General features: G+C 45.7%; 4 protein-coding genes across 4 annotated transcripts; 2 read left to right on the forward strand and 2 right to left on the reverse strand.

Moving 5' to 3' along the window:
• The first annotated feature begins 24,583 nt into the window (after window positions 1-24,583).
• Window positions 24,584-25,541, forward strand: LOC115635227 (olfactory receptor 12D1-like). The gene has a single exon (XM_030533607.1). It carries the CDS (start codon window positions 24,597-24,599, stop codon window positions 25,539-25,541), a length of 945 nt encoding a protein of 314 aa, XP_030389467.1. The 5' UTR covers window positions 24,584-24,596.
• Window positions 25,542-40,719: 15,178 nt separating this feature from the next.
• On the forward strand, window positions 40,720-41,670 carry LOC115635228 (olfactory receptor 10C1-like). The gene has a single exon (XM_030533608.1). It carries the CDS (start codon window positions 40,720-40,722, stop codon window positions 41,668-41,670), a length of 951 nt encoding a protein of 316 aa, XP_030389468.1.
• A 3,867-nt stretch (window positions 41,671-45,537) lies between these two features.
• On the reverse strand, window positions 45,538-46,464 carry LOC115635033 (olfactory receptor 10A7-like). Its single transcript, XM_030533230.1, has one exon. It carries the CDS (start codon window positions 46,462-46,464, stop codon window positions 45,538-45,540), a length of 927 nt encoding a protein of 308 aa, XP_030389090.1.
• Window positions 46,465-64,238: 17,774 nt separating this feature from the next.
• Window positions 64,239-65,195, reverse strand: LOC115635229 (olfactory receptor 11A1-like). The gene has a single exon (XM_030533609.1). The coding sequence runs from the start codon at window positions 65,193-65,195 to the stop codon at window positions 64,239-64,241; it is 957 nt and encodes a 318-aa protein (XP_030389469.1).
• Between the last annotated feature and the right edge of the window lie 6,894 nt (window positions 65,196-72,089).

The raw sequence follows: 72,089 nt of genomic DNA on the forward strand, positions 1-72,089 counted from the left end.
GACTCGGTAGACGTGCATGTCCCCTTGGGGAGCTGCGAGCTGCAGTGATAATAGTGACCCAAAACAGCCTGTTTAAAACAAAGTGTTGTTCAATCTTTATAGTAGGAACATTGCACAGCAAGAGACAAGGATTAAAGCCCCTAGCAGGCTAAGCTTCCCTGAGGAATCCCTCAGCCTCCGGAGAGTCAGGAGGCAATTTTGTCCCATAAAATCAGGCTCTCCTCTAATCAGGAAGTGTGTCTTTTGAAATCACTCTCGGTCTTTTGATCTTGGGGAAGCTGGTCTGGCAGGCCCCCCATGGGCAGGCAGGTGGAGGTAGCATATCACAGTTAATTGTCATGATGTTTGCAGAGGAGCTCTTATCTGAGCTACTGTCCATCTTCCTGGGTGGTTTCCTGAACACCAAGCTGTTGAATTAACCCAATATGTGCACACAAGAATGCCTTTACAATAGTCAGATTTCAGACAAACATACGGCTCATACAGTATTCAGAGATTGCAGCCCTTAGAGCTCGCTTTAACAGTTATTTTATTCAGCAGTAAGGCAAGGAACCTGCAGGCCTGGACCCTGTAAGACAAGGGGAGTCAATTATTTTTGTCAAGGTGCAAATTTCTTGGTCAGGATCCAAACTCTAGAGAAACATTTTTCACACCGCAATAACAATCATGATAATAATAAGGAAATAAAAAGATTTCACAGCTTGTTCAAAAGCACCTGGTGGTGTGGATTTGGCCCACAGTCCTCTTATTGACTACCCCGGCACACCATGTTATAAAAGTGGCATCCCAGCCTGTGGGCAGGAGAAGAGAGAGCATAGCCCTCGGGTTGTGCCAGGATGATGGCCACGGGTGATGAGGAAGACAATGGCTGACATTTCAGGCTGTTCTGCAAGGGATGGATGTTCAGGTGGACATTCTGTACTATCCATATCTACCTCGCTGGGTTAGAGTGTTTGTAACTTGGCTAAACATATTAATGAATTATGACAAATACAGAAGGGTTTCTAAAGTGTGAGGGTTGCAACTGAACACACTGGGATTCCCAACTCAACAGCAATTTTAATATTACTGGGCCTGATGTTAGGATAAGAACCTGAAGAGTGATCACTGGCCATAAGTCCCATTTTGGCAGGGATAGATTCTTTTTAAGCCCTGCAGTGGCTGTCCAGACATTTCTGGAAAAGTGGGCATTTGTCCCCTTTGATCAGTTGGCAAGAGCAAACAGGACACATGTGCACACTGTTGTCAAAAAGGGGAGGGCAGAGGAATGCGCAAGGAGGCGAGTGGCCATGCCAACCCTGCACAGGATGGGAGGCAGGGCTCGGGCGGTGAGCAGACAGGGCTCGGGTGATCAGTGACTCCAGCCCCGCAAGGGGAGAGGAGCCTGGGAGAGCCTAGTGTGAGGAGGGGAGGGAGAGGGGCTCGAGCTAGCCCCACATGGTGTCTTGTTTTCCCTTTAGGAAATATGATCACACTACATATGCAATACCCTCACTATCTATCTATCTATCTATCTATCTATCTATCTATCTATCTATCTATCTATCTATCTATCTATCTATCTATCTATCTATCTATCTATCTGACAAGGTGGGTGAGGTAATATTTTTTACTGCAGTGGCTCTCATCCTTTCCAGACTACTGTACCCCTTTCACGAGTCTGGTTTGTCTTGTGTACCCCCAAGTTTCAACCCACTTAAAAACTACTTGCTTACGAAATCAGACATAAAAATACTAAAGTTTCACAGCAACTATTACTGAATAAACTGCTCACATTCTCATTTTTACCATATAATTATAAAATAAGTCAACTGAAATATAGTGTACTTACATTTCAGGGTATAGTGTATAGAGCAGTATATACAAGTAATTGTTCGTATGACATTTTAGTATGTACTGACTTCATTAGTGCTTTTTAGGTCACCTGTTGTAAAAGTAGGCAAATATCTAGATGAGTTAATGTGCTTCCAGGAAGACCTCTCCTTACCCCCAGGGGTACATGTACCCTGGTTGAGAATCACTGTTTTACTGGACCAACTTCTGTTGGTAAGAGATGGAACAGATTGTTCAGCATAAGTAGCTAACAAGTATTTCAAGGGACAATTCAAGGTGAAGTGGCCCGTTAACACCCCTTCAGTCATTTGCCTGTGTGAGGTCATTTGAGAGAGTAGGGGCTGTCTGGTTTCACCCACATAGTTGCTATTGGGCATTTAGTGATTTAATGAACTCACAGAGGAAAATGATAAAAGACAAAGGCCATGTCTACTCGAGCAATTTGTTCCACCTTGTGTTTAGCTGGGATACACTGAGTATATTTCCCAGACCTGAAGGAAAGCTCGAAAGCTTGTCTCTCTCTTGCCAACAGAAGGTGGTCCAATAAAAGATATCACCTCACCCACCTTTTCTCGCTAATATCCTAGGACTGGCATGGCTACAAGGACACTGTATCCATCCATCATCTATCTATCCCCATATAACCCATCTATCTATCTATCTATCTATCTATCTATCTATCTATCTATCTATCTATCTATCTATCTATCTATCTATCTATCTATCTTCACAGAGCACCCATTAAAACTGTACTTAGCAGCCCAGACCCTGATTACATTGTTTTCAGGAACAGAACTATGCTAAGTTCAGTGAGTGATGGTTGTGTAACTCCCTTAGGTTCCTTTGGAAATTCCAGCTCTGAATTAGAATTCTTTGTACTATTCCTTAGTATAACACAACAGTCAGGGAAGAGGAAGAGCACACCAGTGGCTGACTCCCTGCGCCCTTGTACCATGTGTAATCATTTATAGCAATGCAAGGTGCGTGCAAAGTGATTCCGTATCAGGATTACCCATTTCTACTGGCACGTTCCCACAGCCAGTCAGCACTCACATGGAAATTATTACACAAAGGTACAAAGCAGAGGAGAAAAAGGACCAAGGTAGAGCTATGCACCGATGTGCTTGGTTAAAAAGAAATAACGCGCAGAAAAAATATTGACTTTAAAAAAATATTCTAATCTCATATAATCATGTACTGTAAAACTTACGGGCAGTGGAGCAAACAGTGCATTTCCCAACTCTGAAGAGGCCACATCTCAAGGGGTCTGAGTATTTAAGTTCTTTTATGTCTCTATTGAGACAGGTTCCCTTATGCATTGAATCCTTGCTACGTCAAAGACTCAGAGATGAGACAAGGGCTTTTAGTTTTTCTTTGGCATGGAGAATAGAGGGTTCAAGTTTCCAGGGACAGCTGTTTTCCCAAAAACTTTTTGAAAACGGGACTTAAGTCTTTAAATTACTGATTTCAGCTTATTACTCATAAAGAACCTCACTATTTCTCTCTCTACAAGGTCCATGTACGAGTAAGTGCCTCACACTCTTAATTTCGTGAGCCTCACAACACCCCTGTGACGTATATCATGCTATTGTCCGCAAATTGCAAACAGGGAGCAGATGCACACAGAGATGTGGGGCGGTGTGGGGGGTGTCCCTGAAAAGGTATTTAAGAGCCTAAAGATGCAGACAGGATCCTAGTGGGTTTTCAAAATCACCTACACAGGGAACGGCCCAAATCACAAATGCACTTAGGTGACTACCTACCACTTTAGGCAGCTACAGATCCCAGATTCAGGCCCCCTGGGGTTTCAGAAAACTGCTGCTCAGGTGCCACCAAACGCCGTCAGTGCCTAAACTCACTGGGCTCCTACTTTTCTGCTGGAAAATTTCTCCAGGTGCCTCTGGGTATGTCCTTGGTAGCTCCAGGCCAGTCATCCTGACAGCTGAGTCCCAGAGCCATGCATGAGCTGGGGGGAGAAAGCCAGGCCTTTGCCTCACTTGCCCATGGGGCCCAGCTGGGTAAGCATGTTCAGAGCTCACCTGAACTCTATGGATTGGGCCTGTATAGGTGAGCTTACACAAGGCGACGACAGGCTGGAGTGTGGGGAAGAGGAGGACCTTCCTCATAAGTTTCAGCCCAGTGGTTAGGTTATGTAGCTGGGACATGGGATAACCGTGCCTCAGGTCCCCCCTCTGCCTCAGGGGGAGATGAGACTTGGACAGAAATCTGCCATCTCTCTGGTTTCCTAGATTCCTAGGCCATAAGGGACCATTATGATCATCTAGTCTGACCTCCTGTGTAATAGAGGCCAGAGACCTGCGCCACAATAATTCCTAGAGCAGATCTCTTAGAAAAATGTCCAATCTTGGTTTATAAATTGTTAGTGATTGAGAATCCTCTGCAACCTTTGTTAAACTGTTCCAATGGTTAATTTCCCCCACTCTTACACATTTATGTCTCATTTCTAGTCTGAATCTGTCTAGTTTTGACTTCCCGCCACTGGATGCTGTTAGAACCTTTCTCTGCTAGACTGAAGAGCCCATTATCAAATATTGGTTCCCCAGAAGATACTCTAAGGTGTCAGGCAGGTGCTTAAAACCCTTAGTGAATCTAGCTCCTGGCAGGATTTAAAAAATTCATCCAAGCAGCATATGTACCCAAATCCCTATGAAAATCTGACCCACAGAGACCGAGCAATTTGCCCCAAGGTCACACACAAAGTCCATGGTAGAGCAATACATTGAACCTGGATGTTCCGCCGCTGGACGTAGGATGCCAACCACTGTACCGCCCTTCCGCACAGCTGTTCAAGGGCAAATTCAAATCTTTTTGGTGTGTATGCTCTTCAGGGGCACAGTCTGTGGATAAAACTGAGCAGAATGAGGCCCTGGTTCTGCAACCTTTGTCAGTTCCCAGGTTAATTAAGAAAAACAACAACAACAACAACAACAACAATTAATTCCAAATGAATCTTTATTCAGGCAAGTCTGGATGGATGTGAACTCAGTTCAATTTCTGAGACAATATTTCTGGGAATCGGTTAATAATATTCATCCTGATCAGTCATTAATAAAGGGATGAATCCAATTAATAAAGGGATTAATCCCTTTGTATATTGTATAATTGTATCTGTCTATTAGGGCCCGCAGAATTCCAAAGCTAGTTAAATAAAGAAGGTAAATGGCTAGAGTTACAATTTTAATGGAAATTGGGCATTACAATCCTTGACACGGCTTTTAAAATCTAACCCATGGTGTAAATCACAAGCCAAATCCTCCACTGCTGTAAATCAGAGTTACAGTGACTTCACTGGAGTGACGCTGCTTCACACTGGCGGAGGATCTGGCCCACTGCCTCCAATGGATTGATGCCAATTTACACTGTTGGACGGTTGACTGAAAGGGAGCTATGCTGGGGATCTGGCACTTTATTACCAGCCGGAGATCCAAGGCTGCGAGTTTGGGGAGAATATGTTGCACTTCCCATGCAAATAGAGGCAGCTGAATCCTTTCTTTAAGCGCTGAACTCACCCTTAAGGTCAGGTCTACGCATGGAGTTAGTCAGGAACAGCTATTACTGGGGAATCACTAGCTGGGGGGCAGCACTGCGGACAAGGATCTGGAGGTTCCTCTGGGTCACAAATGGAACATGAATCAAGAGTATGATGCAGATGCGAAAAAGACTACTCTCATTCTAGGGTGTGTAAACAGGATTGTCGTATGGAAGACATGGGAAGTCGTTGTTCTACTCCACTCGGCACTGGGGAGGTCTCAGCTGCAGTGCTGGGTCCCATTCTGGGTGCCACACTTAAGGAAAGATTTGGACAAATTGGCGAGAGTCCAGAGGAGAGCAACAAAAATGATCAAAACCAAGGCAGGCTGTGGAGGCCCTGTCACTGGAGGTTTTTAAGAACAGGCTGGACAGATGCCTCTTGCGGTTTCAGCACAGGGGGTAGGACTGTTGAAGTCCATTCCAGCCCGACATTCCTATGGCTCTAACTCTCCCTGTGTGGACACACTATGGGATTTCCAAATGTGCCTAGGTGTCGAACTCCCATTGAAATCAACAGATGCTATTCTGAAAACCCCCACTAGGTGTCTTACCTGAAACCTCAGGCACCTAAACGCCTTTACAAATCTGCCCCATGATCATCCCTTGTCCTGATGGACAGAAATGACAGTGGGAAACAGTCATTTGGACATGAGGTTTGTCACAGAGATCCCAGAAACCATATAACCCTTTGGTCTCCTGGGATGTTTTGATTATGGGGTTCCACAGTTAGGGTGTGATGTTACCATATGTAATCATAATGGTACCTCCACAGAGGAAACTCCCTGGATGTGCAGTTGTTATGTACACATCACACTGGGCATACGGTCTCCCCTGTGATGCTGGGTGTGACAATTTAACCACTTTGCAGAATGTAACCCCTGCAGGTAATATGGATGACAACTTGGAAGACTCCTGATCTAAGATGGCTGCAGCTAGGAGCCGGAAATACTTCCTGACAAGTGAATGCATGGGAGCCACTGTGGGAGCGGGTGCAACCAGCACTTTTCAATGTGTCTTTCCAGTCCCATAACATGGGTGGTGCACCCCAGAAAATGGTGGGTGGACTAGATACACCCCAGCTGCAGTTCATACATAGAAGGGTTGAAGCAACAATTTAATTGGGGAGTGTGTGAGGAGACATACATGGAATTATCACTGGAAAAGAGATTTGTGGGCAGCAGGAAACACAGGATTGGGTGTATGAAGTCTGAGGGACCATGGGGTAACTAAGTAACTGATGAGCCAAAATGTGAAATTGCAGCAGCAAATCAATGAGCTAGGGGCACAAAAGCTGTCTGCAACCACAATGGAATGGAAAAGGGTGGCAAAAGTGAACCTGCGGCTAACTCAATGGACAGGAAACCTCGTGACATGAGTGGAGCATGGCTTCAAATGGCTAACTTGGGAGGGGGAGGTGTGTATGGGGATACAAAATGCTCAATTCTGTGGCTAGCACCTGTGTAATAGTTACTGTGGTACCTTGGAATGGGACAGCTACTAACGTGGGCCCCATGAGCCCTATGGGAATAATGAGAAAGGGAGGAGCTCGCTGGGAACCACAGAGAGACAAATGGAGACAGATGGAGAGGATAGAATGGTGTAAAATGGACAATAATTCAGTTAAGTAATTGTTTGTCCAGAGACAAGATTTGAATGTGTCCCTCCTCAAAGAGGGGTAGAATTAATGGCCTGTTGCAAATGGGGGCCATTAGGAGCATGGGGTGTTTGGGAATGTACACAACACTTGGGGACACAAGTGCAGCAGCCTCTGGCACAATTATGCACATTTATACGCTGCCATTGGGACTTCGGTGCACAAATGGATCTTTGGAACTCATTGCTGTGAAGAACCCAACCAGTGCATACTACCCAATCCCATACCAAGTGGTCAAGCTGGTTTAGACAATACCCCATTTTCTGTGAATAGTCAGTGGACTCATGATATGGACAAAAGCCTGTGAAACCTGCAGGCACAGCTCTCTGCAACTGCCAACAACTGGACACATTTCAAATATACGCTTCAGGATGGCGTTAACAGGGTTTTAACCCTGTCAGAGGAGGCAAAGCAGTGTTTCTGGTGGTGGCTCGGATGTTGGCCTATATTACGATGGGCAGGGCTGACAATATTACTGGGGATTATTGTGGCTATTGGCCTCTTGTTAAGTATGCTAATTTTGCGATGTTTACTGCGGTGGTTAAGGGGGACACAGACCCACAAGGTACAGCCACTAATTGTCAAATATAAGTAATGTAATAGGCCCTCCTCCCAGTGTACTAAACAACTGGGACCCAACCTTCTTGGGCCCACTATAAGGGAAAGGCTGGAACACTAATTGGAATAGGTGTGGTATGACCGTATGAAAGAAGGTGCAGGGCATTCTACTGCATAAGGGGCAGTGGGACAGATGGAGCATCGACACATACCACCTTGACGTCTGGCCCTATCAGGAAATGTGTCACCATATGTCTTATGCTTTTCCAGGGGATCCCAAAAGAAAAAGAAAGGGGTGGAGTGTTAGAATACAGGTAATCCGGCCTGCCTGTAAAGGCCTATACTTTAGGAACTTAGGTGTATTTTTATCACTTAGCTAGTTACAGGGGTATAAAACAAAGAATCAAAATCACAGTCCACCTGTGTATGGGCCTTCTCTCGCTAGGACAGTCTGAGGCCTTGTTCTTAGGCTAAGACCTTTGGCTAAGCAGCAGGGGCAGCCATAAGCTTTGAAACGCATGATTACATCCTCACATCCCAAACTGGTCACATTGAAATAAGAGGGTATTGGGCTGTTAGGAAGATGATCCTGTCCTGATAGTGCCCATCACTAGATAAAGAAACAGATCTTAAGATAGCATCCTGTCTGGCAAGAAATCACTTATCAGTGTTTGTGGTTGTGAAACCCTCATTGCTGTATTGTTTTATCTCTATGGCCCCCACTTTCCTGTTGTTAATCTGTCTGGTTCTCTATTTGTTTCTGTCTGCTGTATAATTAATTTTGGTAGGTGTAAGTTAATTAGGGTAGTGGGATATAATTGGTTAGAGAATTATGTTACAATGTGTTAGGATTGGTTAGTTAAATTTCAGTAAAATAATTGGTTAAGATATAGCTGAGAATATTACTATATAAACTGGGTTCAAACAGTAAATGGAAGGGAAATTAGAATCATGTTTGCTGGGGGGAAGGGAGGGACAGGAACAAGGAATAAGGATCATGGACTAGGGACACAGGCAAGACTCTGTCATGTCAGAGCTGGGAAGCGGGATCTCAGGTGAATGTTATGTGGTGTCAGAGCCAGGAAGGGGGATGCGGGGTGAACACTCTGTAGCGTTGGAGAAGGGAAGGGAGACACGGGGTGAAAGCTCTGTGGCGTTGGAGCAGGGAAGGGGGACGCAGGGTGAACACTCTGTGGCATCAGATCCGAGAAGGGGGACGTAGGGTGAACGCTCTGCGGTGTCAGAGCCGGGAAGCGGGAAGCGGGGTGAACACTCTGCAGCATCGGAGCAGGGAAGGGGGATGTGGGGTGAATGCTCTACGGCGCCAGAGCCAGGAAGGGGGACGCGGGATGAACGCTCTGCGGCGTCAGAGCCGGGATGGGGGACGTGAGGTGAACACTTTGTGGCATTGGAGCTGGGAAGGGGGATGCAGGGTAAACGTTCAACGGCGTCAGAGCCAGGAAGGGGGACGCGGGGTGAACGCTCTGTGGCGCCGGAGCCGGGAAGGGGGATGTGGGTGAACGTTCTGCGGCGCTGGAGCCCGGAAGGGGGAATGCGGGATGAATGCTCTGCGGCTTCAGAGCCGGGAAGGGAGACGCGGGATGAATCCTCTGCGGCGTTGGAGCCAGGAAGGGGGTGTCATTGCCTAGTCCCAGATTTGGACCTTAGCGTCCAAAATATGGGGGTTAGCATGAAAACCTCCAAGCTTAGTTAGCAGCTTGGACCTGGTAAAGCTGCCACCACCCAAAAAATTAGTGTGTTTTGGGGCACTCTGGTCCCCCCAAACCTTCTCTGGGGACCCCAAGACCCAAATCCCTTGAGTCTCACAACAAAGGGAAAAAACCTTTTCCCTTCCCCCCTCCAGGTGTTCCTGGAGAGATACACAAAAGCAAGCTCCGTGAATCTAAACAGAGGGATTCCACCCTCCCCGTTTCCAGCCTTGGAAAACAGAAGTACCGAGAGCTAATCTCTCTTCCCCCCAACACCCAGAGGGAATGCAAAGTCAGGCTAGTAAATCTAACACACACAGATTTCCCCCTGACTTCTTCCTCCCACCAATTCCCTGGTGAGCACAGACTCAATTCCCTGGAGTTCCTCACTAAAGAAAAACTCCAACAGGTCTTAAAAAGAAAGCTTTATGTAAAAAGAAAGAAAAAATACATAAAAATGGTCTCTCTGTATTAAGGTGACAAATACAGGGTCAATTGCTTAAAAGAAATATGAATAAACAGCCTTATTCAAAAAGAATACAATTCAAAGCACTCCAGCAACTACACACATGTAACTACAAAAAAACAAACCTATCTTTTTGTACTTATAACTGGGAAACAGAAGATTAGAAAGCAAGAAATAGAGAAATCCTTCCCATAGCCGAGAGGGACAGATACAAGACAAAGACTCAGACACAAAGTTCCCTCCACCCAGATTTGAAAAAGTCTTGTTTCCTGATTGGTCCTATGGTCAAGTGTTTCAGGTTTCTTCTTTCCAGGTGTAAGAGACATTAACCCTTAGCTATCTGTTTATGACACGCCCCCCAAATTGCAGACAGTGGGGAAGCTCACTGGCGGCGATTACCTTCTAGAACTTTAAAATAACCAGATTAATACAACACATGCACCTTTACATATACCCCTAAGTATATAACTAACAGACTTCTACATTTTAAGAACACTTTTTAACTACTGGATTCTGGGAAACTTTCATGTGAGAGTGCATCAGCTACTTTGTTAGAAGCTCCTGAGATGTGCTGAATTTTAAAATCAAAATCTTGGAGAGCTAAACTCCAACGAAAAAGTTTCTTGTTGTTCCCCTTGGCAGTATGAAGCCACTTTAGCGCAGCATGGTCAGTTTGTAGCTGGAACCGCCGTCCCCAAACATATGGGCGTAGCTTTTCCAGGGCGTACACAATGGCATAGCATTCCTTTTCACTGACTGACCAGTGACTTTCCCTCTCAGACAGTTTCTTGCTGAGAAACACGACAGGAGGGAAGTTGTGATCTGTTGCTTCCTGCATGAGAACTGCTCCTATACCACGCTCAGATGCATCCGTGGTTACTAGGAATGGCTTGTCAAAATCCGGGGCCCTGAGCACAGGGTCAGACATGAGCGTCGCCTTAAGCTGGGTAAAGGCCTTTTGACACTCATCAGTCCACTTAACTGCATTTGGCTGGGTCTTTTTGGTCAGGTCGGTCAGTGGGGCAGCGATTTGGCTGTAGTGTGGTACAAATCGTCTGTAGTACCCGGCCAAGCCTAAGAAGGATTGGACCTGTTTCTTTGACTTTGGGACAGGCCACTTTTGGATAGCATCCACCTTGGCCTGTAGGGGGGTTATGGTTCCTCGACCCACCTGGTGCCCCAGGTAAGTCACTCTGTTTTGGCCTATTTGACACTTTTTGGCCTTAACAGTTAGTCCGGCCTGCCTGATGCGCTCAAAGACCTTTTCCAGGTGTAGTAGGTGTTCGGGCCAGGAGTCTGAAAAAATGGCCACATTATCGAGGTAGGCAACTGCATATTCTCCAAGTCCTGCTAGTAGACCATTTACCAGCCTCTGGAAGGTGGCGGGTGCATTTCGAAGGCTGAAAGGAAGGATATTAAATTCATACACCCCCGCATGGGTGACGAATGCTGACCTCTCCTTGGCAGGTTCATCTAGCGGTACTTGCCAGTACCCCTTGGTTAAGTCTATTGTAGAGATGAACTGGACCCGTCCCAACTTTTCCAATAGCTGATCGGTGCGAGGCATTGGATAGTCGTCCGGACGAGTTACTGCATTTAGCTTACGGTAATCCACGCAAAAGCGTATTTCCCCATCTGGTTTGGGTACCAGAACCACTGGAGATGCCCATGCACTGGTAGATGAGCGGATTATACCCATCTGTAGCATGTTCTGGATCTCCCGTTCTATAGCAGCTTGGGCATGAGGAGACACCCGGTAGGGTGGGGTTCTGATTGGGTGAGCATTACCTGTGTCAATGGAGTGGTATGCCCGTTCAGTCCGTCCTGGGGTGGCTGAGAACAATGGGGCGAAGCTAGTGCACAGCTCCTTGATTTGTTGCCGCTGCAGATGTTTCAGGGTGGTTGAGAGGTTCACCTCTTCCACGCCACCGTCTTTTTTCCCTTCGTAGTAGACACCGTCAGGCCACTCAGCATCATCTCCCTGGACTGTAAACTGACAAATCTGTAAGTCTCTGGAATAGAAAGGCTTGAGAGAATTAACATGGTACACTCTGTGCTTTAGTGAGGAATTGGGAAATGCTATGAGGTAGTTCACAGTTCCCAGGCGCTCTTGGACCGTGAACGGCCCTTCCCATGATGCTTCCATCTTATGGGCCTGTTGCGCCTTTAAGACCATAACCTGGTCTCCTACCTTGAAGGAACGTTCTTTGGCATGTTTGTCATACCAGGCCTTTTGCTCTTCCTGAGCATCCTTTAGGTTCTCTTTAGCAAGGGCTAAAGAGTGTCGGAGGGTGCTTTGTAGGTTGCTTACAAAGTCCAGAATGTTAGTTCCTGGAGAAGGCATAAACCCCTCCCATTGCTGCTTCACCAACTGTAATGGCCCCTTAACCTCGTGGCCATACACAAGTTCAAACGGTGAAAACTCTAAACTGGGATGTGGTACAGCCCTGCAGGCAAACAGCAACTGCTGCAACACTAGGTCCCAATTATTGGAGTATTCGTTGACGAATTTACATATCATGGCCCCCAAAGTTCTATTAAACCTTTCCACCAGGCCATTGGTTTGATGGTGGTACGGGGTGGCAACCAAGTGGTTCATCCCATGAGTTTCCCACAGTTTTTGCATGGTCCCTGCCAGGAAATTAGATCCTGAATCTGTAAGGATGTCGGAGGGCCAACCTACCCTGGCAAAAATGTCTGTTAGGGCCAGGCACACAGTGTTAGCCCTGGTGTTGCCTAGAGCTACTGCTTCCGGCCATTGGGTAGCAAAGTCCACGAAAGTTAGTACGTACTGCTTTCCTCTGGGTGTCTTTTTTGGGAAAGGACCCAGAATATCCACAGCTACTCTCTGAAATGGGACCTCAATTATGGGGAGTGGCTGGAGAGGGGCTTTGACCTGGTCTTGGGGTTTTCCCACTCTTTGGCATAACTCAGAAGACCGGACATACTTGGCAACGTCCTTGCCCATCCCCTCCCAGTGGAAGGACTTCCCCAACCGGTCCTTGGTTCTGTTCACCCCAGCATGGCCACTGGGATGATCATGGGCGAAGCTTAAGAGCTTCCCCCGGTACTTAGTTGGAACCACCAACTGTTTTTGCGGCTGCCATTCTTCCCGGTGTCCACCAGAAAGAATCTCCTTGTATAAAAGTCCTTGGTTTATAACAAACCGGGATCGATTAGAAGAGCTGAGAGGCGGTGGGGTGCTTCGTGCCGCCGCCCAAGCTTCCTGAAGGCTGTCATCTGCTTCCTGCTCAGTCTGGAACTGTTCCCTTGAGGCTGGAGTCACCAGTTCTTCCTCAGACTGTGGACTTGGGTTTGGTCCCTCTGGAAGCGATGTAGGTGATGGGGTTGTTTCCGTTGCTGGTGAACCGCTCTCCGCTAGTGCACCTGAGGGTATTTCAGGCTCTGGGTGAGCCTTTTGGGTATGGCTGACTGTTGCTTCTGAGATTGTGGAGCACACAGCAAGCAGCAATAACAATGGGGGTATTGGTTTCGCTGAGGTCTGAGCAAGTCAGTAAACTGTGCCAGTGTCCCTTTAAATGTCCAAATGCACATTCTACCACCATTCTGTACTTGCTCAGCCGGTAGTTGAACAGCTCCTGACTCTTGTCCAGGCTGCCTGTGTATGGCTTCATCAAGGGGTAGGTTGGGTCCCCAAGGATAATTATAGACATGTCAACATCCCCAACAGTTATTTTCTGGTCTGGGAAGTAAATCCCTTCCTGCAGCTGTTTAAACAGACCAGAGTTTCTGAAGATGCGAGCATCATGAACCTTTCCCGGCCATCCCATGTTGATGTTGTGATTTACCAGTGCTTGCAACACCATTGAAAACTACCCATTGTGGTTTATGTACTGACTGCCTTGGTGCTCCGGTGCCAAGATAGGGATATGGGTTCTCTTTATCACCCCGTCACAGTTAGAGAATCCCACTGCAGGAAAGCCATCTACTATGACCTGCATATTTCCCAGAGTCACTACCTTTGATAGCATCAGCTCAGTGATTGCATTGGCTACTTGCATGACAGCAAGTAGATTTGCCCACTCCAAATTGATTCCGGACTGGTCGGTAGCTGTCTGGCATTGCAAGCTTTCAGAGGGCTATTGACACTCGCTTGTGAACTGTGAGGGCTGCTCTCATCTTGGTATTCTTGTGCTTCAGGGCAGGGGAAAGCAAGTCATAAAGTTCCATGAAAGTGCCCTTACGCATGCGAAAGTTTCGGAGCCACTGGGAATCATCCCAGACTGGCAACACTATGAGGTGCCACCAGTCTGTGCTTGTTTCCCAGGCCCAGAATCAGCATTCGATGGCATGAACTTTGCCCATTAACACCATGATGTCCACATTGCTGGGGCCTGCAGTTTGAGAGAAGTCCGTGTCCATGTCCTAATCACTCTCATCACCGCGCTGCCATCACCTTCTCACCTGGTTTTTCAGCTTCTGGTTCTGCATAAACTGCATGATAATGCACGAGGTGTTTACAATGCTCATAACTGCTGCGGTGAGCTGAACAGGCTCCATGCTTGCCGTGCTATGGAGACTGCTCTGGCAATCCAGGGAAAAGGGCACAAAATGATTGTCTGCCATTGCTTTCACGGAGGGAGGGTTGAGTGATGACATTTACGCATAACCACAAATTTTGGCCCCATCAGGCATTGGGAGCGCAACCCAGAATTACAATGGGCAGCGGGGACTGCGGGAACTGTGGGATAGCTACCACAGTGCACTGCTCAGAATGTCGACACTTGCCACGGTACTATGGACGTACACTGCCGAATTAATGTGCTTAGTGTGGATGCGTGCACTCCACTTTATACAATCTGTTCCCAAAAATCATCTTCTGTAAAATCAGAATAATTTCATAGTGTAGACATACCCTAAGTATACGGAAAAGTTCTTGAGCTTAGCTCACGATCACTCTAGTGACCATGCTGTGGTGAACAGGACCAAGAACAGTTTGTGGAAATCATTCCACTAGTGGGGATGGGCAAGGACATTTCTACCTATGTCCGGTCTTGTGGAGAAGGTGTGCCAGAGGGTGGGAAAGCCCCAAGACCAGGTCAAGGCCCCTCTCCAGCCACTTCCCATAATTGAGGTTCCATTTCAGCATGTAGCTGTGAATATTCTGGGTCCTTTCCCTGAGAAGACACCCAGCGGAAAGCTGGACATACTGACTTTCATGGATTTTGGCACCCAATGGCCGGAAGCAGTAGCTCTAAGCAACACTAGGACTAAAAGAGGATTCAGGAACTAACTTCCTGGCAGGGACTGTGAAATCTCTTTGGGAAGCTCATGGGGTAAACCACTTGGTTCCCACCCCTTACCACCATTAAAATGAATGGCCTAGTGGAGAAGTTTAATGGGACTTTGGGGGCTATGATACATACATTTGTGAATGAGCACTCCAATGACTGGGCAACAAATCACTCCTCAAGCCAAAACTGCAATAGAAAGGGAGATCAAGGACATGTTACAGATGGGTGTAATCTGCCCCTCTGAGAGTGCATGGGCCTCTCCAGTGGTTCTGGTTCCCAGGAAGATGGGGAAATCTACTTTTGTGTAGACTACTGTAAGCTAAATGCCATAAATTAGCCAGAAAGCTATCCAATGCCACATACAGATAAGCTATTGGAGAAACTAGGACATGCCCAGTTCATCTCCACCTTACACTTAACTAAGGGGTACTGGCAAGTGCCGCTAGATGACCCCACCAAGGAAAAGTCAGCCTTCTTCACCCACGTAGGGCTGTATGAATTTCATGTGCTCCCTTTCCGATTGCAGAATGCACCCGCCACCTTCTAGAGACTGGTATATAACCTTCTGGCTGGATTTGGGGAATTTGCAGTCACCTACCTTGATGATATGGCCATATTCTCAGATTCATGAGCAGAACACTTGGAACACCTCCAGGCTGTCTTCTAGGACAGTAGGATTAACCGTTAAGGCAAAAAAATGTTAAATAGGCCTAAACAGGGTAATGTACCTTTGACACCAGGTGGGTCGAGGAACTATCAACCCCCTACAGACTAAAGTGGATGCTATCCAAAATTGGCCTGTCCTGAAGTCAAAGAAGCAGGTCCAATCCTTCTTGGGCTTGGCCGGGTATTACCGACGATTTGTACCACACTATATGTACATTTGAAGTATGGATTGATGCTTTTTCACACCTTCTCTGTGTCTCCGCTCTCCGAAGAACAACTCCACCTCACAAAGGAAAAGCTTTTCTTCCAATTTTAAAAAGTTCTAGCCGTCTCACTGGGTCTTTTGGTCAGGTGCCCACTCCCTTTCTTTTACCTCGCCAGGGAAACTTTTTAACCCTTTACAGATAAAGCAAGCAGAGAACAGCCACCAAGAGGAACTTTATATATGTGTGGCTGGGTGTCCATAAAAAGGAGTTCCTCCCCACCCCCTTCATTTATCACAGGGTCACAGAGAATTAATTGGGACAGCAAATACATGGTTGGTCTCCAAACTAGAAATCAATTTACCTACCATACAGCTGTGAGATTTATCCACAGTTCCCACCAGTCCCTCCCACACCCCCTCCAATCCCCCAGAAATCCCCAAATAACCCCCCCTATAGCCCCCACCTCCTTCACCTCAGCTTCCCATCCAACTCCACTGTGCTCCTGTTTAATCCCATCCAACCCTGTTGCACCACCCCCAAATAAGCACATCCAACCCCCCTCACTGAGAGGAGCCCCCACAGCAAACCTGTGAGTGAGGAGAGCCAATGTACCGGAGTGGGGATCCGAGTCCAGCCCAACCCCACAGGAGAGGACCCACTGCTGTGGGATGAGTGCAGGGTGAACTCGCTCCCCAGTCCCCCATTCTTCCCTTGCTGAGGCCTCACAGCCACACCAGGCTGGGGTAGAGACAGAGAGAGTGGGGCCTGGCAGTTTTACTGAGCTCCCCCAAAGGGAATCTTCTCCAGCCCGCAGTGCGCTGGCGCTGAATCACCAATCCCCGGCTGGCCTGCTCTGGCCTCTGCTGGGCACCAGCTGTGCTTACAATGATCAGAATGGACTTTTTTCACCTTAAAAGCTACGAATCCCTGAGTTTCTGCCCCACACCTTCCAGAGGAGTGGGTTAATGGGGAAGTGTGACTCTTGCAGGGTGGAGAGAAGGTGTCTGCATGGAGCGGGGCAGGGTTAGGAGTACAGGGACCCTCTTTCTCCTGTCCTTCCATGTGTGAGTAGAAAAGAGCACTGTGTAAACCATGCTGACCTCCTTGGGGCACAGACCATTCCTTCTCCCAAGCTGCGAGGGGTTGTAAGTGCTTTGGAGGATAGCAATAAAATTCATAATGATCTGAACAAACTGGAGAAATGGTCTGAAGTAAATAGAATGCAATTCAATAAGGACAAATGCAAAGTACTCTACATAGGAGGGAACAATCAGTTGCACACATACAGAATGAGAAATTACTGCATAGGAAGGAGGAGAGTTGTAAGCAAGACACGAGAAGTAATTCTTCCACTCTACTCCACATTGATAAGGCCTCAGCTGGAGTATTGTGCCAGTCCTGGGCACCACATTTCAGGAAAGATGGGGACAAACTGGAGAAAGCCTAGAAAAGAGCAACAAAAATGATGAAAGGTCTATGAGGGAAGATTGAAGAAATGAGGTTTGTTTAGTCTGGAGAAGAGAAGACTGAGGGGGAACATGATAAGAGTTTTCAAGTACATCAAAGGTTGTTACAGGAGGAGGGAGAAAAATTGTTCTCCTTAAATGCCAAGGACAGGACAAGAAGAAATGTCTTTAAATTGCAGCAAGGGAGATTTAGGTTGAACATTAGGAAAAACTTCCTATTTGGGTGGTTAAGCACTGGAACAAATTGCACAGGGCAGTTATGGAATCTCCATCATTGGAGGTTTTAAGAGCAGGTTAGACAAACACCTGTCAGGGATGTTCTAGACAATACTTAGTCCTGTCATGAGTGCAGATGACCTCTTGAGGCCCCTTCATTTATCACAGACCGCAATGAAACGGCCCATTTTTCTGGCGATCTCACCCCAGTGCTAAAACTCTCCTGCAGCAACACCAGCCTGATCACCCCGGCTCTTTATACAGTTACCTTCCTAGGTGCACTTTCCCCATTTCTATTAACTTTGATGTCTTATATTTGTGCCATCGGCACCATTCTATGAATCCCATCCACCAGCGGGAGGCAAAAGGCCTTTTCCACCTGTTCCTCTATGTAGCATTGTAGCACTTTACTATGGGACTATAATGCTTTGTTCTTGTCTCTTTCCAGAGAACATAGAAGGAACAGTCTAGGCCCCAAGGAGATCACAGTAGTTTAGACTGTGCTTTTTCTCTACTCATCTGAGCAGGGGCGCTGCAGGGGGAGATAGTCGCAGTTTCACAACCTCTTGTTTGCAGTTCGCTCACCAGATACTTGTTCCTGCCAGTGTCATGCTTCCCCAGGGAGATCAGGGCCTTCATTTTTGAGCCTCATTTTTGAGCCTTCATTTTTTTAAATAAAAGTAGAAATATGTCATCAATATTTAACAATGAGGGCAATTAGTCATTGGAACATCACTGACAATTTTTAAATCAACATGGGATTTGTTCTAAATCAAGATCTGCTTGGGGAATTATTTTGGAGGAAGTTCTATGGCCTGTAGTACACAGGAGGCCAGAATGGATGACCACAGCGGTCCCTTCTGGCCTTGTGATCTGTTAATCCTTTATCTTTCGCCAAAAGCACACCCTGCTCACAACCTGCTCTTTTCTTTCTGCGGTATTGGCATTGAGAGAGAGACAGACTGACAGACAGAATGAGTACTGGTGTGGAGGGAGAAAGATTCAGGAGATGAATTAATGCAAACAGAGATTGTACTTAGATTTCTTTAAGAGAGGTAATTCTGTGGACAAGACTTTCAATTATGGGAGCCCAAAGAATAGCTTCTAAAGTGAGACTTTCCAAGGGACCTAGAGGAGCACTAAATAAGAAAAATAAATGAAAAGGGCTAGACAAAAATGAGCAAGTGAACAAAAAGCCTAAAAGTCCTTTGTCGTTTATGTTTGTCTGCAAATGACCAGCAAGGCAACTATGGCGCATTCGCAGAGTCCTTTCACCAGAAACCCTGAAAACACGAGAGCCTGCTGTGACACATTGTACTTCCAAATAGTGCCCTGTAACCCCCATATTCATCCTTCATAGGTGGTTGTGATATTCCATACAGAGCTGGCCATGTAAGATATCATAAGAAAGGTCATGATCTGCTGAAACCTGTTGTTCTATCCAAACATGTATGTCATTAGTGTGTATGAAACTATGAGATTTTGCTATATTGTTGTCACTGAAATACGTTGTAAGTTTGAGAACCTCTACTGGCAAGTGGGTGTTAACAAGCCACTCATCAACTTTATGACTCAGTTGTACAAGTCCACCACAATGGGGGTGTACTTGATCCCTGTGAGTCAGCAAAGCCCACCAGGACCTGTCTGGGCAACTCTCTTCTAGGCCCCTGAACTAAGGATATAAAACAGGGGACTAGAGCATCATGCTTGGGCCTTTCTCCTCCCTCACCTATGCTGAAAGCAACAAGACTGCTGGAGAGACAGAAGACTTCAACACAGGAGCCTGGTCCCAGGCTTGAGTGAGAGGCCTGTGTATTGTGAACTGTAACATCCAGTGGGCTGAGAAAATTCCTTTTTCTAAATACTGCCTCGTGTAATAAGGTTTAAGATTTAGATTATGCACTTATCTTTTATTTTCTTTGGTAACTATCTCTGACCTTTTAAGCCTACTACTTATAACAACTTAAAATCTATCTTTCTGTAGTTAATAAATCTGTTTTATATTTTACCTAAAACTGTATTTCACTTGAAGTGCTTGGGAAATCTCAACTCAGGGTACAAAGGCTGGTGCATGTCCTGTCCACATTGAGGGAGGGGCGGACTGGGTAATAAACTTACATTGGTCAGGCTTCTGACCAGGGCAAGGTGATACAGCTCTGGGGTACAAGGCTGGGGAGATGCTGGGGAATTGGCTGGTGCCTTTCTCGGTGTGATTCCTGAATGGCTCTGGGAACATTCATGGAAGCTAGTTGGATGTGGGTCTCCACATGCTATTGGACTGAGTGAACATCTAGAGGGGTTTGCTGCTTGTCACTAGCAAAGCATTGTCAGGGACAGCCCAGCTGGAGAGTTAAGGGCGTACAGTGGTACCCCAGTTCCGGGTTGTACTCTGGGGATCCCATCACACATGGACAATCTGGAAACGGTTTAAATTGGGGTTTTTTTTTTGCAACAGTCTGTGCTTCTGTCAACCCAAGTTGGGCTTTTCAAAGAGGCCTGTGGGACTTAGGGGCTAGAGGACAGGTCTACACGTTAAATGCCACATCAGCACAATTTCACCGCTGTAGCACTTAAATGAAGGCACTTCTACACCGATGGGAGAGCTCTCTCTTTAAACTGATTCAGTTGTTTGCCCCCCTACCAAACACCCATTGGGAGGCTTCTCCACAACCTCATCTCTCTGGTGATTAGAAACCAGCTTCAAACTTCCAGCCTGAATTTGCTCACGGCCAGTTCATCTCCATTTGTTCTGGAGCCAACCTTTCCTTTAACTTCAATAGCTCTTCACCATCCCTGGTATTTAACCTCCACCCAATGTATTTAGCCAGAGCACTCTGCTGTCTTTTCACTAGACTAAACAAGACAGCCTCTTCCCGTTTCCTCTCAGAAGATAGGCCTTCCATTCCACGGATCTTCCTAGTAGCTGTTCTCAGCACCCGAGCATAGCCTGGGAAAGGGCAGACATCTCAGTGAAGTCCAGTAGGGATTCTGTTACGCCAGTCTGTGTCCCTGGGAGGCCTCAGATAATATCAGGATGGGCAGGCACCAGTACAAACAGATGGATAGACAGACAATGAAACTATTGCACAATGAAATGTTGCATGGAAGCCAACAGAGACGGGTTCTCCGAACAAAAGTAAAACATTCACACTGGGGAGTCCAGTCAGAGTTAACTAGTGCCTGCTGTTTTCTCCAAGAAACAGCAACTCTCTGCTGTTAATCCCCAGTGTGTTGAGAGGAGGAGGCCCATTAAATATGAGCAGGTTGTAGTAGGAATGAGAACACGCAGGGAAGAGCAGCAGCGCTGCTGCCAACGCGATTCTTCACTTGGCAGAAAGGACGAGGTAGAACAAGCAGGTCTGTTTGCTTTGTACAATCGTTTGTTTCAAACAAAACAAAAGGGTGGAGGAATATCAAGGGGGGAAATGTTCCTGCTGGCTCCTGAACATCTGTGAAGGTTAATTATGTACAAGACACATTCAGCTACAAGGTACGGTGCTTCAGCCAGCGCAGAGTCCCTTTGGCATTTGCCTATAGTTAAATCCTGGAATGTCTCTAACCCGCTGGCTCATCTATCCACCTTGGTCACCATGCAGAGGTCAGGGACCAAACTCAGTGAGGAAGATACACCACTTACCAAAGGGCTGATTTTGCCACTGGTATTTCCCATTATCTATCTATCTATCTATCTATCTATCTATCTATCTATCTATCTATCTATCTATCTAATCTTATTCCCATTCTTTGATAACCTCCCCATCACCTTTCAACTCCCTCCCTCTCCTCTTCTCTGGCATTTGCATCTTGGTTTTCAGTCCCTCAGTCTTTCTTCCCTGAAAGTCATGGCTCCTGCCAAGCTCCCCGCTGCATAGTCTGTGGTCCCCTCTCAAAAACGGCTTCACTGAGCACTTTCATTTAACCCCAAGAGTGCTTTCTTGGGAGTTATTCAGATTCTGTGGTGATGATCCCCAGTATAAGTGCTTGCATAGATAGCTATGGAGGTAGTCATGAAACTGATAGGGAAACCAGTTGATTTTATCCAGGGCAATGTTGTTCAGATAAACTGTCTCTTAAAGACTGGACTCCTGGTGGCATTGACATTGTCACTGCGAGGTCAATGAGAGCCAGGGCTTTCCATAAAGTCCTCATTGAAAGGGTCTCTTCTTTAGCTGGAATCATTCTTTTAAGTCACCTATGTTTCTTCTCCTCCCCAAACTTCACTCGCTAATTGGAAAAGCTGGGTTACATAGTTTGTTCTCTGTTTGTTACCTGACTGGGTTTAAGCTAGCTCTAACTGTCCTAGACTATATGGAGTTTATAAACAGAGCTGGTCAGAAAATGTTTTGGTTTTGTATAGAAATTTTCAACAAAAAATAAAAACCACACAATTTTTGATCATAGTTTACACTGAAAAACTGAAAAACTTGAAAACCCAATTTTTTTGGCATTTTGTCCATTGACAAAAAAATTAAAATATTTTGAGGAAATCACACTTTCTGCCAAAAATCTAATTTTCTGTCAAAATGATTGGTGGAAAACTTCTGACCAGTCCTGTGATAAATGCAGATAGGAGAGTATTTCAGCTCAGAGATTGTGGAAATGGATTAAAACAGCCTCTGTAGATAACCTGTCCCATTCCTGTTCTTTTTCTTCTAAAAACCGTGCGGTTCACGCTTGCTGTCTTGACTCTGTTCAGATGGTATGTTCTCCCAGTTTCCTTTCAGCAAAGTCAGAGGGACTCTTGATTTCTCTTCAGTTCCTTGAACACCTGCCTCTTCCTGCCACTCCTATGAACACGCCTGTGAGTCAGTCCTGGGTTTCTCACAAACCATTGCCTCAAAAATTTCATACAAACCTAAGAATAGCCAGACTGGGTCAGATGAATGGTCTTTCTAGCCCAGTATCCTGTCTTCCAACAGTGGCCAGTGCCAGGTGCCCCAGAGGGAATGAACAGAACAGGGCAATTTATGGAGTGATCCACCCTTTGTTGTCCAATCCTAGCTTCTGGGAGACAGAGGTTTAGGGACACCCAGAGCATGAGGTTTTGTCCCTGACCTTCTGGGTTAATAGCCATTGATGGATCTACCCTGCAGAAATATATCTCTTTCTGTTTTGAACCCAGGCATATTTAGGCCTTCACAACATCCCTCGTCAACGAGTTCCACAGACTGACTATTAGTTGTGTGAAGAAATACTTCCTTATGTTTATTTTAAACCTGCGACCTATTAATTTCATTTGGTGGTCCCTAGTTCTTGAGTTATGAGAAGAGGTAAATAACATTGCCTTATTTACTTTCTCTATACCAGTCATGATTTTATAGACCTCAATCATATACCCCCAAACTCTCTCTTTTCCAAGCTGAGCAGTCCCAGTCTTTTTATTTTCATCCCCCTAATTATCTTTGTTGCCCTTCTCTATACCTTTTCCTTTTCTAATATGTCATTTTTGAGATGGGGCAACCAAAGCTGAACACAGTATTCAAGATGGACAAGTGCAAAGTACTCCACTTAGGAAAGAACAGTCATTTGAGTTCAATCCTTGAGGAGCCGTTTGGGGATTGGTCCTGCTTTGAGTAGGGGGTTGGACTAGATGATCCTGTGAGGTCCCTTCCAACCCTAATAATCTGTGATTCTGTGATTTGCACACATACAAAATGGGAAATGACTGCCTAGGATGGAGTACTCTCGACAGGGATCTGGGGGTCATAGTGAACCACAGGCTAAATATGAGTCAACAGTGTAACACTGAAGCAAAAAAAGTGAATATCCAGCAGGAGTGTTGTAAGCAAGGTATGTGAAGTAATTCTTCTGCTCTACTGCGCACTGATAAGGCCTCAGCTGGAGTATTGTGTCCAGCTCTGGGTGCCACATTTCAGGAAAGATGGGGACAAATTGCAGAAAGTGCAGAGAAGAGCAACAAAAATGATGAAAGGCCTAGAAAACATGGCTATGAAGGAAGATCGAAGAAATTGGGTTTGTCAAGTCTGGATAAGAGAAAATTGAGAGGGGACATGATAACAGTCTGCAAGCACATAAAAGGTTGTTACAAGGAGGAGGGAGAAAAATTGTTCTTAACATCTGAGGATAGGACAAGAAGCAATGGGCTTAAACTGTATCAACAGAGGTTTAATTTGGATTTTAGGAAAAACTTCTTAACTGTTAAGGTGGTTAAACACTGGAATAAATTGCCTAGGGAGGTTGTGGAATCTCCATCATTGGAGTTTTTAAAGAGCAGGTTAGACAAACACCTGTCAGGGATGGTTTAGATGCCCCATGAGTGCAGGGGCCAGGGCGAGATGACCTCTCGAGGTCCCTTCCTGTCTTACGATTTATGATTCTATGTGGGTGTACAATGGAGTGATATAGAGGCAATATGATATTTTGTGTCTTATTATCTTTCCCTTTCCTAATACTCAGTTAGCTTTTTTATCTGCTGCTGCATATTGAGTGGATGTTTTCAGAGAACTAGCCACAGTGAGTCCACAATGATCTCTTCCCTGACTGGTAATAGCTAATTTAGACCGCATCATTTTATACGTATAGTTGGGATTCTGTTCTCCTATGTGCATTACTTTGCATTTATCAACTTTGATTTTCATCTGCCAGTTTGTTGCCCAGTCACACAATTTTGTGAGTTCCCTTTGTAACTCTTTGCAGTTTGCTTTGCTCTTAGCTGTCTTGAGTAGTTTTGTATTGTCTGTGAATTTTGCCACCTCACTGTTTATCCCTTTTTCCAGATCTTTTATGACTGTGCTGGACAGACCTGGTCCAATGAATCCCCACTCCTCTCAGTTTTATAAAGAAATGCAAACTGCTCTAATTATTCTGCCTCTTTTTACTGCTCAGTCATATCTGGGTACAGATTGCACCTGTGGCTGTAGCCAGAAAACAAAACCCCTAAGTGTTTGATTCCATCCAGCTCTGTTGGATTGGGAATAGGACCATTGAGATGGTGGTGGATGCTACCTTCAGCCTGTTTGCTTTTCTCCTGCTTTGTCCTCTTCCCTCCACAGCAATGGAGAACCAGACAGCGGTGAGTGAGTTTGTCCTCCTGGGCCTGAGCCATCTCCTGGTGCTACAGCACCCTCTCTTTGTTCTCTTCCTCCTGCTCTACGTGACCAGCCTGCTGGGTAATGGGGCCATCATAGCTGTGATGTTGGCTGAGCCCCGGCTTCACACCCCCATGTATTTCTTCCTGGGCAACCTCTCCTGCCTGGACATCTTCTACTGCACGGTCACCGTGCCCAAGATGCTGGTCGGCTTCCCCTCGAGGCACCAAACCATCTCCTTTGCTGGCTGCCTGGCCCAGCTCCACTTCTTCCACTTTCTGGGCAGCAGTGAGGCCATGCTGCTGGCTGTCATGGCCTATGATCGCTATGTTGCCATTTGCAACCCGCTGCGCTACAGGCTGGTCATGAGCCCACAGACCTGCTTGCTCCTGGCAGCGGCCACCTGGTCCAGTGGCTTCCTGCATGCCCTGATGCACACAGTCATGACATCACAAGTGAATTTCTGTGGCCCCAATGAAATCCAGCACTTCTTCTGTGACATCAAGCCCCTGCTGAGCCTCGCCTGTAGCAGCACCCACCTCAATTTAACCCTGCTCAACATCGTTACCGGGGGCATTGGCCTGGGTTCCTTTGCCCTCACACTCCTCTCCTACCTCTACATCATCTCCTTCCTTCTCCTGAAGGTCCGCTCCCAGGAAAGCAGGAGAAAGACCTTCTCCACCTGCATCTCCCACCTCATGGTAGTGGCATTGCTCTATGTGCCGGTCATCTTCAATTACATGCTCTCCTCTGCGGGACGCTCCTCTGATAGGGAGATGGTCGCCACCTTCATGTATAGCGTTGTCACCCCAGCCCTGAACCCTCTGATCTACACCCTGAGGAACCAGGAAGTGAAATCTGCTCTGAGGAAAGCACTAAGGAGAAACTGCTTCCTGGAAAAGAATAACTGAAGTAGAGACAATAATCAACCCAACAAAGGGTCTGCCTCTGATATTGTCACGGGGAGTGGGCTGTACAATGTAAGGCACAGTCCTGCATAGGGCACATATTTTAGGGAAACATTAATTACCATTTGTTGTATTATTTACATTACAACCATGCAGGGAAATCACAGGGTAGGGAACCATTCTAAATTGTTCTTGTCATCTCTATCTGCATCACAGCTGTACCAAGCGAAGAGAGCATTGGGAATGACTGAATCATCATTGTTCTAATGGGTTTTTTTTAACACCAGTGTGAATGAAATAGATTGCTGCAAATAGAAGTGAATGGATTTTTGTGCTGGCAAGGAAAAGTTAATTGAAATGTTTATATATATATATATCATATTTGGCGATATTTTCACTGGAGAACTTTGACTGTTCATCAAAAAACTGAACACCCAAAGATCAGAAATATTTTGGTTTTCAGCAACCAAACACCAAAAATATTATTATGAAAACTGCCCAAAACCAAAAAAGTTGGGGGAGAAGAGGGAGGGAGAGATGTTTGACCAATATTTTTTTCAGGGTCTCAGGTTTTGATCAAAATTTGAAAAAAATTGAAAAGAGCAGACTCGTTCTGTGAACAGTTTTGTTTAGTCAAAACTCATTTTTAAATTAAAATAAACAAACTTGATGGAAAAATTTCAATAAAATTTTATTAGCATCCTGTCTGATTTATTATTATTACCATCTCAGGGTGGTAGAAATCTGCAGGTAAATTTGCTGCAGAGCTTTCATTTCAACAGAAGTGGTAAATATTTAGTTTTAAGAAATGTAAAAGTGACAAAAATGGCTATTGCAAATAACCTATAATTGTTTTTTCACGTTGGGTTTGTGCGGATTGGGTTGACCTTATGAGCTCCTCAGAAGCGAAAGATTAAAGGATTGGAGAACGTGCTTTCTAGTCGTGCACTCAGGGGGCTCATTCTATTTATCTTAGCTAAGGGATGGTTAAGGAGTGACGTGATCAGAGTCCATAAGTACCTACATGGAGAACAAATCATTAGTAATGGGCTCTACTGGCTAGTAGACACTGGTGTAACACGATGGAAGTTGAAGCTAGACCAATTCCTAGTGGAAATAAAAAGTGCCCATTTTCACAGTGAGGGTGATTAATCACTGGAAGAATTTAGCAAGGGTTGAGTGACTTCTCCATCAATGACAATTTTTAAATTTCCAAGGGGCTGAAGGAGTGCACTGCCATTGGTGTTCCTGGGACCTTTCCTGAGACAGAGGCTGGCAGTCAATATTTGCTGGTCGCTCTGGACTGCTTCACAAAAGGGCTTGTTGAGGCTTGTACAATAAGAGCTCTAGAGCTGTGGCAACAATTGCGGTCCTAGTGAATGAATTCTTCCCCACATGTGGGATTCCGGATAAGTAACACACAGATCAAGGGACACACTTTGAATACAAAGCATTTCTGCAGATTTGGGAAATTCTAGGGCTCCTCAAAACCTGTCCCACCCCAGCACACCCACATCTGATGGGATGGTGGAAAGGTTCGCTAGGACACCGGGAGCTGAGCAGGCTGCCTTTCTAGAACAGCACCGAAGGGACTGGGGCCAGCATGTCCCATTCCTTCAATGGCTTATAGCAGTGGTCTTCAACCAGGGGTACACGTACACCTGAGGTACACAGAGGCAAAGGCACCAACTTCCTCTCTACCTAGGGGGTGCTCGACCCCCCCTCTGCCCTATGCCCACCCCCACTCCATCTCTTCTTCCAAGTCCCCACTCCTACCCCACTTCCTCCTGCCACTGCTGCACCCCAGCATCACCCCCACTCCACCCCTTCTTCAAGGCTCCATCCCTGCTCCACCCCAGCCCACCCCCACTCCATCTCTTCTTCCAAGGCTCCACCCCTGCCCTGCCTCTTCCTACCCCCACTCTGTCTCCTTCCTGCCTCTTCCCATCCCCTCCCTCGAGTGCAGCCCATCCCCGCTCCTCCCCTTCTCTCCCAGTGTCTCCTGCATGCTGCTGAACAGCTGTTCTGTGACATACAGGAGATGCTGGGAGGGAGGGGGAGGAGTTGATCACAGGGTCTTCTGGTGGGTGGGAGGCACTGGGAAGAGGGAGGGATCTTGGCTGCCAGTGGTTGCTAAGCACCCGCTAAGTTTTTTCTGTGGGTGCTCCAGCCCTGGAGCACCGATGGAGTGGGTGTCTATTCATGGAATTCTTCCAGAGGGTATATCAAGTCTACAGAAAAAGCACCAGCGGAGTCAGTATAAACTACAATTTCATACAGACAATGGCTTGTTCATACTGCTCTATAGACTATACATTGAAATGGAAGTGCAATATTTATCTTACAGTTAGGCCATTCAAGCCATTAAAAAATTAATCACACAATTAAAAAATTAATTGTGATTAATCATGTGATTAATTGCATATTTAATTGAGCTGTAAACAATAATAAAATACCATTTAAATTTTTTTTTATGTTTTCTACATTTTCAAACATATTGATTTTAATTAAACACAGAATACAAAGTGTACAGTGTTCACTTTATAGTTACTTTTTATTACAAATATTTGCATTGTAAAAAACAAAAGAAATAGTATTTTTCAATTCACCTAATACAAGTACTGTGGTGCAATCTCTTTCTCGTGAAAGTTGAACTTACAAATGTAGAATTATGTCCAAAAATAGCTTCATTCAAAAAGAAAACAATGGAAAACTTTAGAGCCTGCAAGTCCACTCAGTCCTACTTCTTGTTCAGCCAATCACTCAGACAAACAAGTCTGATTACATTTGCAGGCCTGTTATGCTGCCTGTTTCTTGTTTACAGTGTCACCTGACTGTCGTAGCTGGCACCATAAAATATTTACTTGCCAGATGTGCTAAAGATTCATGCTTCAACCACCATTCCAGGGGACATGTATCCATGCTGATGATGGGTTCTGCTTGATAACCATCCAAAGCAGTGCAGACTGACAGATGTTCATTTTCATTATCTGAGTCAGATGCCACCAGCAGAAGGTTGATTTTCTTTTTTGATGATTTGGGTTCTGTACTTTCCGTAACAGAGTGTTGCTCTTTTAAGACGTCTGAAAGCATGCTTCACACACCGTCCCACTTCAGATTCTTAAACCTTGGGTCGAATGCTGTAGCTATCTTTAGAAATCTCACATTGGTACTTTCTTTACGTTTTGTCAAATCTGCGGTGAAAGTGTACTTAAAATGAACAACATGTGCTGGGTCGTCATCCGAGATTGCTATAACATGAAATATATGGCAGAATTCAGGTAAAACAGAGCAGGAGACATAAAATTCTCCCGCAAGGGGTTCAGGCACAAATTTAATTAATGCATTATTTTTTTAATCAGCGTCATCAGCATGGAAGCATGTCCTCTGCAATAGTGGCCGAAGCATGAACGGGCATATGAATATTTAGCATATCTGGCACATAAATGCCTAGTGATGCCGGCTACAAAATTGCCCTGCGAATACCTGTTGTCACTTTCAGCTGACATTGTAAATAAGAAGTGGGCAGTATCATCTTCTGTAAATGTAAACAAACTTGTTTGTCTTAGTGATTGGCTGAACAAGAAGTAGGACTGAATGGACTTGTAGGCTCTAAAGTTTTACATTGTTTTGTTTTTGAGTGCAGTTATGTAACAAAAAAATCTATCTTTGTAAATTGCACTTTCACGATAAAGAGACAGCACTACAGTACTTGTATGAGGTGAATTGAAAATGCTATTCCTTTTGTTTATCATTTTTATAGTGCAAATATTTGTAATAAAGAATATTAATATAAAGTGAGCACTGTACGCTTTGAATTCTGTGTTGTAATTGAAATAAATATATTTGAAAATGTAGGAAAACATGCAAATTATTTAACAAATTTCAATTGGTATTCTGTTGTTTAACCGTGAGATTAAAGTTACTTGTAGTTTTTTTTGCAATTACTTTTTTGAGTTAATCACATGCATTAACTGCAATTAATCGACAGCCCTAATAACAATCCATTTATTTTATAATGATGTGGTTAAAAATGAGAAAGAAGCAAGTTTTCAGTTTCAGTGTGGTTGTGACACTTTTGTAGTTTAGATCTGATTTTGTAAGCAAGTGGATTTTAAGTGAGGTGCAACTTGGTGGTACACCAGACAACTCAGACTCCTGAAAGGGATACAGTAATGTGGAAAGGTCGAGAGCCCCTGGCTTATAGAACCGCAGCACAAAGCGTACTCCAACATTGCTCACATAAGGGCAAGAGCTCAGGATCCAGGCAAACCTCTTGTGTGGAGTTCTGATGAGATATAAAAGATGCATGTCCTGGCTTGCCATGTGGTAACTTGCTGTAAGGGCAGGCCCTGCCAGGCTCTTGGTCTCTTCTGTGTCTCATGTGATTGCTGAAGTGTTGCTGTATTTTAACGTGTCATTTGTTTGGCGTGCAAGCTGAGTCACCCAGGAATGGTATTTTTCTTTGATGCTTCCAACACACCTGCCCGGCCCACCAGGGGCTTTCGCTACACAAGCGGTGACCCCTGTTTGAGAAACCCTGGGTCAGCAAAGCCCTGCCAGGTGGCTTTGCATGGTCTGGTTCTAGGACTGGAGGGGTAGCCATGGGTTTGATATGAAATGGGCTCAGGCTACCAAACAGTCATCCCTTTTTACCAGCACTGAGGCAGCACCTGGATCCCTTCCAACACCGAGAGATGAAACGTCCAGCTGAATTTGCCTTGAGCTAGCCTGTTCCTAACAACTGGGGAACATGGGATTTAAACAGCTCACGTATAAACACAACATAATGACTCCTAATGACTCCTAAATTAGGCCCTTTGGGTATTAATTAAAAACATTATTGCGGCATGATCTAGCCTGAGCTCAGGGCAAGGAGTTTTCATTGGCGTGACTGGGCCAAATCACTCCCTGGTGTAACTGCACCAATTTCACCATGGTTACACCAGGGATGTATCTGGCCCAGTGCATTGACTTCCCCGAGAGAGTGGCTGAGGTTCTGGTAACAGAGACAGAGACAGCACTGGAGCCAGTGGAATGACTCCAGATTCACACCACCATGAGAATCTGGGCCTTTGGGCAAGTTCAAAGTTCTCCAGTAGCTCAAAATACTAACGTGCCAGTTACACTAGATACTTTGCATGTGTCCGCACATCCTCCATCCCCACCACCAGGGATCTGAGTTTAGCACACTGGCTCTTTGGTGCCAAACTCGCAGGACCAGAGTGTAAAAGGCATTTATTTGCCTCAAGATGTAGCTAGGCATCAAGTGAGATGTTCAGGTGCCTCATTGCTATCGAATCAATGGGCATTCAGGGCCTGCTTCCTTCTGAAAATGTCACTGGGTGCCTGCATTTTTTCTAGCCACTTAAATACCGTTCAAAATCTTGCCCTCAGGAGAAAATTGAGCTAAAGAGCAAACTCCATAGATGATATTTGTTAGAATTGGGTCCTTCCTCTTCTGTCTCTCATCACTGTGGAGTGAAATCAGAACCAAACACACAGAGAATACTCCCTTCATTGGCAGCTCCTAGATTCATACTTTCAGAGCTGTCAAAACAGAAGAGGCCATGATGAGCGTCTTGTTTTACCTCCTGCAAACTACAGGCCAGTGATTTTCTCCTCCCTCTTAAACGTGGACCAGACCCACTGAACTAGAGGCTATTCTAATGTTAGGTCTCCTTCAGTCTCTCCTTCTGAAGCTGTTCCACTTTGGATAAATATTGAAATAGTCATTAGAGGACTCCATCTTGGGTCTTCCACAGCCGCGCTGAATGCACGACCCACCAGGCTGTAGTGTCAGGCCTGGTCTACACTACACAGTTAGGTCGACATAAGGCAGCTTCCGTCGACGTAGTCATGTCAGTGTCCACACTACAGCCTTGCTCCTGCCCAGGTAAGTGCCCCACTCCCCCCACATCATCACTCCACCTCCACCAGAGCCGTAGGGCTTATGGCGCTGTAGTTAGGTTACTTTCGTCGGTTGGCTCCTGCTGTGAAATTGACAAGAAAGCCAGGCAGCAAGAGTCCAGCTGCTCCCTGCTCCTCTGGAGAGCTGGGAGGCCAGACCCCACTTCCAGCTGGGAGCTGGGGCTTCTCCACACCAGTTCTCCCAAGGGGCCGTGAAATTGACAAGGCTGCCCAGCTCCTGGCAGGGAATGGGGACTTGAGAAACCTATGGTGGTTTCCCCTGCTCCCAGTGGGGAATGGGGAACCGAGGGTGGGGACAGCCGGCCGGGAGCCTGGGAGTCTGTGCGGCAGCCAAGCTTCCAGCAGGAAGCTGCCAGTGGAGCTGAGAGCCCGGGCTCTCAGCTCCCCACACAGCCCCTTTTAGGTCAGCGGAAGTGCTCCTGGTGAGGCCATGCACCACCGACACAGGAAGGGTTGTGTGACCATGCACCGCTGCGGTAATTACTGCAGTGGCTGTAAGTCCGCCTACTATAGGGCGACTTTACTTTCTAGTCTAAACATACCCCTAGTGTCTCTCTTGCGCTCTCAATCCTCCTGGCCCAATGACTGAATTCTATCTCTACTGCTGTGATGCTCAGCGACAGCCATGAAATTAAAGGAAGCCACAGAATTGTAACAATAAACAAGGAGAAGAAGACTTGACACGTGATTAGACTTGGCTGAAAATTTTCCATCAAAATCCAAATTCCTGAAACTGTAAACTTTCAGCTGATTTCTTTCCCCAATTTTCAGTCTCAAATTTTGAGTGTGGGCTGTTTTGGGGCCACAATTTTTAAATTTCAGTTCCTGAGAAGTGAAATGTTTTTGGTTTCCAGTTTTTCAATGAAAAGTCTAAATGTACCATGGAAAATTTGAACAAAAACGCAAACCGTTTTGTTTTGATCTAAATGTCCTCTGGGAAAGAAAAAAGACCAACAACACTTGACAGCTCCTTGCTGATCAGAATGGAAGCCGTTGGTAAGCCCCAACCCATTAGCATTAATTGACTGTCTCTGTGTAGTGAGGCGGCCTGGCTTCCAGCCGCTCCAGAGAGGGACAAGCCCTTACAGACCCCAAAGTGGGTGGAGCCACAGGAGCCTGTGTCCCCCGCCCCCAGAGGTCAAGGAGCAGGGCAGGAAGTATAAAAGCCCAGCCCCAGGGCTCAGAAGCTGCCTGGCCACCGGAGAGGCCAGACGCTAGTGCCTTAGCTCCCGCTGGGGAGACTCCTGCTACCTGTGACCGACCCGAGGACTAGCTGTACCTGCGGAGCCTGGACGCCGACCGGCTCTGGAAGAGCCCCTAGGCCGGCCTGTACAAAGGGACCCAGAGGAGCTGCCCAGTTTACCCCTCGCTCAGTATCCTGAGAAGCCCATGGTGTGGGACTCTGCGGAAGACGCCGCCGAGATAGAGGTACCGATAGAGGGGAAGGTCGGAAGTAGCCCGGGGGCAGCCGACCCTAGTCTGGCTGCAGCACACCCAGAGCCAATGTCAGTGTGTTGCGGCCAGGATCCCCACTGACACAGCAGCAGGCTGCCTGCCGCTGTTATGGCCCTGGGCTGGGAAGCAGAGGAGTGAGCAGGTCTGCATCCCCCCTGCCACCTGACTCATGGGTGGCAGTCTCCCCCCTTGCCCCGACGCTCAGGCCCAGGAGCCTGGGCTTACCTTACAGAACTGTTTGCTCAGCCCTGCCTGAGGGTCTGAGCCCTGAACTCTTGTTTGTTGCCCCAACCTGAGCTAGGGCCTGTGCTTAAATTACTGAAATGTTTGTTCAGCCCCTGCCTGAGGGTCTGAGCCTCTGAACTATTCTGAAGTGTTTGCTCAGCCCCTGCCTGAGGGTCTGAGCCCTGAACGGCTCTTTGTAGCCCTGCCCTGACCTAGGGCCTGGGCTTAAATCGCTGAACTGTTTGCTCAGCCCCTGCCTGAGGGTCTGAGCCCCTGAACTATTGTTTGTGCCCCACCCTGACTTAGTGCTTGGGCTTAATAGACTGAGCTGTTTGCTCAGCCCTGCCTGAGGGCCTGAGCCATGAGCTTTCGTTTGTTGCCCCAGGTAGTGAGGCGGCCTGGCTCCCAGCCACCCCAGAGAGGGGCGAGCCCCGACAGCACATGCTTACATGTGGTACCAGAAGTGGGGATCTCCGTCCTGAACCCTGATCCCTGTGAGGAGGGATCTGAGGAGACTTGTTCGAGACAGCCATGGACCTGGACAAGCTTATTAAATTCTTGGCAGAGAACCAAGAGCAGCAGCAGCAGCAGGCGGCCCAGCTTCAGCAGCAGCAGCAGCAGCAGGCCGCCACCCAGCTCCAGCAGTAGCAGCAACTGGTCCAGCAGCTTGGGACACAACAGCAGCAGCTGATCGTGGAACTGGGATGCCAGAACAGAGACCACTAGCAACAATGCCTGCAGCAGCTGGCGACATTACTGCCCCATCCCGCCGAGCCCCAGTCGGTGGGGCTCCTGGCACCTCCCGGCACCACCCGCCTATCTGGCTAATGAAGATGAGCCCCAACGACGACCCGGAGGCCTTTCTCGTAACGTTTGAACGGGTGGCAGTCATCGCTGGTTGGGCCCCAGACCAGTGGGCTATCCTCCTGGCCCCGTACCTGACTGGGACCGCTCAGACGGTCTATCGGGGCCTGTCCACGGATGCAGCATGGGACTACAGCCAAGTAGAGGCGGCAATTTTAGATGCCCTGGACATGAGTCTGGAAACTTCCGGCAGCGGTTTCAGAGCTTGGCCTACCCCACAGGGGCCAGGCCCCGGATGGTGACTCAGGAGCTAAGGAAGGCGTGCAAGCGGTGGCTGCAGCCCGAAAGACGAACTCCGGAGTTGCTCACCGAACAAATTGTGCTGGAACAATTAGTCCCCATACTCCCGCCGTGAGGAAGGGCCTGGGTTCTCTGTCATCGGCCTGCGACGCTAGATGCCGCCATCACCCTGATGGAGGACTTTCTAGCCGCCGAAGTACTGGTGTGTCCGACCATTACAGTAGCCCCCCCTCCGGGTTGGGTGCTCTAGCCCAGAGAGGAGGGGGGCGCCTGCTTGGATTGACTCACAAGTTTCCTCGTGGGGTCCAGAGCCCCGAACCCGTCCAGTGGAGGCCCCAGGGCGACAAGCTCCAGCACCTTCTCCAGTCGCTCGAGGGGTCAACCGGAGCCCTCCCAGGGGAGCCGCAGGAACACGTCCATGGCTGGGACGGGCAGATCTTGGGCCCTGTTTTTCCTGCAGGGAGTATGGCCATTTACACCAGGACTGCACAGCGATGGAGTGCAACTTTGGCCAGGTTTGCTCAGGGGAACCCTTGCCTGAATTCCACAAGGCGCCAAGATCACAGTGCCAGTGGTCATTGAGGGTTACCCAACGGTGGCCCTCATTGATTTAGGTTGTGGCCAGACACTGATCTGCCAAAACTTAAGCTCCCAGGCCGATGCCCATCTGGGGATGATCCAGCTGCAGTGTATCCACGAGAACATACGGCCCTACCCCAGTACTTGAGCCCTGGTAACAGTAGACTGGTTACCCGACCGATGGTGGTGGGTCTCGCCCTGCGCCTTGCATATCCAGTGATCCTGGGGCGGGACTGGCAGGAGTTCCCAGAAGTCCTGCGCTGCAACACCGGGGAACGCCCGAAGGTCACTCCAGTCTTGGAAGGACACCCCCCCGAAACCAGGGAAGAGGAAGCACTTGACCCTACCAAACTAACGCGAGAATCGGAGGACTCTCCGCTGTAAGCTGTTGGGGAGCCCTCGCTTCACACTGACTTTTGCCGTGATCAAAGGGCCGATCCCACGCTCAAGCAGGTGTATGAGCAGTTGGCCACGGTCGATGGCACCGTCATTGATCCACACTGGGAGGCCCAGTGGCCACACTTTGAACTGCGTCAGGAGCGCCTTTATCGGGTGGAGAGGGACCCCCGCATGGGGGAGTCCCAGTCCCAACTCCTTGTTCCCCAATGCCATTGGCGAGTCATCATGAAACTAGCCCACAACGTCCCGGCGGCTGGACACTTGGGCCACGAAAAGACTCTGTCCCATATATTGATGTGCTTCTTCTGGCCGGACATACACCAGGAGGTAAGAAACTATAAGTCCTGCCCAGACTGCGAGTTGGCTGCTCCTGTACAGACTCCAAAGGCGCCCCTGGTCCCCATGCCCTTGATCGAAACCCCCTTTAAGCGTGCTGCCATGGACTTAGTGGGGCCTCTCCCCAAAAGCATTGCCGGGTTTCAGTATATACTGGTCATGGTGGATTATGCTACCCGGTTCCCCAAGGCAATACCCCTCCAAAACCTCACTGCCCACAGTATCGCAGGTGAGCTCGTGAAGATCTTCGCCCGCGTCGGCCTGCCCCAGGAGATTCTCACAGACCAGGGCACCAACTTTACTTCTTGGCTGTTGCGACAGGTGTGTGAGCTCCTGGGGATCAAGCAGCTACGTATGTCCGTCTACCATCCCCAGACCGACGGGTTGGTCGAACGATTTAACCGGACCCTTAAGGACATGCTGCGCAAGATCCCCCAAGAAGATCTCGGCCGATGGGACCAGTTACTTCCACCTCTGCTCCTGGCGGTTCGGGAGGTTCCTCAGTCATCTACAAAATTTTCCCCTTTTGAATTACTGTATGGTCGTCGCCCAGGGGGCCTATTGGACCTAATGATGGAGACATGGGAGCAAGCCCCGTCACCCGCCTAGAGCCTCTTAAAATACGTACTCCAGCTCCAGGAGCGTCTTACGCAGGCTAGGGCCCTGGCACACGAGAATTTGAAGGCCACCAAGAAGCTCAGACACGGACCTACAACCAGGATGCTCGGACTCGCAACTTCCAACCCGGAGATCGGGTTTTACTCCTCCTCCCCTCAAGCGAATCAAAGATTCTGGCCCGGTGGCAAGGGCCTTATGAGCTGGTCCGAAAGATTGGGCCTGTCACGTATGAGATCCACCAGCCCGACCGGCGCAAGAAAAGGCAACACTATGATGTAAACCTTCTCAAACCTTGGCGGGAGCGAGAGGGACTCTTAATTAATCCATACTTGCCGGAACCTGAGCTGGGTCCCCAGATAACACGTTCGGAGGACCCCAGAGGGCCCCAGCTTGGAGAGACACTGACCGACGAATAACTCAAACAGACCCAGTGTCTCCCTCGCACCTGCACAACCCAACCGGGATACACCACCCTCGTCCAGCACACCATTCAGACAGAGCCTGGGGTGGTGATCCGGGGCGTGACCAGGCCCTTGCCATATCACATGCGATAGGTCATCGAAGAGGAAGTACAGGCCATGCTGGACTTGGGAGTCATCGAACCGTCACAAAGCGAATGGCGCAGCCCGATAGTGCTGGTACTGAAGCCCGATGGCACCCAACGGTTCTGCATTGATTTCAGATGCGTCAATGCCATCTCAAAGTTCGATGCGTATCTGATGCCCCAGGTAGATGAACTGCTCAGCCAGTTGGGAGAGGCCTGCTACATTACCACCCTCGATCTGAGCAAGGGATATTGGCAGATCCCCCTCGAGCCGGCCTCCAGGAAGAAGACCACTTTTGCCACCCCTACGGGTCTGTATCAGTTTACGCGGATGCCCTTCGGCCTCCATGGGGCCCCAGCCACGTTTCAGCGGCTGATGGACTGCCTCCACCAGCCCCATCGGGTCTACGCTGCTGCCTACCTGGATGATGTCGTTATTTATAGTCACCAATGGGAGAACCCTCTAGGGCGGGTAGCAGCAGTCCTGAGGTCCCTGCGGACAGCCGGGTTAACTGCCAACCCAAAGAAGTGCCACAATGGCTGGTAAGAAACGACCTACCTGGGGTATACCACAGGGAATGGACAAGTAAAACCCCTTGTGGGAAAAGTTCAGGCCATTGCAACCTGCCCACCGCCGGCCACAAAACGCCATATATGCCAGTTCCTGGAACTGGCCGGCTATTATTGGAGGTTCATCCCCCAATTTGTGGCAATTGCGGCCCCCTTGACTGGACTGTTGACCAAGGATAGCCCGTGGCAAGTAGTATGGACCCGAGAGTGCGTGAGCCCTGAACTGTTATTTGTTCCCCCGCCCTGACCTAGGGCCCGGGCTTAGTATATTGAACTGTTTGCTCAGGCCCTGCCTGAGGGTCTGAGCCCCTGAACTATTGTTTGTGCCCCGCCCTAACCTATGTCTTGGGCTTAATAGAGTGAACTGTTTGCTCAGCCCCTGCCTGAGGGCCTGACCCCTGAGCTGTTGTTTGTTGCCCCAGTTAGTGAGGCGGCCTGGCTCCCAGCCGCCCCAAAGAGGGGCGAACCCCGACAGCACACGCTTACACTCTGTTAGAACGCTAAACAGAGTGGGCAAAGCTTGAATTGCTTATAAAGTACGAATTCCCCTGAGTCCATTTCCATCTTGTCCCTGGTGGATATTGATAGCGCTATACAGCACTTCTCCCCTAACACTAATTTGGAGCAAACAAACAAGAAGAGCATTATTAGACTGTTTGGTGGATCACATACTTGAGGGACGAGCCACCTGCTCTATTTTGGCCATCACATTCTCTGGGGATCTTAGGGAGAGTTTAAAAGCTCCTCTTCACTCCATTCCCGGGTACTCGGCATCAGTAACAGAAGCACGAGGAAACAAATTCTTCATCTCAGAGTTTGGCGTTTGCCTAGCGAGTTAGGTGTCCAGATCCCGTTGACTTTGCTCTGAAAACCCCAGCCCACTAGTGCCAAGGAAGCTCCGTCATTGCTTCAGAGGCTGCTATGATTTGAAAAGTTTGTCCATGACAAAGATTTCAAATCAGAGATTAAGCAACAAAAGGCTCCTTGGCTTGGCGGAGGGTGAGTTAAGTGGGGAGGGCTGTGTTGGTTCATCACTCACCAGCCCAGATAAGAGCAATGGAAGATGCTGGAAATGAAGAACCTCAAGGATGAAGCCTTCAATCTCACCGCTTGCTAAGCAAAGGTAATCTCATGGTGAAAGCAGTAAAGGTGGCTTCAATCCCTCGCTTTGGAACCCTGGGCAAAGTGACATTTTTTTAAAAGCACCAAAATAATTTAGGAGCCTAAATCTCCTTGACTTTCAAAAAGATCTAGGCTCTTCCGTGTCTACAGGACAGATTGGCAACATTATTTAGGTGCCTGAAGATGCAGACAGACTCCTAATGGAATTTTCAGAAGTTTTGAATACACTAGCTGCATAACTCTCATTGATTTCACTGGCGGTAGGTTCCTAGCTTGCTTGGGTGCTTTTGAAATTCCCAGCAGGGGCCTAAATACCTTGGAAAATCTGGCCCTTAGGCACCTTCAGAAAATTTCACCCTCGGTCACTTTGTGCCTCAGTTTTCCTATCTGAAATATGTTGTAAATAGTAGTTCATTGTCTGGCTTCTGTATTCAGATTAACATGCCCACTGAGGCAAGAACTGCCTCTCACTATGTCTGTGCAGCACCTGGCCCAATGGGGCTGTTATTCTGCATGGGCCCTGTAGGTCCTATGGTGGTTTAAATATCAATAAGATTTGTTTTGTCCCCTATGGAACAAATACCCTATGGGTATTGGACGAGTGCAGCATCTTTCATGGCTGCTTTCTGTGTGCTTTCTGTTCTCTGGCTGATGGCAGAAATTCACTCTCACCAGCATAAAGTTCAATAAAAACATATAAATGATTGGCTGGCATATGACGTATTTTGGAAAGAGACTCAGGAAGACACCAAGTCTTGAGCTGCGTACTCAGTTTTTATCCAGTCTTTACTCCTTCCAAGCTCTCGCTGACTTTGCCTGAATCCCAAGTGAGCTTCATCATTTGAGCAACGGTGAGGGAAGTGTCAGAGAGCGTACAATGTTGCAGTGCCCTCGTAGTGCTCCGCCTATTGTGATGCTAGGACAAAGAACTACCTTAGAGACAACCTAATGCCATTCCAAAGGGAAGAGGATGCAGGAGACCCTATTCACTGTTGCTTTGCACCTTGAGTCACCATTCACAAGTGTGCAAAAAAGTGCAAAGCAGGGGTGAAATGCAACTACCAGTGTGAATGAATGGAGAGATTTTACATGGCCTTGTTTCTTTTAAAGACACATCCTGTCTTGATTTAAAAATTGCCAGTGATGCAGAATCCACCACAACATTTGGTAAATTGTTCCGATGGTTAGTTATCCTGATGGTTACAAAACCTATGGCTGATTTCCAGTCTGAATTTGTCTAGCTTCAGCTTCCAGCCTTTTGAAGCCACTTTGAATTCTCTTTGCTCAGGTGTTCAAGACAACACAGCAGACAGGGCAGTGGAAGAATTAGACCATTTTATTTTATTGCACAGGTTTCCATAAACCTTCCTGTAAGATATCTATCTATCTATCTAATCTCCTGGTCAGTGATTGACACATCTTCTCTTAAAAGTGTTGGGTGGATGAACTCTGAGTGCCTCGTGAAGGTGACAGAGAGAGGGAAGTTATGGGTGACTTGGGTTGTGAGGGATCTGTTTGCTACACTCACTTTGCTTTTGGATGGAGGTTCATACTGAAGATCTCCATACTGCAGCTACCCTGATGCCCTGTGCTTTGCAAAAGAGCTACTTCAGGAGACAAACTTGGAACTGGAGGTGTCTGAAAGATGCAGAAAAAATGAATGATTTTTTATGAGTTTTTCTTTTTTCTGTTTAAATCTAAAATTGGATTTATGAGCATAAATTTTGAAAACTCAAAATTTGGAAAATTGAATCTTTTCTGCTTAGAGCAAATCATGGATTAGATTCCCAAGGCACTGGGGCAGGCTCTTTCCTGGGGAGCCAGGGTGGGCTAGTGAATAAGAATTTAATCAGAGCTTTTCCTTTGACCTGCTGTGAGACCTTAGAAAAATCACATCTTTTCACTCTTCATCAGCTTGCTCATATGCAGAATGGAGATAATGGTACGTACTCACCTTTGTCAACTGCTTTGAGATCTACAGATTAAAAAAAGAGAAATACTCTTATGATTCAGTGTTAAAATTGTGATGGATTGTGTAGGGACAGAATCTTCTTTGGTTATTCCAGCTTCGTACTCAGAAATATCAAAGGGGTATTTTTCAGGATGTTAAAAGTTAGAATTGATGCCAGATATGTATTATGAAACCTCCAGTAAGCTAGCGGGTGTATAGAGTGGGGACTTGCTGGCCAATCCACCTCTGTCCACTACCATCAATTTATCTTCCCACAAAAACATTTAACACCTGTAAATTTCTTTGCAGTCTCCATGGACTCTGCACGAGTCAAGTAAGTTGAAGAGATGTGGAAAAGCAACCAGACCTGTGTGACAGAGATCGTGTTCCTAGGGTTCTCAGATTTCCAGGCACTGCAAGTCCTGCTCTTTGTGGTGGTATTCACCTTCTACATGGTGGCCCTGCTGGGTAACTCTCTGATAGTTATTGTCACAGTGACGGATTGGGCTCTTTGCACCCCGATGTATTTCTTCCTCAGGAACTTGTCCTTCTTGGAAATTGGCTATACCTCGGTTGTGATCCCCAAGATGCTGCTGAACCTGCTGTCAGAGATTCAGACCATCTCCTTTGCGGGCTGCGGCACTCAGATGTACTTCTTCATTCTCTTCGGCATCACAGAGTGCTGCCTGCTCTCCGTTATGGCGTATGACCGCTACGTGGCCATATGCCACCCCCTGAAATACACCCTGGTTATGAGCCAGAGAGTCTGCTCTCAGATGGCAGCTGGTTCCTGGACCATTGGTACCTTGGTGGCTTTCTGTCAAACAGCTTCAATATTTACTCTGCCTTTCTGTGGGTCTAATACTATCAGCCATTTCTTCTGTGACATTCTTCCTGTGCTCAGACTGGCCACCACAGACACCCGCAAGAATGAAGCTGCTGTTGCCATAGTGACAGTGGTCTTTATCTTCATCCCATTTTTGCTCATTCTCTTGTCTTACATCCTCATCCTCTCTGCCATCCTGAGGATGCCCTCAGCTGCGGGCCAGCGCAAAGCCTTCTCCACCTGCTCCTCACACCTCATTGTGGTTTCTCTCTTCTATGGGACTGTCACGTTCATCTATGTGAGGCCCAAGTCAGTCTATTCTCTGGGCAGTGACAGGCTGCTCTCTCTGCTCTACACGGTGGTGACGCCCATGTTCAACCCCATTGTTTACTGTCTAAGGAACAAGGAGGTGAGGAGAGCACTCAAAAAGTCAATAGTAAGACAGACTTCCTTCCTCATATGTTGTGGGTGAAGAGTGACTCTTATTTGTGGACATTGGGGGCAGGGGGAGGTCATTGCTCATTTCCAGTGTTTTCTAAAACTATTGTGAACCTGGTTTTCACCACTCTTGCATGAGCCTCCTCTGTTACTCTTGATTTACACCAGTGTAAGTAACTCCATTGGCATTAAATGGACCCAATTCTCCTCTCACTTGCTGGCTTGTAAATAAGAAATAACCACAGCTGGTTGAATGGCACTGTGCAGCTGTAAAGTCTTTGACTCTGCCCATAACTATGCTTCCTGGACATTGGAACATGCGTATCTTATACAGATTGTTTGATTTAAAAGGCAGGGTGTTTGGCACACCAACTCAGCTCTCCTATAGCATCTCTCAGCATGGTGGGCTCTGTAAAACAAGGAATAGCGACACTCTGCAGAAAAGTGATTATGTACAAATTAGGGCTGTTGTGCCATATTGGCTGGCTAACGAGAGAAATGAGCAAACCTATAAATAAATGGTCCAGCTCCTCTGTCTGCTTCTGCTTGGGATGTTAGTTCTTTACGACTGTTGAGCTAACCATTATGGATTCATTAAAGTGTCTGTAAATCCTAGAAATTCCAGGGGATTTAGCGCAGATGATTAGTTGCTGGAAGTTCATCCCAGCAATTGATTGGTTATTTATCAATCAGAATGAAGCAATTAGCTGCATGCAGTCAGTGACCAATCACAAATAAGGAATAGTTAAGGTGAACAATTCACGAACAACTCACTGGCTGAAAACTGGACAAGTAACATTTTCATGCGTCAATTGGTCCTGTTGTCTTCCATTGAAGCTCAGGGGGAAGTCATCACACACAATCCACAAAACCCACCAGTACAGGGAGCTGGGACTACACACAAAACCATGGACAGACACGTCTGTCACTGGAGCTAAAGGAATAACTTTAGGCTGGTAGCTGGGATGACTCTTTAGTCTTTCTGAGGCTGCATCCACAAGCGAGACTATGCTCTAATGCCAGCATATTACAAATGTTCATGGTGTGGGAAGGGAGAATGGAGCTGGCCCTCATGTTCCACTAAGCCTGCAGGTTGGCTGGAGGGCCATTACTTTATGTAGGCTTGCTGCCATGACACAGGTTTAAATCCCTCCACTGGTTCTGAGGTAGGTCAGCCATCTGGGGTAGCAAGTTAGGGAGCCCCTGACTTAGGTTCTGGAACTATGGGTGATGAGGGTGCTGCAGCACCCCCTGGCTTGAAGTGGTTTCCTTTATATCCAGGATTTGAAGTTTGGTTCAATGAGTCTCAGCACCCCCACTATATAATTTGTTCCACCACCCCTGGCCCTTGATGATGCTCAAACACAGCTAAGTTGGGTCAGAAGATTGGCTCAACCAGACACTTCATCAACTAACCCCCATCCGAGTGAGAGGATGTTGAACATACCAGAGATTTCACTTCAGCACAATCCAAAACCAAGATGATATAATTAAAAACAAGACTTAGCACAGAACAGAGCCAGAACATCATATTACAGCTGAACAGAAAAAGGTGGCTAGGGATAGGGTTACCAGATGTCCTGATTTTATAGGGACAGTCCTGATGTTTGAGTCTTTTTCATATATAGGCTCTTATTACCTCTCATCCCCATCCCAATTTTTTACACTTGCTGTCTGGTCACCCTAGATTGGGGGAAGAGATGGAGAATGACTTTTAATTGAAAAACTAAAAATCCCCAAATCAATATATATCATTTCAACAAATGAAAACCAAAATTTTCAATTTAGATCCAGAAAAAATTCAATTCACTGTTGAGAATTTTACATATCAAACAAAAAAAGGATATCACAATCCCCCCCCAAACAACAACAACAACAACAACATTTTTTTCATGGGAATTTCCATTTAGTTAAAAAGTCACTTTTTGGACAAATAAATGTTTTGGCGACATTTTCTGACCTGCTTTAACCTCAACACAATCCATGACTCAGGTGGGGTAATTAAAATCTAGAATTGTTAAGAACGGAGAGACACCATCAGATTTTAACCAACTGTGCAGTATGTTAAACCAGATGGACAGTCCTCTGGGTGGTTTTGCAATAAAAGAACAGCCTCACCTTTCTAGAGAGGCTTTTTTTCCTCACTTCCTGTGATGCATTAAGCTACTTGGTATGTCAGAGAAGAATCTTCCCTTGTTTCCTCTGTGTTGTTACATTGATTGCCCCGGATCATGTGAGGTACCTGGCTGTTATTGTACCAAATACACCACTACCCCGATATAACGCGACAGGATATAACAGGAATTTGGCTATAACACGATAAAGCAGCACCCTGGGGGGCTGGGGCTGTGCACTCAGGCGGATCAAAGCAAGTTCGATATAACGTGGTTTCACCTATAACATGGTAAGATATTTTTGGCTCCTGAGGACAGCCAAAAATCAGGGTAGACTGGTGTTTTCACTCAGGTTTGTTCCCGGATTGATTCAGGACAATAGTAACTCTGTGACTAAACAATTTTGATTCCCACGTTCTGGTTCCACGATTTCATCTTGTCATCACCAATTACACCAAGCAAATACGTGCTTGCGAATGCACACGTGCGCTCCCCTCCACACGCACTGTTGAGGCCACACACAAAATGCTACTGAAGTACCCAATCAATTGGCACGCACACCTTTAGTTATTTTTAAACCTGGTCAAAATTTTGTTAAGCAGTTTTCTGTAAGAAAATGCTGCTTTGACAAAATTAAATTTTTTTATGGGGATGTGTTAAGTCTCATAAAATGTTAGATGGAAATTTTGGAACAATTTGTTTCAACTTTCTTGTTTTGATAACAGCAAAACATTTCATGTCAACCTTTTCCTTATTACCTGGGAAGGTAACTTAGGGTTAAATGGACATTTCAATAATAAAATAATTTATGTGTTTAGAAATTCCTTTTGGTTGAATAGTCACTGATGTTTTGAAATTTGACTGGGATCAAGTTTACCCGGCAAGTTGCTAAGGACGTCCGCCAAGGATCACATTGTACCAAAATTACCTACCCAAAAGGGCAAAAAAATTGGAAGCAATTTAACATCTTGTGATAAGACTTTGATTTATTATCCTGTGATTCTAAAGCTTTTGTTATTCTTTAGCATCATGCCATATTTTACATTAATCCATTTTAACTTTGATAGCATGGCTATAGAATTGTTTTATCTTTTGCACTTTCTTATTGATCTTTAAGTTCTGCTTTGATTAATGAAACACTCTGGGCTCTACACTTTAGGGCCTCTCTGTGAAGGAAATCAGTGCTTAACTTTAAACCTATGCTCATATCCCATTAAAGTTTGTGTATGTACTCAAGTGCCTGAATCAGGGCCTAGCTAAGCAACATCAACATTCAAAATGATGTGAACAATAGTGTATCTATTCTAACGCTCTCCGTATCTATCCATTGAACAGAGAGTTCCCGACTCCTAACCATGGTTGCAAAGTGCTTCAACGCTATGGTCAGTGGTGAGCTGGAGCCGGTTCCCACCAGTACTCGGGAACCGGTTGTTAAATTTAGAAGCTTTGGTTATGAGATTTCCCCTAATATTTTTTTCTTCATTCAAAATATACATGATGAAGTTCTACATGCAAATCAAGCTATATCTTGAGGAATATGAAATGTGTCATGTTGAACGTCTCTGAAGAATCATTTCAGTACTTCAGGATGTCTAGAATGTGTCTTGAGTAATCTAGAATGAATACTAATGTGCAGTATGTCTGGTGGATTCTTCAAGTGGTCTAGATTATATCTTCAGAAATCTTGAGCATCTCTTGAGGAACCAGAAAGGTATCTTGTGGGTTCCGCATTGTCTTAGGAGAAATCTAGAACATTATCTGAGGAACACGGTGTGTATTTTATGGAATCATTTTCTCCCTACTAATTTCCTTAGGGCAGCTTTCACTTCCTTGTTCCTCAGACTATATATGAAGGGGTTGAACATTGGAGTCACAGTGGTGTAGAACAGTGAGAGCAGTTTGTCGGTGTTCACTGACTCCTTCGACTTTGGTTCTAAATACACAGTCATGGCAGAGCCATAGAACAGAGTCACCACAATGAGGTGTGAGGAGCAGGTGGAGAAGGCCTTGTGCCGGCCCAGGGCTGACGGCATCTTCAAAATCGTCCTGGCGATTTTAATATAAGAAATAACTATCAAGAAAAAGGGGATGATTAGGAATAACAGGACTGCCATGATGATAACCATTTTATTCCTGTAGGTGTCCACGCAGGACAGCTCCAGCACAGGGGGGACATCACAGAAGATATGGTTAATTTCATGAGACCCACAGAAGGGCAAAGAAAACACCGAATATGTCTGCCCAAAATGTAGCAGGATGCTGACAAGCCTGGACCCAGATACCATTGTAGCACAAAACTCCCTGTTCATAATGTGTGTGTAATGCAGGGGGTTACATATGGCCACGTAACGGTCATAGGCCATGACTGTCAGAAGAAAACACTCTGTGCCAGCTAGTAAAAGGAAGAAATACGTCTGGGCAGCACAGCCGATGAATGAGATATTTCCATCCTCTGCCAGGCAACTAGCCGCCATCTTGGGCAGGATGACAGAGGAGTAGCAGATCTCCACAAAGGACAAGTTCCTGAGGAAGAAATACATGGGGGTTTGAAGGGCAGAGTCCAGCACTGTGACCAAGACAATGACACCATTCCCGAGCAGGATCACCATGTAGATGACCAGGAAGACCACAAAGAGCAAACCCTGCAGGTTTGTGAGGTTGGAGAAGCCCAAGAGGATGAAGCCAGGTGTTGTGGTGTGATTTCCACTCGCCATTGGATGGGTGCATTGAATCCTGAAAGACGCTAAAGGCAAAGGACAAGGCATGTCACTTAGAGTGCAGGCACATAACGGTCTCTCACAGACATGAAATCAGGCATCTCAGCTGTCAGCAATAGAAACCTGCATAGATACCCACACCCTTATGACTGTGACAGTGATGTATTCCGTCTCATGTACGTATGGGAGCATGGTGAAATTGCTGCCCCAGCATGCCCACTTCTGGCTGGTTGTGGCAGCTTCTGCCTTGGTTTTCCCCACTGTCCTTTAGCCTCCAGCCACAAGAGTGTCCCAGCCCTTCATGTTTCACAGTCCTTCACCCAAAGTCCAACAGAAATGTCTATTAACCAGACCTGCAGCCCGGCTGGGTTCAACTGGCAGCCACCTTGTCACAGCTGTGCCTCTACTGTTCTAGCCAGATCCCCGGCACATTCCTCCATCTGAAGGGGTCCACGCAGGCCACAGCTCTTTGGGGCACCTGAGTCCACTCCGGCTGCTAGCTGACCCCTGCAGTGACCGCTCTGCTCTACTCTTCTTTCAGGCTGCTTCCCAGAGAGAGGGAACTCTCTTCTCCTCTCCGCTCACTCTCCATTCCCCAGCTGGGCTCCCCCTGCTTGGCTTGATCTTTAACTAGATCTCACCTATCCTAGGTGAGAGCAGGCAGAGTCATTGGCCCCTTAGACCCATTTTAACCCATACCCAACATGCGTGGGGTGAGAGCGCCCCATCACAGGCAGCATGATCAGAACTGCTTCTTTGCTTGTCAAAGGCCTTGTCCTGTGACAGGTAACACAGGTGATCTTTGAGCTTCAGAGCCTGAGGCCTGGGATTTCAGAGCAGGATGAATTTGGGGGGAAGGGTCACCTAAGGCTGGCTGACATTTTTTCAACCAAAATTTGAAAAATGAGATATTGACAAAAAGTCAGTGGAAAAAAGTTTTTATTCTTTAAAAAGAAGAAAAAGTTGGGAGGTAAAACACGTCCCCATGTTTTAAAACTCCCCCGTCCCACTGGAAAAGTGTTTAAAAATGTTAACAAGTAAGAAAGAAGCTGCTTTCTCTCCTATTTTAAACCTTTAAAAAGCCTCACCCTCCTGTTTGATACTGAGGGGAGAACAAGGAAATAAATAAAAACAGGAAAGAAAGTGAGTTTTCCCCATTTTCTCTCATTTTTTTTCTTTCACTGGAAAAAAATATTTTTTTAAACACACAAACAAGTGCTAGAAATTAAAGAGAAGGGCCACTGGCCGCAGAGTGCAGATCCAATTTTGGGTGATTTCTGGTTTGTCCTGTTATCGGACTAGAAACCATCTTACCCATGAACTCCAAAGCCTGGCACCAGAACCTTCAGCACCTTTATCGCTCCCCTCAGCCCAGGAATATCTTAGCAGAAGCCCTTAGCCTTTGCTCTGACCTCCCTGCTTCTTTCTACCAGCTCCCTGAGGAATACCCCAGTGTTAACTGCACCCAACTCCTTCTAACATAAGAAGAAGGAACCCATGTACGGTAATATTGGCTATGAACAGTCTGTAGCCAGGAATAGTTTATTTGACTGAAAATCCAGCTCTGGTGTTCAGGCCTGATTCCACAGACACTTATCACCAAGGTATAGTGCTTACTGCCATGACCAGGTCCATTCAAAGAGGCCTAAAGTGGACAGATAGCAGCACCTAGTGAAATTCAATTAGATTTGGGTTCCCAACCCACTTAGAATCCTTTAAAAATCCCAACCCAGACATCTGCCACTCATCCCTCTAGCGAGTGGCACCTAACTCCAGGAAGAGTCCCACAGAATGGATATTCCTACTTGGAGATTAAGGTACTACACTGTGAGAGGGAGAATGGCACATTCTGGCCCTTGATGAATTTAAAGTAGAACCATCTTTATAAGAATTAATTAACTGAAGCTGAAAATGAGAGAGGTTTCAATAAATAAAAATGTAGATGTTATTTAAGAAGCTACAGAGAAGCTGGGACTCTGAAAGCAAAGGGATAGGATGAAAAGTGCTGAAGGCAAATCCAAACAATAGGGAAAAATCAATGGAGGAAAATATCAGAACTTCAAAAAAGTGAAAGTTTTAAATAAAATATACCTTTTTCTTAAAGATTTTGTAAAAATGTTTTGCTCAGCTCATAGAAGGGTTGGTATTTTTCAAAAATGTGAAATTTTGACCAAAAAAAAATTTAAAATATAATGTTTGCATTTTTCACCAGTCCCAGGTTTTTGTTTTCAAATTGAATACAGGTCTGGGAAAATGAATAATTTGTTTCTCTCATCCTCCTTTGAATCCTGCCACTACTAACAGACATGAGTAATATTATTCACTAGTGTAAGCTGACTGACTCCTGAAGTATCAATAACCATGAGATTTTTGTTGTTTTAGGAGCACAAGACAAAATGCAATCCATTGAAATGTAATGGGGCAGATTCTGCTCTCAGTTATTTTGGCAGAAATCTGAGCTAGCTTCACTGAAAATGAGGCTGCCCAATGGCTAATGCATCGAATTCAGACCCTCCTCATGCATGTACTGTTCCTGGTTTTCTTGTTTCGCCGTCTCTAAAATGGGGCTATTGTTCATGTTGGCTGATCTTTTCCAAAGCTCAGACACAAAGGCAGAAATACACATCTGGACACAAATACACAACAGGAAGACTTAGTGGCACATTCACAAACACAATGGTATAAACACAAATGTTTTCTTGCTCACACAGAAACAAACAAACCTGCTAATTATGAGCATCAAAACATACGTGGACAAAGGGTCACAGGTATCACACACCCCAACCCCTACCCACACACCAGCAATACATATACACAAGGACACACTCCCTAAGAAATCCCTAAGAGACAGACACAGATACAGGTGCAAACACACAGTTAGAGACTGTAACACAATCACAGACAGATGCAAATAGACACCACTGCAAAGGAACTCTATTTTTGGGAACACATATTTGTTATAAACATACATGAGGACTTTTACAGACACATAAAGCTTACTTCAAACACATGCAACAATTACCGTGAAATACGGCTCTGGACTTCCCAACAAACACCTGTGCACAGACTCACAATTCAAACATGTGCTTAATATTGCTTTTTGAATGAAAAATTCATACCTTTGTTATGTTATAGCTTCTTTTTTAGTGACCTAAAATAAAAATGAATTATTTAGATGGCTGATGAGGTCACTGACTTGAATGATCTATCCTTCACCAAAGGGAAATTGTTCAGAGATGGTGCTATTCGAGCTAAAGCAGAATTTCCCAAAACTATCATTTTCTGAGCAGACCTGTCTCGTTTAAAAGCAACTTTTGGAAATGCCCCAACTTAAGGGCACTACTTTGTGACTTGCCCTCTCATTGTTCGGTTTGTGTCACTCCAAAGGTCTGGAAGGGTGTTATCTGCTCTGATAGCGACCCACCAGCATATTTAAATCCATTCACTCCAAGTGGCTAGGGCCAACTCAAAAGGGGCAGAGCTAAGGTTATTTTGCAGGGCTGGCATGTACCTTAATACTTTGTTTCCTGCTCTTCAGAAGTTGAAGTTTAGCTCCTGAAAGGGTGTGAGGCTGTGCTGGGTGCCTGAACTCTGCATCAAGAAAGGTTTTGGGTGGGAATGTGGACTAAAGAAATGATTTTTTTAAGAGAGGGAGGTGCTCAGCAGTTCCTATTGATAGTCCTAGCTTCTGTTGAAAATCCAATCCTAACATGTTCAGGATGAATAAAGTTGGCCAGAAAATGGATGAGATAAAAATCTTGAACTATTGTTGATTAAATACATAAATAATAAATAAGCAGATAAATAATGTGTCTTCTACGGGAATTTTCAAAAGTATGTTAGGGAGTTAGGAGCCCCGACTTTCAAATGAACTTATTTCCACAATTCCCTTTGGTGCTTTTGAAATTCTCACCCTTTCCTCAATAATTTTTGCAATTAAAATTTTCTAAGAAGGTCTATTCAGAATTTATATTTTATTTTCACAGAAAATATCAGCTGTCCTATCCATCCACTCACCCACCCGTCCAGCCCCTTACCGCAGCCAGGTGGAAAATTTTATGAAAATGTTCACTGTTTCAAAATTTGGTTTCAGGTTGCAATTTTCAAACCTTCCTGGCAAAAGTTTAGTAAAAAATAGTGTTTAGTTTATTTTTTTTGGAAGAATCAGCATTTACAAATGAAATTTTTAAAAAAAAAATTCTGGACCGGCTCCAGCCCATTATCTATCCAGCTTAAATTGCTTGTCTCTGCTGCACAAGAAGTTAGGATCCTGACACACACATGAGTAACTCCTTTCACATGCTCTCAACAGAGTCATTCGCATGAAGGAAGTGAGTCATGGGCATTGGTTTTGTTGCACCAAAGCACAAAAGATGACTGCTGAGGCTCAGTCAGATGTTTCAGACCAGGCAAGCAAGTGACCAACACAGCTTTAGCTTGACCGAGGCTGATAATGTGCAAGAAAAGTTACACTGCCCATGCCCCGCAGAGTCTCTCAGCCTGGTCTTCTGAGACAGCCAGAATCCTAGACACATATGTGTTTGTTTTCCTTTGCCGAAAGAGGGGGAAGAGATTGGTGAAATAAATGAGAGGGTTTTACCTGCTTCAGGAGCAAAGATGAAAGAGGAGTGAGTCCACGCTCCCAGTAAGAGACGCCCTCTGGCCCTCTCTGTGCTAGTCACCTTCCTGCTTTTGCATCTTTTGGAAAACGCTCGAATGTCCTCAGCTGAAGAACTTTCTCATCAGTCTGTCCCCACTGGCCTATATGCATTTGTTGCAGTGATCTCTCACTGAGTGACAAGGCAGAGGCCCTGGGGGAACATGGTTCCTAACCCATTCTCCAAAAGCACTGTTAGCAGTTTTAGAAATGGGCTCGGGCTGCCACAGGGGACTTGGTCTCATTAGCTGCATCCGAGCAGCCTTGACACTAGTTCTAGTCACTTTAAGGTTACAGGGGCTGCATTCAAAAGTGAGAGGAACCCACCCACCACAGCCAGCACTGACCGGGATGCTCCAATGACAGAGCTGTGGGTCTGAAACTTGAAGGCTCAGGTGCTGTGTTGGAGGCACATAGTGGTTCTTATAGTTAAACATGATGGGAAGCCTCTTGGGGTGGGTCCATGGGGCAGCAGCGGTGTGGGTCACTCACAGTCACTAACACACTGTGCTCACACTGCATGGAGAGTTTGTGGTCCTGGCCCAACAAGACAGTAAATATGTGGCTAAACCTTGGCATTGGAATGGTCCCACTGACTTCTATGAGACCAATCACATGCTTAGCGTAGGCCCATGCTTAGAGTCTGTGGGCAATCCCAGTCTAGAGTCTCTCTTTCGTTCTTAGAAATAAAACTAAGATTTTCTCATGGTCACTTTTAGTAAAAGTCACGGGCAACCAAAAATAATGGAAGCCATGACCTGTTTATGACTTCACTAAAAATAACCAGGGGGCAGGGCTAGGTAGGGGGGAGGAATCACAGCTGGAGTCCCATGGAACCTACACACCTGGACCCTGTAGGACAAGGGGAGTCAATTATTTTTTGTGAAGATCCAAACTTCTTGGTCAAGATCCAAGCTTTAGAGAAATGTTTTTCACACTGCAATAACAATCATGATAATAATAAGGAAGTAAAAAGCTGAAGCCAAAGAAGTCATGGAGGTCCAGTAAAGTCACGGGATCCGTGACCTTCGTGACTAAATTGTAGCCTTACTTAGAAATATGTGACTTGAATGCACATGATGGAGCGCCTAATTCCACAGCTGTCCTTACCTCTGTATTGGGAGAAAGCAAAACTCCAGTTCAGAGCCCCTCAGCATTTGCAGGGAATGCTCAAACCCACATTACATGGTTTTGGCTCATCCGTGGAATGGTTTGGAATATTTTTTTTATTTGTTTTGCCATGGAAACTTTTGACAAAACAATTTTTTTTCTATAGAATTTTTCAGCAGAACATGGTGGCTTTTTGTCAATCTCCATCCGTCCATCCCCCCAAAAACCTCATCTTGAGAACAAAAATTATTTCCATTTTTTGTTGAAATGCCCACAAGAAAGATTGGAAAAATCTCAGCCTCATTTCTCAGGGCTTGTGTAGACAGTTTGCAGCAAGCCAGAGTGTAAATCTACCTTTCACTAGTGTGACACATATGGAGTGTCCATGTAGACCCTGGTGCCGCGCACTAACATTCCCTAGTGCACATTAATCTACTCTTGTTTCAGAGAGAGGTGAATGAATGAATAAAAACGCATCAAGGAGTTTGTTTCATTCATAGAATCACAAACTCATTTAAGACCCCAACTAAATCATCCCAGCCAGGGCTTTGTCAACAACTTCCTTTTAAAACAAAAAGCAGGGATGGGGAAGGTGGAAAAAGAAGAAAAAAAGAAAAAATAATGGAAAAGATAGACAGACTAAAAAAACCCCCAAATGGGGAAATGAAAAAAGAGAGAGAGAGAAAGAGCAAAAATGTAAGAAGATAGAAAAGAAAAGAATTGTCTTGCTTCAGGGCTAGATGAGCCTCAGCCCCGTCTCCTGGTCTCACTGAATGGACTCCACCTCAGGTGTCAGGTCATGATCCTTCGCCTCTCTGGTGAGGAATCGTGGGACTCTCCCAGGCCCAGAGCGGGTCTCCAGGTGACAGCTCCGTGGGTACTAGCCAGGATCGCTCAGCAGATCCAACTGGACTCGGTAGACGTGCATGTCCCCTTGGGGAGCTGTGACCTGCAGTGATAATAGTCACCCAAAACAGCCTGTTTAAAACAAAGTGTTGTTCAATCTTTATAGTAGGAACATTGCACAGCAAGAGACAAGGATTAAAGCCCCTAGCAGGCTAAGCTTCCCTGAGGAATCCCTCAGCCTCTGGAGGGTCAGGAGACAATTTTGTCCCATAAAATCAGGCTCTCCTCTAATCAGGAAGTGTGTCTTTTGAAATCACTCTAGGTCTTTTGATCTTGGGGAAGCTGGTCTGGCAGGCCCCCCATGGGCAGGCAGGTGGAAGTAGCGTATCACAGTTAATTGTCATGATGTTTGCAGAGGAGCTCTTATCTGAGCTACTGTCCATCTTCCTGGGTGGTTTCCTGAACACCAAGCCGTTGAATTAACCCAATACGTGCACACAAGAATGCCTTTACAATAGTCAGATTTCAGACAAACACACGACTCATACAGTATTCACAGATTGCAGCCCTTAGAGCTCGCTTTAGCAGTTATTTTATTCAGCAGTAAGGCAAGGAACCTGCAGGCCTGGAGCCTGTAAGACAAGAGGAGTCAATTATTTTTTGTCAAGGTCCAAATTTCTTGGTCAGGATCCAAACTCTAGAGAAACATTTTTCACACCGCAATAACAATCATGATAATAATAAGGAAATAAAAAGATTTCACAGCTTGTTCAAAAGCACCTGGTGGTGTGGAATTGGCCCACGGTCCTCCTATTGACTACCCCGGCACACCATGTTATAAAAGTGGCATCCCAGCCTGTGGACAGGAGAAGAGAGAGCATAGCCCTCGGGCTGTGCCAGGATGATGGCCACAGGTGATGAGGAAGACAATGGCTGACATTTCAGGCTGTTCTGCAAGGGATGGATGTTCAGGTGGACATTCTGTACTATCTGTATCTACCTCGCTGGGTTAGAGTGTTTGTAACTTGGCTAAACATATTAATGAATTATGACAAATACAGAAGGGTTTCTAAAGTGTGAGGGTTGCAACTGAACACATTGGGATTCCCAACTCAACAGCAATTTTAATATTACTGGGCCTGATGTTAGGATAAGAACCTGAAGAGTGATCACTGGCCATAAGTCCCATTTTGGCAGGGATAGATTCTTTTTAAGCCCTGAGGTGGCTGTCCAGACATTTCAGGAAAAGTGGGCATTTGTCCCCTTTGATCAGTTGGCAAGAGCAAACAGGACACGTGCACACCGTTGTCAAAAAGGGGAGGGCAGAGGAATGCGCAAGGAGGCGAGTGGCCATGCCGACCCTGCACAGGATGGGAGGCAGGGCTCGGGCGGTGGGCAGACAGGGCTCAGGTGATCAGTGACCCCAGCCCCGCAAGGGGAGAGGAGCCTGGGAGAGCTTAGTGTGAGGAGGGGAGGGAGAGGGGCTCGAGCTAGCCCCACATGGTGTCTTGTTTTCCCTTTAGGAAGTATGATCACACTACATATGCAATACCCTCACTATCTATCTATCTATCTATCTATCTATCTATCTATCTATCTATCTATCTATCTATCTGACAAGGTGGGTGAGGTAATATTTTTTACGACAGTGGCTCTCATCCTTTCCAGATTACTGTACCCCTTCACGAGTCTGGTTTGTCTTGTGTACTCCCAAGTTTCACCCCACTTAAAAACTACTTGCTTACGAAATCAGACATAAAAATACTGAAGTTTCACAGCAACTATTACTGAATAAACTGCTCACATTCTCATTTTTACCATATAATTATAAAATAAGTCAACTGAAATATAGTGTACTTACATTTCAGGGTATAGTGTATAGAGCAGTATATACAAGTAATTGTTCATAGGACATTTTAGTATGTACTGACTTCATTAGTGCTTTTTAGGTCACCTGTTGTAAAAGTAGGCAAATATCTAGATGAGTTAATGTACTTCCAGGAAGACCTCTCTTTACCCACAGGGGTACATGTACCATGGTTGAGAATCACTGTTTTACTGGACCAACTTCTGTTGGTAAGAGATGGAACAGATTGTTCAGCATAAGTAGCTAACAAGTATTTCAAGGGACAATTCAAGGTGAAGTGGCCCGTTAACTCCCCTCCAGTCATTTGCCTGTGTGAGGTCATTTGAGAGAGTAGGGACTGTCTGGTTTCACCCACATAGTTGCTATTGGGCATTTAGTGATTTAATGAACTCACAGAGGAAAATGATAAAAAACAAAGGCCATGTCTACTCGAGCAATTTGTTCCACCTTGTGTTTAGCTGGGATACACTGAGTATGTTTCCCAGACCTGAAGGAAAGCTCGAAAGCTTGTCTCTCTCTTGCCAACAGAAGGCGGTCCAATAAAAGATATCATCTCACCCACCTTGTCTCGCTAATATCCTAGGACTGGCATGGCTATAAGGACACTGTATCCATCCATCATCTATCTATCCCCATATAACCCCTCTATCTATCTATCTATCTATCTATCTATCTATCTATCTATCTATCTATCTATCTATCTATCTATCTATCTATCTTCATAAAGCACCCATTAAAACTGTACTTAGCAGCCCAGATCCTGATTACACTGTTTTCAGGAACAAAACTATGCTAAGTTCGGTGGGTGATGGTTGTGTAACTCCCTTAAGTTCCTTTGGAAATTCCAGCTCTGAATTAGAATTCTTTGTACTATTCCTTAGTATAACACAACAGTCAGGGAAGAGGAAGAGCACACCAGTGGCTGACTCCCTGCGCCCTTGTACCGTGTGTAATCATTTATACGAATGCAAGGTGAGTGCAAAGTGATTCTGTATCAGGATTACCCACTTCTACTGGCAGGTTCCCACAGCCAGTCAGCACTCACATGGAAATTATTACACAAAGGTACAAAGCATAGGAGAAAAAGGACCAAAGTAGAGCTATGCACCAATGTGCTTGGTTAAAAAGAAATAACGCGCAGAAAAAATATTGACTTAAAAAAAATATTCTAATCTCATATAATCGTGTACTGTAAAACTTACGGGCAGCGGAGCAAACAGTGCATTTCCCAACTCTGAAGAGGCCACATCTCAAGGGGTCTGAGTATTTAAGTTCTTTTATGTCTCTATTGAGACAGGTTCCCTTATGCATTGAATCCTTGCTACATCAAAGATTAAGAGATGAGACAAGGGCTTTTAGTTTTTCTTTGGCATGGAGAATAGAGGGTTCAAGTTTCCAGGGACAGCTGTTTTCCCAAAAACTTTTTAAAAACGGGACTTAAGTCTTTAAATTACTGATTTGAGCTTATTACTCATAAAGAACCTCACTATTTCTCTCTCTGCAAAGTCCATGTAGGAGTAAGTGCCTCACACTCTTAATTTCGTGAGCCTCACAACACCCCTGTGACGTATATCATGCTATTATCCGCAAATTGCAAACAGGGAGCAGATGCTCACAGAGATGTGGGGCGGTGTGAGGGGTGTCCTTGAAAAGGTATTTAAGAGCCTAAAGATGCAGACAGGAACCTAGTGGGTTTTAAAAATCGCCTACACAGGAAACGGCCCAATTCACAAATGCACTTAGGCGACTACCTACCACTTTAGGCAGCTACAGATCCCAGATTCAGGCCCCCTGGGGTTTCACAAAACTGCTGCTCAGGTGCCACCAAACGCCGTCAGTGCCTAAACTCACTGGGCTCCTACTTTTCTGCTGGAAAATTTCTCCAGGTGCCTCTGGGTATGTCCTTGGTAGCTCCAGGCCAGTCATCCTGACAGCTGAGTCCCAGAGCCATGCATGAGCTGGGGGGAGAAAGCCAGGCCTTTGCCTCACTTGCCCATGGGGCCCAGCTGGGTAAGCATGTTCAGAGCTCACCTGAACTCTATGGATTGGGCCTGTATAGGTGAGCTTACACAAGGCGACTACAGGCTGGAGAGTGGGGAAGCGGAGGACCTTCCTCATAAGTTTCAACCCAGTGGTTAGGCTATGTAGCTGGGACATGGGATAACCATGCCTCAGGTCTCCCCTCTGCCTCAGGGGGAGATGGGACTTGGACAGAAATCTGCCATCTCTCTGGTTTCATAAATTCCTAGGCCAGAAGGGACCATTATGATCATCCAGTCTGACCTCCTGTGTAATAGAGGCCAGAGACCTGCCCCACAATAATTCCTAGAGCAGATCTCTTAGAAAAACGTCCAATCTTGGTTTATAAATTGTTAGTGATTGAAAATCCTCTGCAACCTTTGTTAAACTGTTCCGATGGTTAATTTCCCCCACTCTTACACATTTATGCCTTATTTCTAGTCTGAATCTGTCTAGTTTTGACTTCCCGCCACTGGATGGTGTTAGAACCTTTCTCTGCTAGACTGAAGAGCCCGTTATCAAATTTTAGATCCCCAGAAGATACTCTAAGGTGTCAGGCAGGTGCTTAAAACCCTTAGTGAATCTAGCTCCTGGCAGGATTTAAAAAATTCATCCAAGCAGCATATGTACCCAAATCCCTATGAAAATCTGGCCCATAGAGACCGAGCAATTTGCCCCAAGGTCACACACAAAGTCCATGGTAGAGCAATACATTGAACCTGGATGTTCCACCGCTGGACGTAGGATGCCAACCACTGTACCGCCCTTCCGCACAGCTGTTCAAGGGCAAATTCAAATCTTTTTGGTGTGTATGCTCTTCAGGGGCACAGTCTGTGGATAAAACTGAGCAGAATGAGGCCCTGGTTCTGCAACCTTTGTCAGTTCCCACGGTAATTAAGAAAAACAACAACAACAACAATTAATTCCAAATGAATCTTTATTCAGGCAAGTCTGGATGGATGTGAACTCAGTTCAATTTCTGAGAAAATATTTCTGGGAATCGGTTAATAATATTCATCCTGATCAGTTATTAATAAAGGGATGAATCCAATTAATAAAGGGATTAATCTCTTTGTATATTGTATAATTGTATCTGTCTATTAGAGCCCGCAGAATTCCAAAGCTAGTTAAAGAAAGAAGGTAAATGGCTAGAGAGAACAATTTTAATGGAAATTGGGCATTACAATCCTTGACACGGCTTTTAAAATCTAACCCATGGTGTAAATCACAAGCCAAATCCTCCACTGCTGTAAATCAGAGTTACAGTGACTTCACTGGGGTGACGCTGTTTCACACTGGCAGAGGGTCTGGCCCACTACCTCCAATGGATTGATGCCAATTTACACTGCGAAAAAGACTACTCTCATTCTAGGGTGTGTAAACAGGATTGTCGTATGGAAGACATGGGAAGTCGTTGTTCTACTCCACTCGGCACTGGGGAGGTCTCAGCTGCAGTGCTGGGTCCCATTCTGGGTGCCACACTTAAGGAAAGATTTGGACAAATTGGCGAGAGTCCAGAGGAGAGCAACAAAAATGATCAAAACCAAGGCAGGCTGTGGAGGCCCTGTCACTGGAGGTTTTTAAGAACAGGCTGGACAGATGCCTCTTGCAGCTTCAGCACAGGGGGTAGGACTGTTGAAGTCCCTTCCAGCCCGGCATTCCTATGGCTCTAACTCTCCCTGTGTGGACACACTATGGGATTTCCAAATGTGCCTAGGTGTCGAACTCCCATTGAAATCAACAGATGCTATTCTGAAAACCCCCACTAGGTGTCTTACCTGAAACCTCAGGCACCTAAACGCCTTTACAAATCTGCCCCATGATCATCCCTTGTCCTGATGGACAGAAATGACAGTGGGAAACACAGTCATTTGGACATGAGGTTTGTCACAGAGAGCCGAGAAACCGTATAACCCTTTGGTCTCCTGCGATGTTTGGATTATGGGGTTCCACAGTTAGGGTGTGAGGTTACCATATGTAATCATAATGGTATCTCCACAGAGGAAACTCCCTGGACGTGCAGTTGTTATGTACACATAACACTGGGCATTACAGTCTCCCCTGTGATGCTGGGTGTGACAATTTAACCACTTTGCAGAATGTAACCCCTGCAGGTAATATGGATGACAACTTGGAAGACTCCTGATCTAAGATGGCTGCAGCTAGGAGCCGGAAATACTTCCTGACAAGTGAATGCATGGGAGCCACTGTGGGAGCGGGTGCAACCAGCACTTTTCAATGTGTCTTTCCAGTCCCGTAACATGGGTGGTGCACCCCAGAAAATGGTGGGTGGACTAGATACACCCCAGCTGCAGTTCATACATAGAAGGGTTGAAGCAACAATTTAATTGGGGGGGTGTGTGAGGAGACATACATGGAATTATCACTGGAAAAGAGATTTGTGGGCAGCAGGAAACACAGGGTTGGGTGTATGAAATCTGAGGGACCATGGGGTAACTAAGTAACTGATGAGCCAAAATGTGAAATTGCAGCAGCAAATCAATGAGCTAGGGGCACAAAAGCTGTCTGCAACCACAATGGGATGGAAAAGGGTGGCAAAAGTGAACCTGCGGCTAACTCAATGGACAGGAAACCTCGTGACATGAGTGGAGCATGGCTTCAAAAGGCTAACTTGGGAGGGGGAGGTGTGTATGGGGATACAAAATGCTCAATTCTGGGGCTAGCACCTGTGTAATAGTTACTGTGGTACCTTGGAATGGGACAGCTACTAACGTGGGCCCCATGAGCCCTATGGGAATAATGAGAAAGGGAGGAGCTCGCTGGGAACCACAGGGAAACAGATGGAGACAGATGGAGAGGATAGAATGATGTAAAATGGACAATAATTCAGGTAAGTAATTGTTTGTCCAGAGACAAGATTTGAATGTGTCCCTCCTCAAGGTGGGGTAGAATTAATAGCCTGTTGCAAATGGGGGCCATTAGGAGCATGGGGTGTTTGGGAATGTACACAACACTTGGGGACACAATTATGCACATTTATACGCTGCCATTGGGACTTTGGTGCACAAATGGATCTGTGGAACTCATTGCTGTGAACAACCCAACCAGTGCATACTACCCAATCCCATACCAAGTGGTCAAGCTGGTTTAGACAATACCCCATTTTTCTGTGAATAGTCAGTGGACTCATGATATGGACAAAAGCGTGTGAAACCTGCAGGCACAGCTCTCTGCAACTGCCAACAACTGGACACATTTCAAATATACGCTTCAGGATGGCGTTAACAGGGTTTTAACCCTGTCAGAGGAGGCAAAGCAGTGTTTCTGGTGGTGCCTCGGATGTTGGCCTATATTACGATGGGCAGGGCTGACAATATTACTGGGGATTATTGTGGCTATTGGCCTCTTGTTAAGTATGCTAATTTTGCGATGTATACTGCGATAGTTAAGGGGGGCACAGACCCACAAGGTACAGCCACTAATTGTCAAATATAAGTAATGTAATAGGCCCTCCTCCCAGTGTACTAGACAACTGGGACCCAACCTTCGTGGGCCCATTATAAGGGAAAGGCTGGAACACTAATTGGAATAGGTGTGGTATGACCGTATGAGAGAAGGTGCAGGGCATTCTACTGCATAAGGGGCAGTGGGACAGATGGAGCATCGACACATTCCACCTTGACATCTGGCCCTATCGGGAAATGTGTCACTATATGTCCTATGCTTTTCCATGGGATCCCAAAAGAAAAAGAAAGGGGTGGAGAGTTAGAATACAGATAATCTGGCCTGCCTGTAAAGGCCTATACTTTAGGAACTTAGGTGTATTTTTATCACTTAGCTAGTTACAGGGGTATAAAACAAAGAATCAAAATCACAGTCCACCTGTGTATGGGCCTTCTCTCGCTAGGACAGTCTGAGGCCTTGTTCTTAGGCTAAGGCCTTTGGCTAAGCAGCAGGGGCAGCCATAAGCTGGGAAACGTATGATCAGCAACTCACATCCCAAACTGGTCACATTGAAATAAGGGGGTATTGGGCTGTTAGGAAGATGATCCTGTCCTGATAGTGCCCATCACCAGATAAAGAAACAGATCTTAAGATAGCATCCTGTCTGGCAAGAAATCACTTATCAGTGTTTGTGGTTGTGAAACCCTCATTGCTGTATTGTTTTATCTCTATGGCCCCCACTTTCCTGTTGTTAATCTGTCTGGTTCTCTATTTGTTTCTGTCTGCTCTAGGTGTAAGTTAATTAGGGTAGTGGGATATAATTGGTTAGAGAATTATGTTACAATGTGTTAGGATTGGTTATGTTACAATGTGTTAGGATTGGTTAGTTAAATTTCAGTAAAATAATTGGTTAAGATATAGCTGAGAATATTACTATATAAACTGGGTTCAAACAGTAAATGGAAGGGAAATTAGAATCATTTTTGTTGGGGGAAAGGGAGGGAAAGGAACAAGGAATAAGGATCAGGGACTAGGGACACAGGCAAGACTCTGTCGTGTCAGAGCTGGGAAGCGGGATCTTGGGTGAACGTTCTGCGGTGTCAGAGCCAGGAAGGGGGATGCGGGGTGAACACTCTGTGGCGTCGGAGAAGGGAAGGGAGACGCGGGGTGAAAGCTCTGTGGCGTTGGAGCAGGGAAGGGGGACGCATGTTGAACACTCTGTGGCATCAGATCCTAGAAGGGGGACGTAGGGTGAATGCTCTGCGGCATCAGAGCCGGGAAACGGGACGCGGGGTGAACACTCTGCAGCATCGGAGCAGGGAAGGGGGATGTGGGGTGAATGCTCTACGGTGCTGGAGCCAGGAAGGGGGGCGCGGGATGAACACTCTGCAGCATCAGAGCCGGGATGGGGGACGTGAGGTGAACGCTTTGTGGCATTGGAGCTGGGAAGGGAGACGCAGGGTAAACGTTCAACGGCGTCAGAGCCAGGAAGGGGGACGCGGGGTGAACGCTCTGTGGCGCCGGAGCCGGGAAGGGGGATGTGGGGTGAACGCTTTGCGGCACTGGAGCCCGGAAGGGGGATGCGGGATGAATGTTCTGCAGCTTCAGAGCTGGGAAGGGGGACGCGGGGTGAACGGTCTGCGATGTCAGAGCCGGGAAGGGGGACGTGGGGTAAATGCTCTGTGGTGTTGGAGCCAGGAGGGGAACACAAAGTAAATGCTGTGTTGCATTGGAGCCGGAAAGGGGGACGTGAGGTGAGCGCTCTGCGGTGTCGGAGCAGGGAAGGGGGACGCAGGGTCAATGCTCTGCGGCGTTGGAGCCGGGAAGGGAACACTGGGGAACAGACTCTGTCGGCATACAGTAACTCCTCACTTAACGTTGTAGTTCTGTTCCTGAAAAATGCAACTTCAAGTGAAATGATGTTAAGCGAATCCAATTTCCCCATAAGAATTAATGTAAACGGGGGGATTAGGTTTCAGGAATTTTTTTTTTTGCCAGACAAAAGGCATTATATACATTTTAAACAAGCAATTTAATACAGGTACTATAATATAGTTGGGAGATGCCCCCGCCTTTTCCCACACAGGCACAGCCCACTGGCACTGGAGATGACACAGACAAGGAGGCTGAAGGTGCTGTAGGCTAGGAGAAGCACGTTGCGCAGCAGTGGCAGCTTCCCCTACTCTGCAGGCACCAGGAGCGGGGGGCTTAACCCTTAGCCCACCCACTCCCCCCTTCCCCCAAACCCGCATCGTTGACCTGCCTCTTCTCCGCCACACATCCTCCCCCTTTATTTCCCATGCTGCATCCTCGCTTCTCCCCTATCCCTCCCCTCCCTTCTAAATGCCATAAGCCAGCGGATTGCCCTGGGAGGGAGGGGGAGCCTGCACGCCAAGTCCTCACTTCTCCCACCTCTCTTCTGCCCCCAAAATGCTGCAAGCCAGCTGACTGCTGTGGGCAGAAGGCAGAGGAGGGAGGGGGAGGCGTACCGAGTCCTTGCTCCTCCCCCCCCCCGACCTGGGGCAATCAGCTGGCTTGTGGCGTTTTGGGAGTAGGAGGGAGGGGGAGAGAGGAGGACTTGGTGTGCAGCCTCCCTCTCCCTTCCCCCCTCCACCTCCTGCCCGGGGCAATCAGCTGGCTTGCAATGTTTAGAAGGGAGGGGAGGGAGGGGGAGCCTACGCGAGGAGCCTTGCTCCTCCCCCCGCCTCCAAAATGCCACAAACCAGCTGATTGCTGCGGGCAGGGGAGGAGGGGGAAGGCGCTGATCCTCGGGGTCTGCTGGTGGCCGGAGGTGCTGTGGGAAGGGGGAGCATAGGGAGGCTGCCTGCTGTGAAGAAAGCGGGCAGCCAAACAACGTAAGAGTGGAGCATTGCATAACTTTAAATGAGCATGTTCCCTAATTGATCAGCAACATAACAACAAAACAAGGTTAACCAGGATGACTTAAAGTGTGGAGTTACTGTATAGAGATAAGCCCGACTGGTGCAAAGGGCTTTGGAATATGCTTGCTTGGAAACTAACCCCCATAAACATCGCTTTGTCCTGGCTTCAGACTTCTGGTCTCTTGCTGCTTGCTGTCTGTGTGACAAGAACCAGGGAAGTGGGAGGGTTGAGGGAAAGCCCACTAACACCTAGGTGTCTGACTCCCATTGAAATCAACAGATGCTATTCTGAAAACCCCCACTAGGTGTTTTACCTGAATTCTCAGGCACCTAAACACCATAATCATCCTTTGTCCTGATGGATAGCAAACCCTAGGTTACTGCAGTCCATGGAGGACAAATGCAGCATGTGGAGTGACAGGCACTGGGAGGATGTAGACCAGTAACTCCTTGCCAAGGATTCTATGCTAAGGATGCAGCTGGAGTACAACACGGGATTGTTTTATCTGTTAAATCTGGGTGGCGGGAGGGGAGGGGCATGGACCAGCTCTGCAGCTAATACTAACTTGCACAGCTCCACTGATTCAAATAGGGTTATGTCAGTTTACACCAGGTGGGAATGCGGCACAGGACAATAGAACTTCAGACCTATGAAATGACCGGTCAAGCACACACCTCGTTTAGAACTGAAAGTACCCCATCAGGCAGCAGCAGAGGGGAAAGAAAAGCAAATACAGTACAGTGCTGTGTTAAACATAAATTACTAAAAAAATTAAAGGGAGAGCAGTATTTTTATTCTGCACACTAAAGTTTCCAAGCTGTATTAAGTCAATGTTCAGCTGTAAACTTTTGAAAGAACCACCATAATGTTGTGTTCAGAGTTACGAACATGTCAGAGTTACGAACAACCATTCCGGAGGGGTACATAACTCTGAGGTTCTACTGAAGTTTTCATTTTTAAATCCCTCATGCTCCCTTTTTGGCTCTACCTCCTTCGAAAATCCAGAAGTCTAGTGGCCATTGTCCTCAGGGCATCATTCACATCCTTGTTTCTCAGAGAGTAGACCAGGGGGTTGAGCAATGGGGTGACCAGGCTGTAGAGAAGGGAGAATATTTTGTTTAGGTTGATGGCTGCGCTGGCCGTCGGCACCATGTAGACCATGGCCAGAGCCCCATAGAAAGTACTGACCACGATAAGGTGGGAGGTGCAAGTGGAGAAGGCCTTCCACCTCCCAGTGCTGGAAGGGTTTTTTACTATTGCTGTGATGATGAATGCGTAGGATGTCAGAGTTAGCAGGAAGGGGACCAGGGTGGCTGTAGAGGAGAGTAAGAATGCTGCTAAGGTGATCAGGTGGGTGTCACTGCATGACAGCTTGACCAGGGGCATGAAGTCACAGAAGAAATGGTCGATTTCATTAGGGCCACAGAAACGTAGCCTGTAAATCCAGGCCATTATCACTGGGTTGAAGAGGAAGCCACCCAGCCAAGAGCAGGAAGCCAGCTCGACGCACACCCTCGCATTCATGAGGGCTGTGTAACGCAGCGGGTTGCATATCGCCAAGTAGCGATCGTAGGCCATCACCGTTAGCAGGAGGATCTCGGTGGCTGCCTGGGAGCCAAAGATATAAAGCTGAATAACACAGCCACTGAAGGAGATCACCACACCCTTTTCAGCCAGGAAACCTTGCAGCATTTTGGGGATGATGTTGGACGTGTACCAGATATCCAAGAAGGACAAATTCCCCAGGAAGAAATACATGGGGGTGTGAAGGCCTCGGTCAACCAGAATGGTAACAATGATCAGAGTGTTCCCAGTTATGGTGGTGAAGTATGTTAGCAGAACCAGCACAAAGGGACCGATCTGGAATGGGTAGAGGATCCTGAACCCGCGGAGGATGAATTCTGTAACGTCGCTTTGGTTTCTCCTCTCAACATCTGCCATGTGCGCAATGTCTAGAAAAAGCACAGTGCACCAGTCAAGCACAAAAGACAATAAATCAGAACAATTCGGGGACTAGACTCAGCCTTTATAATGCAGTCCTATGTCAATGAATGGCTTTCATCACTGTGGTTGCAAAACCAAACACCCATCAACGGGAGGAAGGTTGACCACCACTGACAAACTGAGAGAAAGAAAGTACTTGCAGCACCTTAGAGACTAACAAATTTATTTCAGCATAAGCTTTCGTGGGCTACAGCTCACTTCTTTGGATGCATAGAATGGAACACACAGACAGGAGATATTGATACATACAGAGAACATGAAAAGGTGGAAGTACGCATACCAACTGGAAGAGACCAATCAATTGAGACGAACTATCATCAGCAGGAGAAAAAAACCCTTTGAAGTGATCATTCATATGACCCATAGAAGATGTGAGGAGAACTTAACATTGGGAAATAGATTCAATTAGTGTAATGACCCAACCATTCCCAGTCTCTGTTTAAACCTAAGTTAATTGTGTCTAATTTGCATATTAATTCGAGTTCAGCAGTCTCTCTTTGGAGTCTGTTTTTGAAATTTTTTTGGTGCAAAATTGCCACCTTCAAGTCTGTCACTGGGATTAGAAACCACTTTTCATGTTCTCTGTATGTACAAATATCTTCTGTCTGTGTGTTTCATTCTATGCATCCAAAGAGGTGAGCTGTAGCCCATGAAAGCTTATGTTGAAATAAATTTGTTAGTCTCTAAGGTGACACAAGTACTCCTGTTCTTTTTGCCATACAGACTAACACGGCTGCTACTCTGAAACCTGAGAGAAACGGAAAGTCTTACTACCCGTATTAGATTAGTCATGGAGCTATTCAAGGGAAGATGGGCCAAATGGATCAAAATGAGAGGAACAATCACCCATGGAACTGTCACAGATCAGTGGATGAGATTTTCCAAAGCTGCCTAGGGTATTTGGATGCCAAGTTCACATTAATTGAGCATCCAAGTCTATTAGGTCCCTTTGAATATCTCCACCTATATATTTACATGCTGTGGGCATGTAGGAATTAAACTACAAAAACCTCACCTGTAACTCCCTGAGCATTATGATACACTGACTCAGTTCTGCTGGGTCCCCAGACCTTTTTATTAGTCACCAACCACTCTTAATATTTGTGCAAGAACATAATGTGAACTGTCAATAATTTTCCTTATTTAAATAAAAAATTGGGGACCAGAGTTCCAAAGGTATACAGGCACCTAAAGATGCAGACAGTTGCTTAGTGGGATTGGCAATGACACCAAAGCAGTTTAAGTGCCTAACTCCCATTATAATTAGTGGGAGTTAGGTGCCTAAGTGCATCTGAAAAATTTCAGTAGGCACCTTATCTGCATCTTTAGGAGCCTAAAAGCATTAAAAAAAAAACCTGGCTCCTTGTAACTAAATTTAGCTCAGCTCTGCAAAGGAACTATTTTTAAATAACCCCTTTTCGCACCACAAATGAAGCAAGAAAGATGAAGCTCTGTTCCATGCTGATGAAGTCTCACCGAATTGAAATTGTTACTGTTTTTATCATTTCAGTGTCCCAAGTGGGGGGACACAGCTTTACAATTAAGAAGCATTGGAAGAGTTAAAGAGGTGACAGAGAGAGTGATTCCAAGTGACTTTCCAGTTGCGATGTTGGAATTAAGAAGTGAACAGGAGGAGACAATGGGAGGAAGTGTTATCAAAATCTTTGATCTGATCCCTTGATCTCTAAAGCTTTGGGAAGAGGGGTGAGAATCCAGAGCTACATCCAAGAGCAACTCCAAATTCCATGGCTGAGGATAGTGGGCTGCATGGCACAGGTTTGTGTCCAGGCACCCAAGACTTTTTATTTTTGTACCCATCAAAATAAATAAATAAATAAATAAATAAATAAATAAATAACAGAGAAACATCAGCATCAAACACAGGGCACGACCCGGAGCTGGTGAAAATCACCCCAGCTCCATTGTGCTATAACTGGAGCCACATCGTTTTACACCAAATCTGTGCAATGGAGGACGTCGGACTAGAAAATCCTTGTGATCCGAGCTGGCCATAAAAATTGATGAATGTATGATAATCACAAGGATGAATTAGTTTAGCTTTTCCTGCCCCTTTCCATCACCGCAGGTGCTCTGCATGTAACGCTTGCTTTCTTGTAATTTTCTTTAAAATAAAATAAAATAAAATAAAATAAAGAAGAAATATGCTAGTGGGGAAGCTGGAGAAATTAAGCCTAATGGATTCAGACACTCAGACCAATGGGATTTGGATGCATAACTCACTTCATTTCCTCTGAAAACCCCTTTTTGAAACATTCCAGTCAAATATACCTCTATCAAATGATAGAAGTCTAAATAATAAGATGGGTTAACTAGAGTGCCTTGTATTAAATAAGGACATTGATATAATAGGCATCACAGAAACTTGGTGGAATGAGGATAATCAGTGGGACACAGTAAATACCAGAGTACAAAATATATTGGAAGGACAGAACAGGTCATGCTGGTGTGAGAGTGGCACTATATGTGAAGCAAAGCATAGAATCAAATGAAGGAAAACTCTTAAATGAACCAAACTGTACCAGAGACTCTCTATGGATAGTAATTCCATGCTTGAATAATGAGAATATAGAAGTGGGGATATATTACTGATCACCTGACCAGGATGGTGATGGTGACCCTGAAATGCTCAGGGAGATTAGAGAGGCTATAAAAATAAAAAACTCAATAATATTGAGGGATTTCAACTATTCCCATATTGGCTGGGTACATGTCACCTCAGGACTGGACACAGAGACAAAGTTTCTTGACACCATAAATGACTTCTTCTTGGAGCAGCTAGTCCTGAACCATACGAGGGGAGAGGCAATTCTTGATTTAGTCCTAAATAGGGCTGTCAAACAATTTAAAAAATGAATTGAGATTAATTGCATTGTTAAAAATAATAGAATGCCATTTATTTAAATAGTTTTGAATATTTTCTACATTTTCAAATATATTGATTTAAATTACAACACATATTAGAGGGGTAGCCATGTTAGTCTGTATCTGTAAAAGCAGCAAAGAGTCCTGTGGCACCTTATAAACTAACAGAAGTAGTGGAGCATGAGCTTCATGGGTGAATCCCACTTCATCGGATGCATGCATACAACACAGAATACAAAGTGTACAGTGCTCACTTTATATTTATTTTTGATTACAAATATTTGCACTGTAATAAACAAAAGAAATAGTATTTTTCAATTCCCCTATTACAAGTACTGTAGTGCAATGTCTTTACTGTGAGATTTGAACTTATAACTACAGATTTTTTTTGTTACATAACTCTACTCAAAAACAAAACAATGTAAAACTTCAGAGCCTACAAGTCTACTCAGTCCTACTTCTCGATCAGCCAATCACTAAGGGAAACAAGTTTGTTTACTTTGATTTCATTTACAACACAGAACACAATATATATGAAAATGTAGAAAAACATCTAAAATATTTAACAAATTTCAATTGATATTTGATTGTTTAACAGTGCAATTAAAACTGCGATTCATCACGATTAATTTTTTAATCGCCATTACTTTTTTTGAGTTAATCGTGTGAGTTAACTGCGATTAATTGACAGTCCTAGTCCTAAAGGGATCACAGGATCTGGTCCAAGAGGTGAATATAGCTGAACCGCTTGGTAATAATGACTATAACATAATTAAATTTAACATCCCTGTGGGGGAGGGGGGAAAACACCACTGCAGCCCATCATAGAATCATAGGACTGGAAGGGACCTTGAGAGTCCCCTGCACTCATGGGATTATTTAACTTCAGAAACGGAGACTACACAAAAATGAGGAAGTTAGTTAAACAGAAATTGAAAGGCACAGTGCCAAAAGTGCATGTAAACTTTTTAAAGACACCATAATATAAACCCAATTTAAATGTATATCCCAAATTAAAAATATATTAAAAGGACCGAAAAGGTGCCACCATAGCTAAACAACAAAATAAAAGAAGCAGTGAGTGCCAAAAGGCATCCTTTAAAAGTGGAAGTTAAATCCTATTGAGGAAAATAGAAAGGAGCATAAACTCTGGCAAATGAAGTGTTAAAATATAATTAGAAAGGCCAAAAATGAATTTGAAGAACAGCTAGCCAAAGACTCAAAAAGTAACAGCAATTTTTTTTTAAATACATCAGCTGCAGGAAGTCTGTTAAAAAACCAGTGGAGCCACTGATGATCGAGAAGCTAAAGGAACACTCAAGGAAGATAAGGCCATTGCAGAGAAACTAAATGAGCTCTTTGCATCCGTTTTCACTGCTGAGGATGTGAAGGAGATTCCCAAACCTGAGCCATTCTTTTTAGGTGATAAATCTGAGGAAATGTCCCAGATTGAAGTGTTATTAAAGGAGGTCTTGGAACAAATTGACAAACTAAACAGTAACAAGTTGACCAGGACCGGATGATATTCACCCAAGAGTTCTGAAGGAACACAAATGTGAAATTGCAGAACTACTAACTATGGTATGTAAACTATCATTTAAATCATTTTGTACCAGATGACTGGAGGATAGCTAATGTGATATTAATTTTTTAAAAAGGCTCCAGAGCCGATCCTGGCAATGATAGGCCAGTAAACCTAATATCAATACTGGGAAAATTGTTTGAAACTATAGTAAATAACAGAATTATCAGAAACATAGATGAACACGATTTGTTGGGGAACAGTCAACATGGTTTTTGTAAAGGGAAATCATGCCTCACCAATCTACTAGAATTCTTGGGGGGCGCCAACAGGCACGTGCACAAGGGTGATCCAGTGAATATAAACAATGAGGAGTCCTTGTGGCACCTTAGGCTCCTCGTTGTTTTTGCTGATACAGACTAATATGGTTACCAATCTGAAACCTGCCACCAATGAATATAGTGCACTTCGATTTTCAGAAAGTAACTCTTAAACAAAGTAAGCTGCCAGGGGGGAAGAGGGAAGGTCTTCTCATGGATCTGTAACTGGTTAAAAGATAGGAAACAAAGGGTAGGAATAAATGGTCAGTTTTCAGATGCAGAGAGGTAAATAGTGATATCCCCAAGAAGTCTGTATTGGGACCAGTGCTGCTCACATATACATAAACGATCTGGAAAAAGGGGTAACATTTTCAGACAACACTAAACTACTCAAGTTAAGTCTAAAACTGACTGTGAAGAGTTACAAAGGGACCTCACAAAATCAGGTGACTGGGCAACAAAATGGCAGATGAAATTTAATATTGATAAATGCAAAGTCATGCACAATGGAAAACATAATCCCAACTATACATATAAAATGATGGGGGTCTAAATTAGCTGTTACCACTAAAGAAAGAGATCTTGGCGTAATTGTGGATAGTTCTCTGACAACATCCACTCAATGTGCAGCGGATCACTTGATGATTACCCGTCCTGTTCATTCCCTCTGGGGCATCTGGCGTTGGCCACTGTCGGAAGACAAGATACTGGGCTAGATAGACCATTTGTCTGAGCCAGTATGGCCATTCTTATGCTTTTATCAACACTTACCTGTCAATTAAAAGGCACTTGGTGAAAAATCTGGTCTGGGTGTGACCGTGGTGTAGCATCCAATGCTGGTGGAGGGATGATGTGGATTCTAAATCTGAGAAAAAATACAGCTGGATCAGAGACAATTGTACTTGAATTTTGTGTTCTCCTCGGGTGTCTAGAGAGGGAGTGAAATGTTCCAAAGAACTGAAAGGCCAGATTTTCAAAGGTAATTAGGAGCCTAGAGGTTCAGATAAGCACAGTGTGTTGGGCACTCTCCAAACACCTCAGAAGGACAATTCCTGCTTGGAGTTACTTCCAATTTAAGGACAGGCAAGTAGGCAGAGGTGAGGTGAAGGGGAATAACCAGAGGCAACATGCATACAATTTTCACTCATGTATGTAGCTATAGCTACAAGATTCAGTGAACACAGAGAGGCAGAGCTGGGGGTTAAAGAAGCACTTGCATGTGAAGAGGGTAGGAAGAGCTCGGGGAGGCTGGACTATGAATCGGTGACTGCATGGAATGTGGCAGGAAGGTGACCGGGTCAGAATCCAGCCAGAGGGTGGGTGAGGTTGAGAGGCTAGACAAGAAGATCATGAGGGAGGGGCAGAGAACTATGTAGAGCTTTGAAGGCAGTGACAAAAAGCTTCAATACGATATAATATTGGCTGGAAAGCCAAGGGAAGGACTTATAGGGGGATTACATGACCAATGTGATGCGAAAGAAAGAGGAGTTTAGGGGGTTAGTGTGCTTGTCTGGGAGGTCAGAGAGGAAGGTACTGCAGCAACCAAGAATGAAGTTATAATCATGTACACCTGGTGAAATGAAGGTCAGAATTAGAATCTATTATAATTTAGTAAATTGTCTATAGATTCAGATTTTTCGTTGGTTCCTCACTTAGACAATTCTCAGGTCAGATTCTACAAGGAAAGCAATGGTGTTACTATGCTTTGCCCCTGTGTAAAGTTGGGCACTCAAAATGCAAGGAACCCAAAATTATAGGGTCACTTTGGAAAATGGCAAAAATTGCAGAATAGTCTCTTTTGCCATAATTTCCTTCTGGCACATCTCACAAGGTGCAATAGAATATAAATAGCATGCACTTACCCGATCAGTCCCGGGCAGTGTTCAGGGTATTGGCATCAGTTTCCTCTCCTAATTTACACGAAAATAGAAAATAAACGACAAGAGAACAATTCAGGAATGAATACTAGTAGTCAATCTTTTAATGAAATCTAATTTCATTGAACAAACAGATCCGATTGAAATCAGAGCTAGTTCCAGGTAGTAGAACCAAGCGTATTACAGAGCTATTGGAGGTTACTGTTACTAAACCTACTGCCTGTGGGAG

This window comes from Gopherus evgoodei, chromosome 14 (genome assembly GCF_007399415.2).
Source record: "Gopherus evgoodei ecotype Sinaloan lineage chromosome 14, rGopEvg1_v1.p, whole genome shotgun sequence".
In the NCBI taxonomy this organism is placed as follows: domain Eukaryota; kingdom Metazoa; phylum Chordata; order Testudines; family Testudinidae; genus Gopherus; species Gopherus evgoodei.

Bases quoted from the DNA above. Each gene is read 5' to 3' on its own strand.
- LOC115635227 (XM_030533607.1), top strand. From the start codon at position 24,597: ATGGAGAACCAGACAGCGGTGAGTGAGTTTGTCCTCCTGGGCCTGAGC.
- LOC115635228 (XM_030533608.1), top strand. From the start codon at position 40,720: ATGTGGAAAAGCAACCAGACCTGTGTGACAGAGATCGTGTTCCTAGGG.
- LOC115635033 (XM_030533230.1), bottom strand. From the start codon at position 46,464: ATGGCGAGTGGAAATCACACCACAACACCTGGCTTCATCCTCTTGGGC.
- LOC115635229 (XM_030533609.1), bottom strand. From the start codon at position 65,195: ATGGCAGATGTTGAGAGGAGAAACCAAAGCGACGTTACAGAATTCATC.